Here is a 72,089-nt window from a genome sequence, read left to right as displayed (position 1 = left end):
AAATCTTTCAAACCTGATGTCTCAATGCAGTATTTCTTTTCTAAGCATTGAATCATAAATCTTGCCTTAAAATATTCAGTACTTACTATCTCAAACATTTTTCTGTCTCATTCTCTTAATACATCACACAAAAAGAAATGTACCCAATATCAGGGTATGTCTACACTACAGTGTTTTTCTGGAAAAAACAGCATGGCTGTATGGGGGCCATTGCATGCCCAGGGGCAGCTCTGGCTCCTTGGCAAGAAGAATGCTGTGGTGTCCAAAAGCTGGGCAACCAGAGCGCGCACCGCTAAAGCTTTGCTGTCCCTAGAAGAGATAGGCAAGCATGCAGTAGAAGCAAAGAAACAGCTGTCCAGGGAGATGCCTTTAAGTACGTCTCTCAGTTAGGGTTAGGCAACAGCACTCGGAAGCAACTGCTGACCTAGTGCCCTTCCTGAAGTGGTTCTGCGCGGCCTAATATATGAGATAGCATCCAATCAATGTGGACGCTATCTTTCAAAAAAGCAGATCACTTTTTCAATGTGCTTTTGCTGTGTAGACACTCTCTTTTGAAAAAAGTTTTTCTGGAAGATCTCTTCTGGAAAAGTTTCTTTCGAAAGAAGCCTGCAGTCTAAGAGAGGCTCTCCCCTTTCTCCCAATATAGTTCATTTTGGTAAAAAGGAAATGAATAAGAAGAGAATCCAGAAAAGCACAGACAAAAGGAAATGCTGAGGATAAATTAAATTAGAATGGTCAACACACTAGAAAACATTGTATTGATGTATCCTGCTCTAGGAAGAGAATAGGATAGACAATCCAACAGGACTTTTTCTTTTTTAATATCCTTGGCCAAGATTTTTAAAAAATGTTTGTCTAAAATTGGGTTCTCAGGTCTGTATTTAAGCATCAAAAAGTAAGTACTGTAGTGTGATTTTTAGGAGCTATTTCAATTGCAGCTGTTTGGTGCTCAGAACTTTTGAAAATCAGGCCACTTATTTAGGAGCCTAAATAGTGGTCTTAGGCTCCTATTTTTAGATATGTGTTTTTGAAACTCTTGACCTTTGACGTAAAAACCCTACAAATTTGCTGAAGATTTTTACATGGCCAGAAAATTAGAGTTGGAACAAAATGATTTCTTGAAAACATTGTGAGATATGGGGGTTTTCTTTTTGTTTTGTGGGTGGAGGGAGGGCATATGCAAAACAACTGGTTTAAAAAAAACCCAGAACTTTCTAAGACCTAAATTATGAACTGGAAAAAAATCATCTCGCTTATGTAAGACTGGCCAAATAGCCACATGTGGCTAGTGTGTTTGTTGGACACTGTGATTCTAAATGCTTTTACTTATCTCTAAAGGAATGTAAGACTTGAGGAAGAATACTCACAGAAAGAGTTACAGAGAATTAAAATACCTTCAAAGCAATTGAAACAACTATCCTAAAACATCTATTTTAAGTTGTGGTGAGTGTGTTTGTCTGTAAGATTTATTACTGGGGAGGAGTAGGAGAGGGATTCCAATTCTAGTTTTAGTCAATAACACTTTTGACTGAGCAGAGTTAAAACTCTGGAACTGAGCCTCTATTATTTATGGGCCTCTGTCTGAGGAAGATCCAGTACATTTGGCATTTGCCAAAGAGAGGGATTCAAAATGTTTTAGGTGTTTAACCCAATGACCATTTGTCATTTTTATTTATTTGTGTTCTGATGGCAGGTCTCTACATAGAGTGTTGCTATTCACAATCCACATTACTCTTTTTAATGCACTAATGAAAATTTTTTTTAGCATCACTATCTAAGAAACAGAAATGATGATAAAATGTTATTTAAAAGTACCTTGTAACAGGCGAATCTGAAATAGAAGTGGTAGTTGGGATGAGACTAGTCTTGTTACATTCAAATGGAAAACAATCTGAGCACAGAACTTGAAAGAACCATAGGATTAAAAGGGACCACAAGGGTTATGTCATGTAACCCCTGTGTTCATGCTGAATGACTTTAGAAAGGTTATCCCTCCTCTTTCCTTTGCCCTCATAGGCCCAATTGAGAGAGAGAGAGAGAGAGAGAGAGAGACAGCACTTTCTTCCCAACCCATCACAACTTGCTTCAACATCAAAAAAAAATATTGTGTGACTGAAACCCAGCTACATTAAAGGCTCAAGCAAACAGTATGATATTTGAGTGCCAATCTGTTTTCTTAGGCTAGACAGATGTGTCTCATTACACAGAGCTTCTTTCATCCGAAGTATTTGTGTCCAAATGCTCCATTAGTCAAATTAGAAAAACAAAGAATGCAGTTCTGAAAGCATTCATTATAGTCTCCTTTATTTTCCATTCTGCAAAATCTTTCTGTTTCTATGGGCTGTTTTTTGGGACAGACAGAAACCATGTTTTATTATGCTTACTGCTAGCTGCATGTTACCAAAAAAGTAAGATGCATTGAGCATGTAATTTGAGTGAAAACTTCATGGTCAGTTAATTAGCAGCTGATGAGGGAAGAACTTTTCATTTTAAGGCAGTGCCATATATTGCTAGACAGAGTTGGTACGTACTGAGGTATGGCATTCTGAAATCAGTTCTGATCATTATTTTGTACATGATTGACCTACAGAATGAATCCAGATCCAGAGCCCACTAAAATTAGTGGATGCCTTTGCATTGACTGTACTCGGTATCTTAGCAGTCTTCTAGTTCTCTGGTGACACTGGTTCAGAACGAAACCCCAGAAAACAGGAACTGAATCCCTGAGTACCTACTACTGAGTGATTAACTGGTAGGATTCCACATCAGAGAATTAATAGAAGACCCTCTCAACTCCGTGGGCCAGGGTTAGGGTTGCCAAGTGTCCTGTTTTTGACTGGAACATGTGGTTGAAAAGAGAGCTTGGTGGCTCCCATGGGCACTGCTGACTGGGCTGTTAAAAGTCCAGTTGGTGGCTCAGCAGGTGGGTGGAACTAAGACAGACTCCCTACTGCCATAGTTGCCCAGCCCCTAGGCCCAGGGAGGATCCGTGAGCTGCCTCTGCCCTGAGTGCTAGTTCTGCAGCTCCCATTAGCAGGAAATCATGACCAACAGGAACTGTGAGGGCAGCACCTGCAGACACAAGGACAGCACATGGAGCCTTCCTGCACCTAGAGGGCATAGGGGCCTGGAGGCTTCTTCCTGGGAGCTGCTGGGACCCTACACTCTGGACCCTCTCCCAAACTCCCTCCTTTACCCCAAATCCCTCATCCCTAGCTCCAACCCAGAGCCAATACTTCCAGCTAGAGCCCTCATGCTCCCTATACTCCTACTCCCCACCCCATGCCCATTTTGCACCCTTAGCCTTTCAGCCTCATTCCAGAGCCTGCACTCCCCTCCTCCACACTCGATCCCTCCTCCAGCCCACTGCCCATGCCCACACCTTCACTCTGAATCCCTCATTTCTTGCCCCAGTCAAAGCCCGCACTCCAGCCAGAGCCATCACCCCCCACATACCTCAACCACCTGCCCCAGCCCAGAGCCTGCTCCTGCCCTCCAAATCCCTTATCCCCAGCTCTATCCGAGAGTCTGCATCCCGAGCTGGAGCCTTCACCCCCCCAACCCTGCCTCAGCTTGTTGAAAGTGTAGTTGGGGGAGAACAAACAATGGAAGGAGAAGGGATGGAGTGAGTGGGAGTCTCAGGGTATGTCTAGACTGCAGAGTTTTTCTGGGATACCAGGGAATGCATCCGCTTTTTGGAACAGTTTCTGAAAAAGAGGGCGCTTTCTTTCGGAAGCCCTGTATTCCTCATATGAGGAATAAGGGATCTTCTGAAAGAGGAAGTATTTCCCACATTTGGCCCCGTGTAGATAGGCCAAATGTCAGAAAAACCTCTTCTGAAAAAAAGGGGAAAAAGGTACACAAATTGTGGTTTGCAATTTGAGTATCTTTTTCTGGAAAAAGAATGCAGTGTAGACATAGCTTCAGAGAAGGGGCAGGAGTGTTTGAATTTGTGCATTTGTGTGTTTGAATTTTGAAAGTTGAGAACCTTAGGCAGGATCAGTCCATACAAGCAAAACTTTGCCCTACTGCTTTTGGTCTTTCTTTACAATATTCTTCATTTTTACTTTTGGAGCCCTCCTCAAAAATTAAATAAGTATAACGGCGAGGAATATACCTAAACATTTTAAACATTTTTTTAAAAAAGCTCAGTTAATTTGGTTCAACTTTCAAATTAAGATTTGGATAAAATTAATCTTTTCTAAAATGGTTTTCTCATCCATAGGATTTTCAAAAGTGCTTCCTTTTGGCTTAACTCTGCTGACTCACTGAGGGTATGTCTACACTACAAAGTTAATTCGAACTAACGGATGTTAGTTCGAATTAACTTTGATAAGCGCTACACTAGTGCTCCGCTAGTTCGAACTTAATTTGAACTAGCGGAGCGCTTAGTTCGAACTAGGTAAACCTCATTGTACGAGGACTAAGCCTAAGCCTAAGCCTAAGCCTAAGCCACTCTGGCCAACACCAGGGAAACTCTATTGCCCTCCTCCCGGCCCCGGACTCCTTAAAGGGGCACAGGCTGGCTATGGTGCCCGTGCCAGGTGCAAGCCTGCCAGCACCCAGCCAGCAGACCCTGCACCTGGCACAGCTCGAGCCACCCACCCGATGCCCCCCAGCCTTTCCCCTCTTCCCAGGACCAGGCTGGCAGCTCCCAGGAGCTTGCCCAGGACCGCAAGAGGTGGGCACCCGCCTGGTCCAGTGCAGACATCGTGGACCTCGTCCACGACCTCCGCACTAGGCACAGGAAAGCGGCCGTCTAGGGCAGGAGAGCTGCCAGCCTGGCCACCCAGGAGCAGGTTTGCATGAAAATCAAGGTGGTCCACTGAGACCCCCGACCCTGAGCCCTGAGCTTACAATGGCCGTACTGGGTCAGACCAAAGGTCCATCTAGCCCAGTAGCCTGTCTGCCGACAGCGGCCAACCCTAGGGACCCTGGAGGGGATGGACCGAAGACAGTGACCAAGCCATTTGTCTCGTGCCATCCCTCTCCAGCCTTCCACAAACTTCGGGCAGGGACACCACTCCTACCCCCTGGCTAATACCACTCCATGGACCCAACCTCCATGAATTGATCTCACTTCTCTTTAAATCTGTTCTAGTTCTAGCCTTCACAGCCTCCTGCAGCAAGGAGTGTCACAGGTTGACTCTTTGCTTTGTGAAGAAGAACTTTCTGTTATTAGTTTGAAGCCTGCTACCCATTCCTTTCCTTTGGTGTCCTTTAGTCCTTCTATTATGGGAACTAATGAAGAACTTTTCTGTATGCACCCTCTCCACCCTACTCGTGTTTTTATAGACCTCTATCATATCCTCCCTCCATCTCCTCTTTTCTAAGCTGAAAAGTCCCAGTCTCTTTAGCCTCTCTTCATATGGGACCTGTTCCAAACCCCTCATCATTGTAGTTGCCCTCCCCTCTCCCACCCTCTCTCTTCCCCTCTCCCACCTCCTTTTCTCAGACTCCCCCAGTTTTGTTCAATAAAGAGAGATTCTATTTTTGAACACAATTGTCCTTTATTTTGTACATCAGGAAGGGGGGCTAGGGAGGGGTAAGTGGAAGGAGGTGAGGGAGGAATGGGGTACGAGCCCCCGATGGGGAGGACTGGGCTGGCTCTGCGGGCTTCTCGGGGTGGAACCTCTCCTGCAGCCCCCCAATTGCCCCCTCTTCCCAGATGGCAGCCTGCGGCAAGTGCAGCCGGTCTGATGGCCGAGTGGTGTGATGTGCCCAGTGTGGGTACTCCGAGCAATCCAAGCCAGGACTGCTTTGCAAGCGGGGCACCCCTGAGAACTGTCTGTCCGGGGTGGGGGTCGGGTCCCTTTAAGCACAGCCCTCGGCTAGCCTGAGACAGCAGCTCCACGCTCTAAGTCCTCATCTGATGCCCTGCCAGCACTGCTTCTGGCCATCCTTAACCCTGGTTCAGGGTCCTCTCAGTGTGGACATGCTGGTTTGAATTAGCAAAACGCTAATTCGAACTAGTTTTTTAGTCTGGATGTGTTAGTTCGAATTAGCTTAGTTCGAATTAACTAATTCGAACTAAGTTAGTTCGAATTAGCGCTGTAGTGTAGACATACCCTGAGATACTTTAGTGGGAGCATTGTTAGATCAACACCAAAAGCTCTAAAAAAATCCCACTCTCACAGTGTTTGTTAAAGGAATGATCCAGCATCAACCTTTCACCTCTGGAGATGAGTGAGTTTGAATGTGACTTTCTGGCAGGTTACATGTAAATTAAGGAAGGGCCTGATTTCTGCTATTCTCATGCATGGTGAATGGGACTTTATTTTGATTAATCCCACCAATTTCAAAGGGAGTAAGGGGTCACAGATTTTACCCCTATAAATTAGCTAGGTTGCATCCTTCCCAGTCTTTAGTGGAGAATTCCCCATTCTTCTACATATGTAGAAATAATCCCTTCCACAACGGGATTGAAAATAAAATCCAAACAGAACTGCAGTTAAAATTGTAGCAAATAATGGCCAAATAGTGATACATATCTCATGGGATTTTGAAAGGCACTAAGCATATGCACACAAATTAAAAACATAATATATCTTTGGAAACAAACAATGCATGGTTATTAAGATTGCAAAATAGTTTAAAATTATAACCGCATGTTTCATTTCCTCAATGTTCAGCAAAAAAGTCTCAGATGAAAGATTTGAGAAAAGTTCAATAATTTAATATTTTAATATTTGTTATTTTAACATTATCTGAAGGTAAAAATATTCTATTTCCCTAGTCTCTCCTTCCTCCTTTCTAGTGGGAAAACGATTAGATAATACAAGGTCTGACTTTGTCCTCACCTACAGGAGGATGCTGTGGGTAAAGAATTCTATGTAAGTGTAGTGCCCCCTTTCCACCTGGTTACCTTCTTTAAAGCCAATCTGCTTACAGGTTTCGATGGATAGGTCTGGGTTCTTCTGGATCCCGCCACCTACTCAACTTTATTTTTTCCGATGGATTTATTTGGTGGTGCCTCCACCTCTCTCACTCCTTCCTGGCAGGGTCACCAGGGCAGCTTGGGAGGAAAATTCTAACCCAGGATAATCCCCACGTATTTGCCAGATAGTTGGAGACTCCCAGAAAATAGCACAAACACAAACACAAACACAAGTATATTAAACAGGAGACAAATATAACAGAACAGGGTAAAACACTATTTTTAGGTTCACCGGTGCCCAGCAACTGTAAGGTTAGTGTCCCGTACTTTGTTGGGGCCCTTGATGACTTTTGACCATAAAATTCTTCTCTGCAGTGGTTTAGCAGTGGGGCTGACTAGGTCCAGTACAGCCCAAAGGACTCACATGGGAGAAGGCAGTAAATCCCTCTACAGGTTTAATATACAGCAGGTAATAAAATCCCCAAACAAATTCCCTGACTTACTAACTAAAAAATGGTGCACTCACACACTCCATGAATGAGCCTCAGGTTCAGAGATGACTCAGTCACTGCAGAGGGGCTGCTCTCTTCTGGCAGAGATCCTCTTCAGGCAGGAATCAGGCTGCTTTGGTCCCAGAATTTCCCTTCACCACAAAGGGGTGCAAGACTCAAGGTGCAGGCCACACAGCTACACCAAAATTCAAACTATAATCTCCTACCCCAGCATTCAGACACACACAGCAGGCAGCAGCCCCAAACCAGCAGACAGAGCAGAGCTGACCATGGCGTGACTGGTCTCACCCAGGGAGCTGGACAGCCAACTCAGCCTGGCTGGGGATGCCTCCCAGCAAACTCCACAAACTGGGAAGCAGCAGTGGAGAGAGAAAACCCAGCTAAGGGATCCTGCCTTCAGGTCCCTAGAGGCTAGTTCTCAGGGGGAACCCTGCATGCAGGCCTGGGGCTTACTAGCTCCCACACAGGCAGCCTCCCCCTTGCCCTGGCTGGCTCCAGACTCCCCTCAACAATGGCCTCTCCTTCCCCCTCCTGAACTCCCTGGGAGGGGCATCTCACTTCCTATGGGTTGCGGGGCAGACTGGTAGGGACGGGGAGCCAAGGCAAACTCAGAGTACCTCTCCCTGAGCTGCCAGCAGACAAAGCCCTGGGAATCTAAGTAATCTCCTTGGGGGTTACATAAGCTTTTCCTCCAAGGGAATGTTTAAATGGGAGCTAGGGGTATGTCTAGACTATATCCCTCTGTCGCCAGAGGCATGTAAATTAGACATACTGAAATTGCTAATGAAGCGGGGATTTAAATATCTTGCGCTTCATTAGAATAAAAATGGCCGACACTTTTTGCTGACGCAGCAGTTTGCCGGCAAAAAGCGGCAGTCTAGATGGGGATCGGTCGGCAAGGAAAGCCTTTTCCGACCGATCCTGTAAAGCTCGTTGCATGAGGCATAAGGGATCGGTCGGAAAAGGCTTTCCTTGCTGATCAATCCCAGTCTAGATTGCCACTTTTTGCTGGCAAACTGCCACGTCGGCAAAAAGCGGCGGCCATTTTGACTTTAATGAAGCACGGGATATTCAAATCCCTGCTTCATTAGCAATTTTAGTATGTCTAATTTACATCCCTCTGGTGACAGAGGGATATAGTCTAGACATACCCTTGAAGTATAATTTCAAGCTCCAGTAGGCAAACCTGTGCTAGCCCTGATTATGATAGTGTGCTAAAAATAGAGGTGTAGCCTTGGCAGTGTAAGTGGTAGAATAGGGTAAGCTATCCTAACTGCAATCAAATCTGAGACCCTAGACACACACTCAGATGGTTAGCCAATCCTGATGTTCATGCTGTCACTGCTAAACCTCTATCTTAACACGCTAAGGCAAGGTCTACACTAGGATGCAATGTTAAACTAAGATATGCAACTCAAGCTGTGTCAGTAGTGTAGATGGAGTCAAAGTACCTTAGTTTAAGTTACCGTGGTGTCCGCACTAAACTCTCCCATCGACTCCCTTTATTCTTCTCCCTCTGGTGAAGTTCCAGAATCAACGGGAGTGTGACCAGTGGTTGATTTAGCACTGCTAAATCAACCCAGCTGGAGATTGAGCCCCTCAGTCCAATCTCCCAGTAAGTGTAGACAAAGCCTCACTCATTCAGAGCTGGCATAGATATGTCTATCCAGGCTAGAAAACCTACCTTCCAGCTCTGGGGCAGACAACCCTTAGTAGTCACACAAACTAAACTTGCTGTGTATTCAGTCATGTGCATGGCACTGAGGAACACATAATTAGCCTCAGCTTGCATGTACAACTGCCTATCAACAGGTACATTATAGTTTGACAATATGATTATGCATAGAGGAATTTCTAGGGATTTAAAAAACTCTGCTTTCAGGAAGTGTGATGAGAAAGAAACCTGTGGAGGAAGGAATAAAGTCTTGGTCCTCTTTTTATGACTTGAATGGTATTAGAAGTGAGTAAGTTCCTACAGTTACATGGAGTCAGCATCTAAGTTTGCAAATCCAGCATCAAATCCCCTTCATAAAAATGCAAGAAACCCACCAAGAACTCATGGCACCATACCTAATTTCTGTCCCCATTTAGGTGGGCATGAAGGGTGATGTGTTCAGCAACTTGATGTTCTTTAGATCACAGTGGGAAAAGTGTGAAATCCAATGGGATGGGATAAAAACAAAATATTAGCTGCAAAGGCTGGCACGTTTCAGCATCATCTAATTATGTCAGCAGCAGATTGGGAAGACACATGTAAAATTCTAGAACGATTTAAAAGGCATTTTCAATCCACAAAAATATGGAAATGTGTAATGAAGAATCTGGAGAAACAAGATATTGCATTACTGCACAAAATGTCTAACTCCTGATTTGATCTTAAATGATGAACTTATTTGAAATAGATCAATAATAGGGATGAAAAACAAAGGAGCTCAAATCAGCTTGCCTACTAAGGATTATAGACATATACAAAACTATTGAACAAGCTCACTGAGTATCAGTGGAACAGACTCAGGGTGCATCTATACAGCAGTGCTATTTTGGAGTAACTGCTGTTATTCTGAAATAAGAATGCGAGCGTCTACACAGCAATTCCGTTACTTCAAAATAAATTCAAAATAATGGATGGCTTATTCCAACTTCTGTAAACCTCATTCCACGAGGAATAACATCTATTCCAAAATAGCTATTTCGGACTAGCAGTAGTGTGGATGCTCCACTGCTGCTATTTAGAAATAGCTCCTCCCCAGGGCCATTCAAAGTAATTACTCCCTGGTGCCTCCTGGGGCTCTAAATCAAGGTAGCACGTCCACATTAGGGAAGTCTGCCTCTGACTAATTTTGAGGCTTCCCTGTAGGGTAGACGTGCTATTTCGAAATAAGCTATTTTTGAGTATTTCTTCCAGAATAGCTTATTTTGAAATAAGCGTGTACAGGCAGTCCCCGGGTTACGTACAAGATAGGGACTGTAGGTTTGTTCTTAAGTTGAATTTGTATGTAAGTCGGAACTGGTACATATTGTAGGGGAAACTCTAGCCAAACATTTCTCCAGAGCTCAGTTTTATTCTCCCACACCTCACTTCCCTCAGTCCTTTATTCTCAAGCTGAGGTGTCTGCTGAGAAAAGCCGCTCCGTGTCTCCCTGGTCTGCTGGGGTGGGGGGGCGCTAGCTTCACGTCTCCCTAGTCTGCTGGGGGGGGGGGGGGAGGCGCTAGGTTCGTGTCTCCCTGGTCTGCTGGGGGGAAGCAGCTAGTGCGGGGTTGCCTCACCCCGTTTGTAAGTAGGGATCCGATGTAAGTCGGATCCATGTAACCCGGGGACTGCCTGTAGTGTAGATGTACCCTCAGAGACTATTCACTAATTAACACAAGAAAACCATGAAATTCTAAGGAAAAATATGCAAAATTTGTGCAAAAGCAAATGTAGAAACACAAAGCATAGGAACTAAAAAAAATGCAAAGACGACTTGTTGGTGCTATGGAGAAGAACATAGTGGAAAAGGCCCTGGAAAAAGATAGTCTGCAATATCTGTGACAAGAGAAATTCTTAGGCTAAAATGTGCAGATAACAAAAGCTAAAACAAAAAAATGCATTATGCTGAGGGAGTGAACAGTGACTGACAGTATGAGATTTTGCACTTACATAACATTAATGAAGTGAAAATAACAAAAATAAATCATTTGTAAATTTCAGACTATCACTGGCTGCAAAAACAAGACAGCAGCACATAAAGCAACATGACGTTGTCAAATGGACAGAGGGGCTTCACAGAATATGCTAGGCTACAAAGAATTCACTGGCATTATGCAAGAAAGGAAAATGAAATTGCAATCAAGCAAAGACAACTTAAAATTATATAACAGCATGATCAGAATACCACTAGAACAATGTAAATTACAACCATTACACACAGCAATGAGCGGGTGACCAATTAAGCCATCTTGAAATACAGTATGTGGTAATGATGTATTTTTGAAAGGAGCTCTTATGAAAATAACCTTAAAAGTCAACACTGCACCAGATAGTATACATACACCTCCTAGGACTTCTATCCCCTTGCTTCATAAAGTGGAAACTGAGATAAAGAAAATGGAATGAATTGGCAAACTCTGAGCCAACAGCATGGTGTACCCCAGTGGTATCTGCTATAAAGAAAAATGGTAAAATATGAATCTGTTTGGATCTTAATAGATTTAGTGAAACAGATGGGATTATATATTTTATTTCCTAACAATGAATGACAGCCTCTTTGAAGGCATTATTCTCCACACTGGATGCCTCAAGCAGATTCCGGTAATTTCCTTTAGCCAAAGAAATTGCTAAAATGACTGTATTTAACACCCTTCAGGAGATTTTGCTTTTGAAGATTACCTTTTGGGATTAGCAGTGAGTTTGAAATTTTCTAAAGAAAGATGGAAGAATTGGTAACAATCACAAATGGAGTTGTAATTTTCATGAGAAATATTCTGATACAGAATATGGATCTTCAGTGGAGGAAAATAACAAAACTTCATTGAACTTGATAGCCTAATCAGTCAGTCTGGATTGAAGCTAAACAAGGAAAAATGTGTTTTCTGCCTACTCCAAACTGAGTTTTTGGAGCAGACAATAGACAAAGATGCAATCATTACTAGCCTGGAGAAAACTAAAAGCATTTAGAACCGTGGTCACCAACCAGTAGATCGCGATCTACCAGTAGATCTCGGAGGCTCTAAGAGTAGCTCTTGTGCCCCCTTTGAACTGTGCGCCTGCGCAGTACATTTACATTAGATTTCCTCATTTGAGGAGCAGCTACTCACCGAGCAACAGCACAGGTGAGTAGCTGCGAGAAATGGTGGGAATTTATTTTTAAAGTAGCAGTATAAGGCTAGGGGATAGCAAGTGATGGAGAGGAGGAGAATAGAGGGCGGGGCTTCAAGGAAGGGGCGGGGCGGTAGATCTTGGCTTGGTCTGTCATTTAAAAAGTGATCTTGGGTGTAAAAAGGTTGGAGACCACTGATTTAGAACCATGGTGTCCAACACACTAGCCACATGTGGCTATTTGGCCAGTTGGCTCACAAAATGATTTACATTTTCAGAATAATGTGGCTAGTTTGCTATAGCAATAGCCACTATAGTGCTTCAGAGCTGGTTGGACACTATGGATTTAGAGGACTGTATGCAGAAACATATGTATCAGAGTTGAGACACGTACTGGGGATGGTAACTTAATTTGGTCAATACCTACAAGACTTCTACACTGCCACAATCATTGAATGAATATTTAAGGTTCTATACATCTTGGCTATGAGGGGGTCAGGTTGCATTGTTAAAACTGATTTTGGTGACCAGAAAGTTGATTATGGATGAGTGTTCCAGAGAGAGTTCAATGGATGGATGGTGGTGGCTGAAGTTATGATAGAAATCTATGAGGAAGTTTAAGCCATCTGTCCAGAGTATAAAAATACTATTGATGTATCTTATTGGTTTCATGGTGCATTTGTTCAGAAATTCTTTTCCTAAGGTGGCCCATGAAGAGGTTAACATTAGGGTGTCACTCTACTACCCATGGCTGTTACTATGATTTGGACTATGTGTATTAAATTGAATGAACAATTGTGTGACAGGTGAGGATGTAATGAATGAATTAGGTAATGTGTTTGGAGTGAATATCTGAGCCTTTAAGAAAAGAATTTTGGAAGTAAATCTGAGATTTGTGATAGGTCTACACTATGGCTGTGTCTACACTGGGCCACTTATTCCGGAAAAGCAGCCGCTTTTCCGGAATAACTTGCCAGCTGTCTACACTGGCCGCTTGCTTTTCCAGAAAAGCAATGACGATCTACTGTAAAATTGTCAGTGTTTTTCCAGAAAACCTGTGCTGCTCCCATTCGGGCAAAAGTCCTTTTCCAGAAAAACTGTTCCGGAAAAGGGCCAGTGTAGACAGCACAGTAGTCTTTTCCGCAAAAAAGCCCCGATCGCGAAAATGACGATAGGGGCTTTTTTCCGGAAAAGCGCATCTACATTGGCCACAGACGCTTTTCCGGAAAAAGAAAAGCATCCTGCCAATGTAGACGCGCTTTTTCCAGAAATACTTATAATGGAAAACTGTTCCGTTTTAAGCATTTCCGGAAAAGGGTGCCAGTGTAGACATAGCCTATAGGTTTTTTTTGGAAAAAGCTATGCAAATTGCACTCCACAAGTTGCATAGATTTTTCTGATCTCTTTTCCAGAAGAGGCAGAAAATTCTCCTCTTTCGGTAGAGCCCTTATCCCTCATAGAACGAGGAATACAGGGCTCCCCGAAAGAGCACATTTTGCTCTTCCACAATAAAAAGCAGTATAGACATACTCTTGGGCTACGTCTACACTGGCCCCATAAGACGGAAGAGGCATGCAAAGCAGGCAAGTCAGAATAGGGAAATCCGCGGGGGATTTAAATATCCCCCACAGGATTTAAATAAACATGTCCGCCGCTTTTTTTCCGGCTTGGAGAATAAGAGATCCTCCGGAAAAGGGCTTTATTCCGGAGGATCGCGCCAGTCTAGACGCTTTTTTCCGGCTTTTCCCCAAGCCGGAAAAAAAGCGGCGGACATGTTTATTTAAATCCCGCGGGGGATATTTAAATCCCCCGCGGATTTCCCTATTCTGACTTGCCTGCTTTGCATGCCTCTTCCGTCTTATGGGGCCAGTGTAGACATAGCCTCTAAGTGTTAGAAGATGTCATAAATAGATCAATGAATAGAAAACAGGTGAGATATTTAAGGCTGCAGAAATGCACATGTTTACCACATATATTACAAGTATCAATCATTACATATCTACCATTTATATGTAGAAATCTAATGGGATCTAACTTTTCTAATAAATCAGAATCTCAGCTAGTGTAAGGGCTTGTTTACCCTTAGTAGAGGATTGGTGCTGCAGTGACAGATTCCCCAAAGAACGATTTAGCAGGTCTAGTGAAGATGTTAAGTATAATGGAAGCTGATGTGAGAATTTCTTCCACTGACTTTCCCCAGTGGAGATCCAGCAGCAATGTGATCTAAGATAATCAACTCCAACTATGGACTTCAATAGCTGGAGTTAAGTAAATTAGGTCAACTTTGTTTCATAGTGTAGACCTGCCCTAAGTGGTCTGTTCTCAATTTAATTCAGCTGAATTGCCACAATCTTAATTGGAGCAGTGCTATTGTGTCCAGCTATCAACCAGTTCTGTTAAATACTTAGGGCCTCTTTTTAAAATAGTCTCCATAATTGTGACTGAATTTCCATGTGTCCAGCTAGCCCAGTCTCCGGTCTTCCTAAAGTGGCCAGATGCTTCAGAATAGGCAATTACTGACTGTTCCATCCTTTGTTGTTCACTCCCATCTTCTGGTAGTTAGAAGTCTAATTGAAAAATCTGCATGTATAAAATGGCACATAATGTTTAGAAACTGTTGTGCTCGCTTTGAAAATTAGATCCCAAGACTCAGTCATCTGTTATTTCAGGCAGAGGTCAACACTGATTTATGATAGACATGAACAATTTATAACAAAGGAGTCCTGTGGCACCTTAAACACTAAGGCTGTGTCTACACTGAGCCACTTATTCCGGAAAATCAGCCACTTTTCCGGAATAAGCTGTGAGCTGTCTACACTGGCCCTTGAATTTCCGGAAAAGCAACGATGCTCTACTGTACAAAATCAGCCGCTATTCCAGAAAAACTATTCTGCTCCCGCTCGGGCATAAGTCCTTATTCCGGAACACTATTCCGGAAAAGGGCCAGTGTAGACAGCCCAGTAGTCTTTTCCGGAAAAAAGCCCAGATCGTGAAAATGGTGATTGGGGCTCTTTTCTGGAAAAGCACGTCTACATTGGCCACAGACGCTTTTCCGGAAAAAGGGCTTTTCCGGAAAAGCAGCCTGCTAATGTAGATGCTCCTTTTCCGGAAAAACTGAAAACGGAATAGTATTCCGTTTTAAGCATTTCAGGAAATTCATGCCAGTGTAGACACAGCCTATGGGGCTGTGTCTACACTGGGCCACTTATTCCGGAAAATCAGCCGCTTTTCCGGAAGAAGCTGCGAGCTGTCTACACTGGCCCCTTGAATTTCCGGAAAAGCAGTGACAATTTACTGTACAAAATCAGCCGCTTTTCCGGAAAAGCTATGCTGCTCCCGCTCGGGCAAAAGTCCTTTTTCCGGAAAAGCTTTTCCGGAAAAGGGCCAGTGTAGACAGCTTTTCCAGAAAAGCAGAAGAAACGGAAAAAAGCGCTTGGACGCCACGAGACCCCGTAGGAGCCCTGGACTTCCAGGTAACCCGAGCTCTTAAAGAGCTCGGAGGCAGCTGGGTGCACGTGGCAGGAGCGTGCCTCAGACCTGCGGCCTGAGCTCTGCCACGTGCCTCTGTGCTGCCCAGCAGCCACCTTGTAGCCCAGCATGGCATCTCCGGGTGGTGAGCCACCTGCATCCCCAGCTCAGGAGGCCCCCAGGGGCCGCAAATAGCGGGCCCCATCCTGGACCCCCAGGGAGCTGGAGTCCCTCCTGGACCTCTGGGAGGAGGAGGAGGGTCTCCATGACCTGCATTCCAGGCGCCGGAATGTTGACATTTACACCCGGATGGCCAACAACCTGGCGCAGCAGGGACACCCCAGCCGCAATTGTGAGCAGGTCCGCTCCAAGGTGAAGGAGCTGCGGCTGGGGTATGTCCGGGCCAGCGAGGGCAGGGGGGCAGGACCAGACGCCTGCCCATACTTCGAGCGCATGAACGCTTTTCTGGGCCAGCCAGCCCCGCAAGGCCCGGATGTGCCGGTGGACACGTGCCAGCGCCCCCCCATCATCCGGCCCACCGAGGCGGGGGAGGGAGAGGACAGCGGCAGCGCGTCCAGGGGAGAGGAGGCCAGCGTTGACACCACCCAGCAGGCCCCCTCCAGCAGCTCCTCTGAGGCCGAGGCCAGGGAGGAACCCACTGGTGAGTCTTTGCAGCCCAGAGCCCGCACCTCCGCTAAGGGTGCAGCACAGAGAACGGCACACTGTCCTGGGCTGCGAGGCACAGCCAGCTGCTGTTGGGTACGCCGCAGCGTCACGGTCCTGTGACCATGGACCCCACCAAGCCCCTCACCTGCTCCCGGAGCTTTGGCTGGCTCCCCGAGGGGAGTCCCCACTGTGGCCACACATGTCCCTGGACTACCGGCCTTGTGGGAGGGATAGTGGGAGGGACAAGGGCCCCTAAGTTTTGCTGCAGGGATGGGACACCCCCCCCCCCACCCAGTCACTCTTCTGGTTCCGTCCAGGAGATATCCCACGCGAGGGGATCTGAGAGCCCAGATGTGCTCCCGGCACTGTGTGGGGATGCATCTCGCTCCCTGTCAAACACCAGTGATTAGCCCAAAGTTTTCACAGTCTCCACAGACAGGGAGTTCCACAGGTGAACGCAGCACAAGCACCCTCCCGCCCTCCATGGGGCCAGGATACAGACCGGTGCTTACAATACTGGAGGGAGGACCCTACTCCAGGGGCGGTCCTCCTTGCCAACATACAACACGGGGGCAGGAGGGGAAGAGAGTGGGCCCAAGCTACACAACTGTGGGGTCACCTGGGCTCAGGGGTAGAGGGCATGAGGTGTGGGAACAGTGGACGGCCTGCCTGCCTGACCCGTCCTTTCTTCTCTTCCCTGCAGCGGGACCCAGCACCAGACCCTCCACTGCAGCAGCAGTGGCACCCCCAGCTGGCCAACCCCGGAGGCGCAGGCTGCGTCAGAGGGACCAGCTTCTGCGCTGCCACGTGACCGCCGTGGAAGGAATCCAAGGCTCCATTGAAGAGCGGGTGCAGGGGAACCTGCAGTGGCGGCAGGAGGGCTGGGTTGCCTTCCTCACTGAGTGCAGAAGGATGCGCAGCTCGATGGACATGCTCACAGCACATATAGTGCACGCCATCCACTATGGCATGGCCGGACCCCATGCCCCCTCCATCCCTCCCGGAACACAGCCCATGCCCCCTCCTATCCCTGCTCCTATCCCAGCTCCTGCTCCTGCCCCTGCCCCTGCCCCTGCTCCTGCCCCTGCTCCTGCCCACCTCCCCATGCAGGCTGCCCCGATGCGGTCTGCCCAGCGTGTGCAGGTCCCCCCCTGGAGGAGCGCTCGCAGGGGCCGCCCGTCGCAGTAACTGCCTCCCTCCCTGTCCTGGTTGAAGGCCTCCCCCCCCTTGTAAATAAAAAGTTGTCTAATTTTCAGTTCATTCTTGTGTTGGTTATTGTGTTACTCTAGTAACTGTCAGAAATGATTTGAGATGCCAATTAGCCACTTAAATTTAACAGGGTTACAAACTGTGGACAACAAATTATTTACTCTATCACCGGGGGAGCGGGGGGGGGGGAGGGGCCTTTGTAAGTGGTCATTGGTTTGTGGCACAAAGAAATACTGACACTTTTCAGTAAAATGTAAACCACCAACTATATTTACATAGCTAACAAACAAGCAAGAACGGTTAAAAGATGCACACTACAGAGTATTAAACATAGTCTAGGCGCAGGGAGGACAATTGGGTAGTGTTGCTGGCCACCTCAAACCTTTGGTCCTTCTGGGCTTCAGGAGAGGAACAGCAAGTAGATCCCTCGACGGAAGATGACAGCGAAGCTGGCCACCTCAATCCTTTGGTCCTTCCGGGCCTCAGGAGAGGAACAGCCAGGAGATCCCTCGACGGAAGACGACTGGAATCAGGTACGCCGACTTGAGCCTTCCGCACGAACCCCGAATCCTCTTGGCTGTTTTTCAGGACAGGCAATGGTGGCCTAAACCCTAGCCTAAACTAAAAAGAAAAACCCTACCTAAGCCCAACGCACCCGACGAACAGTCACGATGACGGCCGATGTGCTTTGACCCGACGCTCTACAATTGGGGGGAGAGGTAAGGGGAGGGGGTGGGGAAGGAGAGGGGATGGGAGGGAGTAGTCTGGGGAGACCCAGGCGACCCTACTACAGGGCTTGGGCAAACATGTCCACCAGGGCCTCTCTGATGCGCACCGCATCCTGGTGCGCCTGGCGGATGGCAGCTGTGTGGGGCTGTTCCAACATCTGTGCCTCGGCTGCCATCCATGCAGGGAGGAAGGCCTCTCCACTGCGCTCCATAATGTTGTGGAGCACGCAGCACGCGGCCAGTACCTCCGTTGCATTCTGCTCACCCATCTCGAGATGGGTGAGCAGACAACGGAAGCAGGCTTTTAAACGTCCAAAGGCGAGCTCCACTGGGTTTCGGGCCCGGTTGAGGCGGTCATTGAACCGGGCCCGGTTCTGGTCCGGCTGCCCCGTGTACGGCTGCGTTAGCCAGGGCATCAGGGGGTAGGCCGCATCCCCGACGACGCAGATGGACATAGGCACATCCCCGACAGTCAAGTCCCGCTGGGGAAAGTAGGTCCCTGCCTCCAACCTGCGAAAGAGTCCAGAGTTCCGGAGGATGCGGGCGTCGTGTGCCCGGCCGGACCAGCCCCCGTAAATGTCCACGAAGCGGCCCCAGTGGTCCACGAGGGCCTGCAGAACAATGGAGCAGTACCCCTTGCGGTTCATGAAATGGCCCGCTCAATGCTCCGGGACCCGGATGGGGATGTGTGTGGCGTCCAGGGCTCCCCCGCAGTTGGGGAACCCGAGGGCAGCAAAGCCGGCCATGGTATCATCCACGTCGCGCAGGCGGATGATTCACGGGAGCAGAACATCGTTGATGGCATGGACGACCTGCAGAAGGGTGCAGAGAAACACAAGGGAACACATCACATACGGCAGGGGTGAGTGTGTGTTCCCTTGGGCCCCCCCTTGATTCCCTCTGTCCACACAAACACACACACACACACACACACACACACACACACACACACACATACACACACCCACACCCAGGGCCCCCCTCGCCCCACGGCCCCGCCCCCCACCACCGGGCCTGTGCAAGGGAGGGACGGCCCAAACCCTTTGGCCACCCAGCCTGGAGTCTTGGCTGTCCCTGGGCCTGGAGTGCAGCAACCTCCCCCCACCCCACTCCCCCTGGGACTTACCTCCACGACGATCACTCCGACGGTTGATCTTCCCACCCCGAACTGCTGTGCCACCGAGCGGTAGCTGTCCGGTGTGGCCAGCTTCCAGAGTGCGATGGCGACCCTCTTGTTCACGGGGATGGGTGCCCGCAGCCAGGTGGCGGCTCTCTGCAGCGCAGGGGTGAGCCAGGTGCACAGCTGCAGGAAGGTCCTCTTTCTCATCCGGAAATTCCTGATCCATTGCTGGTCGTCCCATAGTCCGAGGACCACCTGGTCCCACCAGTCGGTGCTGCTCTCCAAACTCCAGACGGGCCTCTCTACGGTGGGGTGCTGATGTGACATGGTTGCCAGGGCCTCCCTGGTGAGGGAGTCCAAAGCGATCTCTGCCTCCTGGTACATGTACACCATGGCACCGGCCTCCAGCACGAGCAGCAGGCACTTGTACAGCTGAAACAGGGGCCCGAGCAGGTACGTGGCCACCCACGGCTCCATGGCAGACAGAGCAGGGCAGAAAAAACAAAACTCAGGGAAAAGCAGTTGGGGGCCAAAGGGTGGTGTCCCCAAAACTCAGAGGGCAACCACCGACCCTGCGAAGGGTGTCAGTCCCTGGCAGAGGCCCCAAGGCACGGGAGCAGGAGACCAACGGCTGTCCGGCGAGACCCCTTTAAGCACGTGTCTGAACGGCGCTCTGGCCCCGCTCCCGGAAAGGTCTGGTGGCCTTTGCCCTCTTCAAAATGGCTCCGGGCTTCTGCTTTTCCGGAAAAGTGCGCCGCCAATGTAGACGCGCTTTTCCGGAAAAGTGCATCGTTATAACGGTAACCCCGGGGCCAATGTAGACGCTCCTTTTCCGGAAAAACTTAAAACGGAAAACTGTTCTGTTTTAAGCATTTCCGGAAAAAGGTGCCAGTGTAGACACAGCCAGGCTTTTGCTGAAAAACTTGCCAGCTGTCTACACTTGCCACTTGAATTTCCACAAGAACATTGACGATCTCATGTAAGAAATCAGTGCTTCTTGCGGAAATACTATGCTGCTCCCGTTCGGGCAAAAGTCCTTTTGCACAAAAGCTTTTGTGCAAGAGGGCCAGTGTAGACAGCTCAGATTTGTTTTGCGCAAAAAAGCCCCGATCGTGAAAATGGCGATCGGGGCTTTTTTGCGGAAAAGCGCATCTAGATTGGCCACGGATGCTTTTGCGGAAAAGCGTCCGTGCCAATCTAGACGCTCTTTTCCACAAATGCTTTTAATGGAAAACTTTTCCGTTAAAAGCATTTGCGGAAAATCATGCCAGTCTAGACGTAGCCTAACAGATTTATTTTGGCATAAGCTTTTATGTGTAAAAACTACTTTATCTGCTGCATCAAACTAACATGGCTGCCCTCTGAGAATTAACAAGTTATGATATAAGTTAGCCCAATCATTTTTATGAACAAACTGTTTTGATCAATCATTTTGTGGTTAATTTTTCCACCCACAGAAGGGCATTGGAATGAACATGCGGGACTTAGAACCTTCGCTGTAAACAAAACAATACACAAAGCATTTTGTATGGCATTTCTAAAGAAGCTGCATGCACTAATGTGGCTGAAATACTGCAACCACTATTTACTGCAAAACATTACATATTCATAATTCATATTTCATGAGATTCTTCCCAGAGGAGGAATAGTTAAAGAGGAGAGTGAATTCTATTAAAAATTTAAAAATCTGTAACATTTTATAAAATAATTAGGGATGCAGCAATAGTAACTGGATGGTTATTATTGTTAAGTTACTCTCTAGCTATTTAGATTTAGGTCAACAGAATTTAGAAGATAGTTGGTAAGCAAGTGGTGAATCTTGGATGAGTGAGTGATGTGCAACTGTGGCAGCATATGACCACCCCATCACAGGAATGAGGTTATTCCAGGGGAGATCGCTGTCTGATTGATCACTGGACTGGCGGCCGTCTCACTCGTCCATAAGTTTCTTGATCCCTACACAACTCTAAGTCCATGAATAGTCTTACTCACCGGGCAAAATGGCCTATTGGCCGAAGTCAATAAGCCTTCCTTGCTCCTGGGCAGTATGGCCTAATAACCCGAGTCAGTGAACGCTGCTGCGTCAGGGAAGTAGCAAGAGTAAATAAGCCCTCCTGGCTTCAGGGCAGTGTGGCCTAATAGCGAGCGTCAATAAGCCCTGCTGACTTTAGGGCAGTTTGGCCTTATAGCCAGAGTCAGTATGCTTGTAGGGGGGAACCGAGCCCACCCTGTTCCTCCGGGTCCTGACCCAGGGCCCTGTGAGCGGTGGTACTGCCTATTGCTCCCTCTCAGCAGGGAATCCAGCTGAAACATGCTGAGAATACCTGAGTGGGAGAGGCAGCTCCTGCACCCACCTTAGGTCACTTCCTACTGGCTTTGCGGGGGTATCACCCCACGTAGCAGTTGGGTCTCTCAGCTCCCTTGATGTGGTTTCTCCCTGGGTCGCCATAGGGGCTGAGTAGTGGCTGCCTCCCGATACTTCAGCTCCCTCTGTCCGGGACATGGGCTGTAGCAACACTGGCGCTCTGTCTAGAGAACTTCCCCTTCACTGGCCAGCCTAGACTGAACTGCTCTCTGGCCTTTTATACTGCCCCAGCACTTGGAGCATGCCCAGTCTGGTTGAAGGGGTGGGACTTCCTCTGACCACAGGGTTTTCATCCCTCCCATTCTAGTGCGGGTATGCCCACCCTATCACAGCAATTCTTTTTCCAATTAAATGAAATCTTGTACACTCACTGTCTACCACCTAGGATTTAGGTGCTTAGTTCCTATTAAATTTCAATGAGATTTGAAATCCTGATTCCCTTAGGCTTCTTGGAAAATCCCATCCCACCTGTAGTATACAGCTCCTTCAGAGTGAGTCCCATTGAAGTCAATAGAACTGATCACAGTGAATGAAATTAAACATTGTGTATCTATTTTCAGATGGAGGCCTAAATTTATTCATTTACATTTTGTAAATGCCTTTATCTAAACAGGGATCACATTAGAATCAAGGACCAAAATGGAAAGTTCAATTTGGATCTTTCCATCATAAGATTTTACTTTTTATTACACCAATTTAAAAAAAATTAAATGAGTTTGCAAGAGCAATTATAGTCCTTAACAAATTTAGAGAAACAGAATTAAGTGCACTTGCTGAATCATACATTCAGGATCCTGTATTTAATTCCTATATGAAATATTTTATATTACAATGGCAACACTCCTCCCATAATAATTTGCTGTGCCAGATATGTGTGAAATATTTATGAGTCTGCTAAACAACTTGAAAGTCAGCTTTTTTTGTGTTTTATAGTAAACTCAAAAACAAACCTGCGACTATAGAAAATTTGGCCAAATAACACAATGTTTTTTGTCTGTTTTCACTGAACATTAGTCAATTGTTTGGGAGATAGGCAATTTTTTTCACTGAAAATGGCTTACACATCAAAAGCATGAGAAACCTCACGCTGTTAAGTTTTCTGACGTGCCCAAAGAACTTATGGGAAAATTGCAACAGAACTGACACGAAATAGCTAAAATGTTTACATGAGACCTATGAAACAAACGTTGAGAATTTTGTTTGCTCAGATACTAGCCTGTGGGTTAAATAACCCTGTAGCTTTTATTCAGTGATTAATTGACAGGTAGAGCTGCATCAGACAGTATTTTTCTCAGAGGGCACTTCATATTGATTTTAGTACGAGAATACAATGATTTCTAAAATACTAACTCCCTCCAGAGGCTGAGGAACCTTTTCCATTTTTGCTGAGATGCTATTCTATACAAGTCTCCACGGAAATAGAAACTAAACTACCGTATTTAGGATTAACCGAGCAGGCAAATAAAATAGCTTTTTTTTTTTCTATTCAAAGGCAGAAGAACAGCATTCTAGGAAATCTGTCTTGAGAGAAGTGATCTTACAGTTAGTCATCAGCCTTATTTTTACTTCTTTTTTGGGATGGCCCTAGATTTAATGCCTGCAAATTCATTGTAGTGATTTATGCAATTTTACGATATAGTATAAGGTACTGTAGCAAAGTGCTGATGCCCAGTTAAATGTCAATGCACATGTCACAAGCCGAGCTTGAGATGCCAGGAACTGAATTTATCTTCCATGATGTGCTGACACAGTTGTCACAAGGGCCTCTTTCATCTCCCCGTCCCCCAAATCTCTGATGCTATTAGCTCTTAATTATTTATATTTTTATAGCACCCAAGGGCCATAGGCATCTGGTTAGACAGTTGCTATGTAGAGACAACTGCTTATCATAAAGACTAATATTGTCTTATTGTCTCCTTATGCTTCCAACTCTGTCTCTCGTTATCCAGTTGTTAACTCTTGTCCTGCACTTAGATCGTAAATTCCTAGGGGGTAGGGACTGTTTTTTGTATTTGCACAGCACAAGGCGGTGCTGGTGCACGATGGGTCCTTGTAGGCACTAACACAATCAATCAATCAATCAATCAATCAATCGGATTTGGGTCCTCATTGTGCTAGATGATATGCAAGCACACAAGACACTGGGTGAAATCCAACCCCCATTGAAATAGTGAAAAAACTCCCATTGACTTCAGTGCGGACAGGATTTCATTTATGGTTCTTGACCTAAAGAGTTGAAAATATAATTAAGACGGGAAGCAACATGTGCGGTGTTATATTGTGGGGAGTTTTACAGTATAGGAAGAAATCAGTGGAAATGCAGAGAGCTTGAGTAGTTGCAAGTGTCCATTTTATTGCATAGCACAGAACTAACTAGAACAAGCCCAAACTAGCTGGGCTGACCCCAGTGACCTAACTCAGTTATTATAACAACAAGATCTACCGTATATTCCGGCGTACAAGACGACCTCTGATGTTAAAAAACATCCCCCAAAAATCAGGGGTCGTCTTGTACGCCGGATGCCCCGCCGCCGGAGCCCCTCCGCGGCTTTGAAAGCCTCGGGGGAAGCCGGCGGCGGGGCATCCCAGGCGCGCATGGGCTGCCCCCCCGCCGGAGCCCCTCCGTGGCTTTCAAAGCCTCGGGGGAAGCCGGCGGCGGGGCATCCCAGGCGCGCATGGGCTGCCCCCCCGCCGGAGCCCGTCCGCGGCTTTGAAAGCCTCGGGGGAAGCCGGCGGGGGGGCATCCCAGGCGCGCATGGGCTGCCCCCCCGCCGGAGCCCCTCCGCGGCTTTGAAAGCCTCGGGGGAAGCCGGCGGCGGGGCATCCCAGGCGCGCATGGGCTGCCCCCCCGCCGGAGCCCCTCCGCGGCTTTGAAAACCTCGGGGGAAGCCGGCGGGGGGGCAGCCCATGCGCGCCTGGGATGCCTCGCCGCCGGCTTCCCCCGAGGCTTTGAAAGCCGCGGAGGGGCTCCGGCGGGGGGGCAGCCCATGCGCGCCTGGGATGCCCCCCCGCCGGCTTCCCCCGAGGCTTTCAAAGCCGCGTAGGGGCTCCGGCGGGGGGGGGGGGGGGCAGCCCAGGCGCTCCTGGCGGCTTTGCTCCCGGTGCCTCTGGTCTGCTGGGGACCATCTCCAGCAGACCAGGGACACCGGGAGCAAAGGAGGCAGAGGGGCGCTGGGGTATAAGATGAAACCCTATCTTTTAATTAAAAAGATAGGGGGTCGTCTTATACACCCAGTCGCCCTATACGCCGGAAAATACGGTATATCTACAACCCAATACACAACATGCGGGTATCTGTGATGGGGTCTGAATACACCACAGTTAATCCCACACCACGGGCAGCGGAAGTTCCATCGCTTAGACCAAACTAAGCATGCTCCAAATCAGTGGTGGGCAACCCATGTGTCATGGATGCAGACTATGAAGGTAATCTGATTGTGGGCTGTTAATCATTTTACTGATGTTGACCATTCTCAGGCACTATCTCCAGCAGCTACCAGTGGCTGCAGTTATCAGTTCCTGGCCATTTGGGAGCTATGCGGCATAGTGCCTGCAGGTGAAGCAGGTGCAGGGATGTTCTGGCCACTGCTCTGACTGCTGCACTAGTATAAAGAAAAGAAGCCCTGCTCATTCTGGGCTGACTGCTTGGGAGGAAGGATGCATGGTGGAGGCTCCAGTCCGGAAGCCACTTCTGCCCCAGCTTGTAGGAACCAGAGAGTCTGAGGCCGAGACCAGAGACCAGTTGCTCCCACCCAGTTAACAGGAGTCCCACCCAGCTACCCTTACTAAGGAGCCTGGAGACCCAGTGACAGACAGACTCCAGCTACTCATGGTAGAAAGTGGTGCAGAGGGATGTAGTGAAAGGTGCCTTGCAACCAAAGATAGTCAGTGTGTTGTGCTTGCATCCCTGCTGACTGGGTGATGATACATGCACTGCTGACAGGACCCTGGGCTGGGAACCAGTGGGGAGGGAGAGGTGTGTTCCCTTGCAATACCTGCTGCCACCCACCCCTGGGTGGTGGTCCACTTTATTAACTTGGACTATTAGGCCAGCCAAACCTGACCCCAAGGGCAGTGATATGGTTTCTGGCTAGTAGGCCACCCAGACCTGACCCCAAAAGTAGGGCTAGGAACTCTGGCCACTAGACCACACAGCCCTAACTCCAGAGGTCGCTATTTTGAATCTGACCACTGTACCTTATCACCTTATCGTGGTGAGGTCTGAAACAGTCGGGTGACTACTATGTCAGCACCCCCTTGTCTGCTGGAACAGGGCGTCCATACACTGCCACAATATTGAACAATAGGAAGTGGGGTGTGCAAGGAGAATGAGGATACATCACTGGATAAAATCAAGATTCTAATCCTCCCCCATACATTAATCTTCTCCACCTCACATCCATCAATCCTTTCCCTTTTCCCTCCCAGGCCTACATTTCTCAGTCCATCATGCTTCCTCCTTCCCAGTACTTAACAGAGACTAAATAATGTGTCTACTAATATACATGACAACTATGTATTAGTTTTGTTTTGATTGGCGAGGAGCCTTTACCAGGGCCTTGGATCCAAAGCGAGTCAGATTTTGGAAAAATTTAGATCCAGACTTTCTGTCTCATCACTAATTTTCTACATTCTCACAAATATTCACAAGGACTTTAATTGGCTTGTCATAAAAACCACAAACAGCACAATATTCTATCAAGCAATAGCTCATCTGGAACACTATGGAGCCATCAATTACAGTATGTGGTTTAGGAAAAACTGTACATGTTTTTGTGTAGAAAGGGTGCCACAGCTCTGAAAGGTGTCAATTATTGTAATGGGAAGGTGTATTACAAACCTTTTGTGTCCCGAGGGAAATAACTGATTTAAAAAAATGAAACACAACATTATGAAACACTTCTATGAAGAACTGAAGAAGAAAAAATATTAAAAAGGAATGTATTCTTGGGCATTAATTACAAATTATTAATTATTATTTAGTAGTAGTAGTAGTAGTACCATGCCCAAGGATGTAGTGGACACTCTACAATACAAAGACGAGACCAAATTTTCAAAAGTATTTAGATGCCTGAAGATGCAGATAGGACTGGAAACAAAACTAGGCAGTACATGGGAATATAATTTTCTACTCTAGTTAGGCCTCAGTCCTGCAAAAAATATGCACATTTTTAATTTGGAATATTCTGATTGATCTCAAAGGAACAATAGTGTGAAAAGTCAAGTACACACATAAGTCTTTTGCAGATTCAGGTCCTTATCTGAGCATGGCTGGCAACTGTATTCAAAAGCTAAGCTTAGAGCTGTTCCTGCCTGGACTCAGTTGTATGATGACGTAAATAATGGGAGTTGAACTCTCCTTGTTGTGTTAGCTTCTACCCCCCTATCCCCAGCAAAAAGCCAATGGATACTTCTGGAAGACAATCATCAAATAGCCACACGAAGGACAGTAGCTAAAATAGGGGCAAGATGGTGAGTTCTTTTTGGAAAGAATACAACTCTTTCTTATGCATATGGACTGTATTAAAGTGACAGGAGTGATATCAATAGATAAAGTGAAAATCCATCCAGGACTTATTTCACCAAACAGTATGACATGAGGATGAAAATAGGAGTTCTTAAAGATTTACACACGTGAATGCATGCCCCTTTTTGAGTGGTATAGCTCCTTTAAGAGGGAAGAAAAATCCTCAGGAAAAAACAAAATGTGTTCATTCTGGCCAACTATTGATAGGGAAGAGAAGTTTGTTTGCAGTGTCAGCTAGTGGCCATGAGAGAAATACAGTACAACAAAGGAGTGCAATGAAGCATTGAATTGCAGGTGCAAATACTTGAAAGCTAATCTATGAACTTGCACAGATGAGCTGTTTGCAAAGTATTCAATAATATTCTTATTTGCTGTTTGTCAGCCCCCCCCTTCTCTTGCCTATCCGCTAGGTCCGGATAAGGACCTTTTTTTGGGTCATGGACCACTGAACTACAGAAAGTCAGTTGGGGACAACGCAACTGAGAAGCAAATAAAAAATGAAAGCCTCACAGATGTAGCCCCCAAATGATAAGCAGAAAAGAAACAGAGATACCCATCTCACTCATGCAACTCAGGGCACCAGAGTTCCCCCCGAACTCCAGCCCATGGAGCAAGGGGGCTCCAAGGTTCAGGGCTTCCCCCAACCGGGGACAGATTAACTCTTTTGGGGGCTTGGGGCTAGTAGATTTTGTGGAGCCACCTGAGACTCTGGAGTGGGGCCAAAAATGAGGGTTTCAGTGTGTGGAAGGGGGCTGTCAGGAGCGGACTGGGGGTGGGGCTGTAGGCTCTGGGAGGATGGTAGGATTCAGGAGCAGGGTGTAAGTGCAGGAGGTATGGTACAGGTGACAGCTGGGGGTGCACCATCTGAGTGGGAGGGGTGTGCAGGAGTGGGGTAGCAGTGTGGGTCTGGGCAGGAGGAGACAGGGAATCGGGGCGCCTACTTGGCTCAGCTCCTGGGGGGGATAGGTGGCTCCATGCCACCCTATTCTGGCAGGCATCACCCCCATTGCTCCCAGTGGCCAGGATTCCTGACTAACTGGAGTGAAGCCTGCAAGCCAGCACAGGGGTCAGAGCTTCACTGCCATTCTCAGCACAGAGCTACTTCCTCCCCCTACCAGGCAGATGCTGCTGACAGCTTGTCTTGATCCAGCCCCTAAGGCTTCCTCCCACCCCCACTAGTGGGGAGCCAGCAGATTAGATCAAGGCCATAGGCTCCTCATTCCTACCCTAGATCTTTTGTATAGTACACATTCCTTCCTAACAATCTAACACTGACATCCTGGGTGAACTTGAGCAGGTCATTTAATTTCATTGTAGCTCAGGTTCCCAACGGAAAATGGAAACAATACTACTTTCTACCCATTCTATATAGTCACTAAATTCCTCTGTGCATTATTATGTGCATTATCACTTGTGTTCTGGAAACAACTAGCGATCCTCATGATGGATCAGAGCCCCATTATACTAGGCACAGTAAAGTTTAACATAAAAGATGTTTTCTTGCCCTGAAGAATCTGGAGATTTTGCAGGCGTGTGCGTGCGCATGCATGTTTTGCTATCTGGCCCTGCTCTAGATTGTATTGCAATTCCAAACAACTAGAGCCAATTAGAACAAGTGAAAATATTAATAAAATTCCTCCTCTCCATTAAATTCAAAATCTTGAAATTTTTTGACAAATTCCATCTGTCTAAGAAATGGGATGACGTTTCTGTGATAATTTCAGAAAACGTATTGTACATTTATGGTCAAAATTGCAATTATATATAAATAAATATGTACAAATAAATAGTATCAATGTATTCTGGTATTTGCCTCCTAATAATCCTATTTTCCAACATTCCTTGATTCTATGGGCAGGTCAATCTGTCCCTGTAGTGTAAATCTAAGCTATGCAATTTGAGTTGTGTTAGTAGTATAACTCAAATCGACATCACTTAGATCTACTTACCATAGGGTCCAAATTACCCTGGGTTGTCAGAAAAAAAGCTCCTTTCAAATCCCCTTACTCTTCTCATTCTGTGGAATAACGGAGTCGACGGGCAATAAATCAACTCCCACTAGATAGATCACTGCCCCATTGATCCAGCCTATAGTGAAGAAATGCCCTGCATCTCCTGTTTCTTTGGCCCTTAAAGTTGAGCAGTTAGCCTTCTGCATACCTTTTGTTACATGAATAATTCCCTTCCCTTTGATAGCCTAGCATTCCTCTTGCTGCTACCATGTTTATAAACTTGTTTTTATCCTTTTTTAGTCCTCTAGTTTGTATCTATTTTTCCTTTTTGCTTCTGAGTTTACTTTTACTTAAACACCTTGGCTGTGTCTAGATTGGCAAGTTTTTCCGCAAAATCAGCTGCGTTTGCGGAAAAACTTGCCAGCTGTCTACACTGGCCGCTTGAATTTCCGCAAGAACACTGACGATCTCATGTAAGAAATCAGTGCTTCTTGTGGAAATACTATGTAGCTCCCGTTTGGGCAAAAGTACTTTTGTGCAAAAGCTTTTGCACAAAAGGGCCAGTGTAGACAGCTCAGATTTGTTTTGCGCAAAAAAGCCCCGATCGCGAAAATGGCGATCGGGGCTTTTTTGCGCAAAAGCACGTCTAGATTGGCATGGGCGCTTTTCTGCAAAAAGTGCTTTTGCGGAAAAACATCCGTGCCAATCTAGACGCTCTTTTCCGCAAATACTTTTAACAGAAAACTTTTCCGTTAAAAGCATTTGCGGAAAATCATGCCAGTCTAGACGTAGCCCTTGTTTCTTCTCTGTATTTCTTTTTTTTATGTATGCTTTCCTATTTAGCCCTACACCGTATATCCATCTTGAAGTGGCCCCAAATGAAGCAACAGCTATTTCTTTAATATTATCCCATTGTCTTTTATAGAGGAATTCCTTTTTGCTGGGACTCTCTCAGCAGTATTTTATATACTCTTAATCTGCAAGGTTGCTACTCATGAGACTTTGTCCACTAACTTCCTTTTTCCCCCTGACAGAATGTGCTTTCAAATGATCCACTGGTCTTGTCAGGTGCATGGGATGAAATTAAGAAAATTGTTCTCCTTTCTCTGCTGAAGAGAGAAACTCTGTTCATCACTGTTGGCACACCAAGAAGGTGCAGAAGAGCACTGTCATGCACCAAGGGAACAGGAGAATATTAAATCCATGCTAGCCTAATATTTACTGATGGGCAGCTAGTCTCAGCACCCCATTTCCACTAGATGGCAGTCTTAGACTTATAGATGTCCTTAGTGCTGAAATTAACAGTATAATGAGGGGGGATCATCATTATTATTATTTTGACACTGCTGAACCAAGGAAAGACTCTGATTATCGAGAAGGGGGGATGGTCTAGGCCAGGACTTGGGAAATATAAAAGTCTTCATTTTGCACATTGCAAAAGAGACCTTTTTTTCTCGTAGAAGAATTAGAAACTATAGTGATGAGTGCTACAGGAAATGTTAAGATTGATGGAGATATAAAACACTGAATTCAATATATAATACTGAATTTGTCACTGTCCTTTTACCTCCAAACATCTATTTCTATAGACATTTGCATTGCTTGTTCAAAAAACCAAGGTGAACAACATGTGAACCATTAAACCACTCATACACTTTTAACCATTTTTCTCTCTTCATGAAGCAAGAATGAAAGTTTTAGGTAGCAGGACATGGTCACTAAAATTGTAACTTTGCATTAAAAACCTGGATCATGCTCCTAAACATGTACATGATGAGTTTCAGGGCTCACCCCCAAGAGAATCAGGATTCCCTGCTCTGCCATCCACTTCCTGGGGTACCTTCAGCAAGTCACTTAGGCCTGTTCTACACTACGTAGGAAGGTCAAAGTAAGATACACGACTTCAGCTATATAAAGTATGTAGCTGGAGTCAACATATCTTAAATCCCTGTTCATGCAAACACTCCCGTCAACTTCCTTTACTCTTTGATGAGGAGTATTGGTGCTGACGGTGATCTAATGAGTCTATACTACATCCACTAAAACGAACCCCAGAAGATTGGTCTTCTATGTAGTGTAGATGTGCCCTTAGTTTCTCTCTGCTTTAGTTCCTTATCTGTAAAATAGGGATAATAGCATTTTCCAGCCTCACCAGGGAATGGTGAATCTAAATTAGAGATTGTGACATGCTGGGATAACGAGGGTGATCATAAAAATAAATTCCAGCTGCAAAATTTGGATTCACAATAAAATCCTACCCCATGGTAAGGATCATTTGGATCATGGTAAATCACATTTAGGCTGATTTAAAGCAAACTAATGAACTACTTTGTCTTGATCCAAAGCTCATTGAAAATTTTGGGAGTCTCTGAAGTGTCTTGAATTATTTTTATATGACTTGGAGGATGGTAAAACTCTTTAATTATTATTGTAGTTGTATATGCTACGTATATGTAATAGCCATGTGTTAAATTACAGCGCGATGGGATAACTAGCACTTATGAGCTTTTAACCATCTTACCTACTGTGACGGGGCAGGCGGTTCATCCACTCTACCCCGCACTGGGACGGACGCTGGGGCGGGGGCCGAGCGCCTGGAGGGAGGATCAGGCGGCCAGCCGCCGAAACCCCAGAAGCGGCGCTGAGTGCCGGCGCGGCCAGCGACTCGGTCCGACGCCGCCACGTGACGTCAGCAGGGACGCCAAGGAGGGCGGAGCCGCGGACACGGGATCGGCGTCGGTCCGAGATGCCGGCCCGCGGGATATTCAAAAGGGCCGCGGCCAGAAGGGGGAGAGCACCTGGACCTGGGAGGAACCCCACACCCTGACGGAGAGGCCAGACGCTGAGGGACCCCCGCCACTCTACAACCCCCGGAAGGGAAGACCCCGGGTGAGTTTATTCCCACGCTGGGGAGCCGATTGAGAACTGGACGGGAAGAAGGGACCCAGGGCGGGACTGTGAACCCCGCGAGTGGAGGGTTTGGGGATCTTAACCCCCTCCACTGACAAGGGACCAAACATCCCCGTCTCAGGGCCCAGGGTCAGGGCTCAGAGAGAGGGAGGGCCCGAGCCCCCTTCCCGGCCCCTCGGGTCCAAGTGAGCCCAAAGCACGCCGAAATCGCGAGCAGCCCACTGTGGATAAATGGTTGGCTGTAGAAAAGGCCTCTAGCTTGGGACGTCTGTCCACCCAGACTCGGGGTGGCCTTTAGGGTGACGGTTACACCTACCAACAATTCATCTGTCCTCTGAACATATTCTAACATTTTAACCTCTTGAGCAGTTTATAACAGCTGCTATTTAAAACACACGCTCACACACATTTCCTTTTGTTTCCAAAATGTGTGGAATTGCCATCCTAATTTACATGTTCCAGAAATACAGAATGGGCTATATTTAGTACTGCACTTCTGAGTTTAGTGTCTGCTATTCTGCAACTAGGGCTAGCTGAAAATTTTCCATCTGAACTGAATTTTTTTTTTGACAGAAAATTGATTTGACTGACGTAATTTTGTGAAAAATTCCACTTTCTGTGGAATAAATGTCTATTTTTATTGAAAAATATTGAATGTCTAAACCCTAAAATATTTTGATTCTGACATGCTGCTAAAGCATCTCATGTGATCTGTCGTTTCATTACCTCATGGCGTTTATGGGTTGCACTTCCTAGCCAGATGGTATCTTCTTACTATATATTTTAGAAATGTGTGTCTATCTGTCTGAGTCCATCTGTTCAAGAACTCCTCCTAAATGGTAAGAGTTAGGAACACCAAATTTGGAATGTAGCTTCTTCTATCTTAAAGCAAGGTAAGGGCTTGGCTGTGCCAGGACAATGGGGTGTGCTTGGAATTCGATTGTTTCTCATGAAATGGAAAGGGAGGGTCTGGTAGAAGGTACAGTTTTATAATGTAGAATGACCACATGGGGGCAGTAAGGGAACAGAGTTGGGGACCAGGGCAGCTATAGCCCCATTGGGGTAGCATAGGACAGGAGTGGAGAAAGGGACAGCTATCTACTACATATTTCAGAGAGCTACGGACAGGAGTTTTTCACCTAGCCCCAAGCTACTGCGGTGATAGACGGCTGGGAGCGTCCCTTTCTCTGGGGTAGTCTGCATACTGAACTCCTCATCTCCACTCCCACCCCAGAGGAGAGATTTAAATGAAGAAATATAAAACTTGTTTGAGTTAAAGACCAGAGTAATGCCGAGGTAATATCACTTCAGCCACAAGATGCCCAGCATGTGCTGCTTCTATTCACCTAAAGAGTCATGGGAAGTGCATCATTTAAGATGTAATATGATCTTGTAGTGAGACTTACAGAGGAAGGTGTGAGTATGAGGGAATACAGTGGCATTTCTGAATTGACATATTTCATTTTAGGGGTGAAATAGTTTGGTTCCAAAGTTTTCACTGAAATGTGGAACTTATGGAGTAAAAAAAAATTTATATATATATGACAAGCTTTATTTGTGACACATCAGGGCTAGGAAAACTTATTTGATAGCATTCAAATGGGGATACTCCCAGCTTTCCAGTAACATACACAACACTGTTTTGCCTTGGAAGTTGCTGATATCGTCTACTCATGACGTCACCTTAACCGGCTTTCTTTACATGATCAATTTCAGAGATTTAAAAAAAATGCATTTTATTTCCCTCCCTTGAACATTATGTTTACAATAAATTAATGATATTAATGCAAGTTGACTTTTCATGCAAGTCTGTACTTTTTCTGCTGGCTTAAACACTTTGTCTTCTTCTTTTAAGAAGTCAATATAAGAACCTTTATTAGTCCACTTGTGGACTGAAGTCTTTGCTTCTTCCAGTATATTTTCAATAGATCTCTCTGATTGATCCAAGGGTATTTTCTATTGTTGGACTAGATCTATTACTGGTGTAGCAAATGCCTGGCTGACATTGTTTTAATGACACAAGTGGTTTCAGTAAAAGACTTACAAGAGAGAGAATAGCATTATTCTTCTCTGAACTTAGTTATAAGACTAGTCTACCAACCTGACTACTTAGATCTATCTTGGTACATACTTTCTAAAAACCAGTAATAACAGTAGTAGATTTACCAGCCAAGAATTGCTCATGAGAAAACCAGGTTCTCTCCGGTTGGACTATTGTACATTTCACTTCCAGTATATCTTCTATTTGTTTTCAAGATGTTCAGTCCTTTTGGATGCTTGCTGAAAAAGAGTAAAAACAAAGCCATTCAATGTATGGCTTTTAATGTGTTTTAAAGATTCTTCAGCACATGCTAGTACTAGCTGGAACAGATGGCCTCCATAGTGTGTATGGGAGAGATTAGAGTCACACTTTTCTCTGAGCAAGGCTTGTACTCCACTGCATCTTCCAGAGAAGATTGTAGCTCTGTCAAATGCACAAGCAGCCATCTGTTTGAGGTTCCATTTAGAAGCATTTTACTCTCCTAAGATGTCACATATACAACTAATATGTTTTCTATAACCTGAACAAATAGAATGCATCTACTGGCCTACCACAGAGATCAGGATAACAGGCACTGAATTAATACTTGAATACACAAATGAAAATAGTCGTCATCAGCCATGTATGCACATTTTTTTTGAATATGGTGAGAGAGTTCTTCACTTTTTCAACTTAATTCACAATGAAAGAGGTGCCAGGGCTCAAGCAAGTTTGTTACTTTCCCAACTGATGCAGTAAGTCCAGAGGACCCAGGGCTATAAACTACCAACCCTAGAGGTGGTAGGCTCAGCACTGGAAAGCCCTACCACAGACTAGGCACTGAGGGAGAGTCCTTCATTCAGATAGGCTAAGTACATTCTGCTGCCTTTACTCATACAATAAGGATAACATGACCCTCACATTTAACACTAATGTGATTTGTAACCCAACATCAGCCTAAACTGATTACTTGGGCAGCACAGCTTTGGCTGCAGTATCTAGGTAGAGTAAATGTGTTGAAGTAAATAGTCTGCTCCTGAAGCTTTTCCACCCATCATTGGCTTATCAGTGGCTGTCTGGGGAGGGCTCATTCAGAACTTGTTTACAAATAATATTTTGAAATTATTAGGTAGCTCAATAAAGCCAAAAAAAATATGTCGACATGGTCATAAATAATAGCACTATGGGGATGAGGAAGCTAGTCTTTGTTCATATTTGTCAATATGTTTTCTGAGGTACAGAAAGTTTCTCATATACTGTATATGCATTTAAAATACATATTAATGCTTCATTTTCAAGTCGAATTTCCAGCCAAAGGCTAAATTCTGAACACTGCATGTTACTGGGAGAGGGGAGGTGTTGGGGACATCCCTGGGGGAAGCAGGGAGAACTGAGTTCTTGCTGAACTACTGTATGCAGTACCACCAGCAGTGAGTAAAACCACTGGAATGAAATTTGTTTTGCCCCTTCACCAGAGAATATCGTGGCTAAATGAGGTTTTTAGAATTTAGCAAAACAGTTAATTACTTACTAACTATCAGAAAATGATCCCTGTGGTCGGTGTCTCAGGCTTACTCAGCAAGAGCAGAAATAAACGAAGTCCTACTGTGCTTGTAAATGGAACAGATATATTATCAGTTTTTATACTTCAAGAACAAGGGCACAGTATCCATTGCCATGCTTTTCTCATGTTGATCACCACACACACACTTGGAATATCATTAGGAGGAATATTGCAATTACCTACATGCACACAAAGTGACCTGCTGTGGGAACTGTGCACATGTATGGCTAAACATACATCTCCCTCCCCAATAACCTAACATGGTCTTCTAAAGACTGAGGTTATTAGCAAACTGATTTAGCTAACTAGTTTACAGCCTAGTACTATATGAAGATTTAAAAGACAGCAAGACAAGTCGGTGTAAACAGATGTCACTTCTATTCTCCACTAGCTAAATAAACATGTCTGTTATTACTAACAATATACTATTCAACAGAACCTAGGTTACTCCAAAACAAACAAAAAATACTTCATTTGAAAGACCAGTTATGGTTGCTAAGAGACAGCAATGGCATTATTATTACACAAAAATCCCCACTTTAACAGAACATTAAGGTTGCAAAGTCAAGCATTCAAGAGCTAGGAAAGGCCAAAAAGCAGCTTTCCTGTGCAACCCTGATGCATTATGATATAGTCTTTAATTATATGAATACCTCCTGTTCTTTCCCTGCCTGTTGAAATCCTATTTCTTTAATGGTTCATATCTGCCTTGCAGGTTCTCATATCCCTGAATAAAGGAGACAGAAAGGTCAGCTTTTCCCAGTTTTCTAGAAATTAGTAAAATCATATTCACTTTTCTTAGTGCCCAGAATCTCTTGCAAGTCTGACTGGCCTTAACTCACCAGAATTCTGCATGGCTTTGTAGAACAGGAAGTCAGTTAGGTTCTTTTCTTTTTTATCATCCTGAGTAACATTTTGAGAAATGCAAGTTTTATGTTTGAGATGTGTTGTTAAAACCAACTAAGTGTATCTTTTATATAACTGTGCAAAAGTGTGATCCATTACATTTAACCAGAGCCACCAGAGATTTGGGACTCTAAAGCAACTGAAGGTTATTTTCTTACTCTGAAAAATATCTCTTGCCCTTAGTGAATGGATTAAGTTTAATGGACAAAGACCAGCCACATCAAAGCATTCTGGATAACAAGCATCTAACTTTTAATTGATCCTGGAGCAATAGAGTCCTTTCAAATGCAAACTGCAAAAAAGTTGGTCATAGCACATTGGAACTGATAGTTCCATGCCAATGAAAATGTCTGTAGAGAAAAAAGTTATAATAAGGTGCTTAGCTTTGAGTGCAATATTATTTAGAGAATCCTGGTCAAGGGGATTTCAGAAAAGAAAAGAAAAGAAAAGAAAAGAAAAGAAAAGAAAAGAAAAGAAAAGAAAAGAAAAGAAAAGAAAAGAAAAGAAAAGAAAAGAAAAGAAAAGAAAAGAAAAGAAAAGAAAAGAAAAGAAAAGAAAAGAAAAGAAAAGAAAAGAAAAGAAAAGAGAAAAGAAAAGAAAAGAAAAGAAAAGAAAAGAAAAAAGAAAAAAGGTTAAACTATAGTGACTTTCCATCAGATCACACATATCCATTGACAAAGTAAGATTAATCTCTTAACACCAGTATCAAACTCGCTCAGTTCAGGTCATGTTCGCAACGAGTCACACAATAGTCACTGCCAAGAAAGTAAAGTAGACATTTCTCTATCTAATCAACTAATGTAGCTACGTAAGAATGACCATGGTGGGTCAGACCAATGGCCTATCAAGCCCAGTATCCTGTCTTACAACAATGGCAAGTGCCAGATGCTGTAGAGGTAATGATCAGAACAGAGTAATCAAGTGTTTTATTCCCTGTTGTACAGTACCAGCTTCTGGCAGTCAGAGGTTTAGTTAGAGCATGGAGTTGCATCCCCGAGGGATGGATTTAGGGGCAGGAGACAGGTGCTAAGCTTTGGGAATTCACAACATAGCTACTTGATCTGGTTAAGGCAGAAAAATTAAAGCGAACCTCAGTTACATAGTCTAGTGCTAAATAATGCAATCTAATTGAGAAGCAACAGAGAGCTCAGAAATCCAAGAGGTTTAATACAAGTTGACTAAAATGAGTTAAAATCAATTAACTCCAAAATAGAGAACACATGTATTTGTTCCTTGGTCCTGTTGGGAAAAGACTTTTCATGTCCAAATGACTGGTACATTTTCCTAAGGTGACCTAATGTACCATCAGAGGTACTTAGCACAATAAGAATGGCTAGCCTGGGTTGGACAAAAGGTCCATCTAGCTCAGTACCCTGTTTTCTGACAGTGGCCAGTGCCAGCTGCCTTGGAGGGAATGAACAGAACAGGTGATGTTCAAGTCATCTATTCCATCACTTATTCCCAGCTTCTGACAAACAGGTTAGGGACGCCATCCCTACCCATCCTGGCCAATAGGCACTGATGGATCTATTCTGTATGAATTTATCCAGTTCTTATTGAACCCTGTTATTGTCTTGGCCTTCACGACGTTCTGTCAGAGTTGCACAGTTTGACTGAGTAGAAATACTTCCTTTTATTTGTTTTAAACCTGCTGCCTATTAATTTCATTTGATGACCCCTGGTTCTTGTGTTATGAGGAGTAAAATAGCATTTCCTTATCTACTTTCTCTACACCAGTCATGATTTTATAGACCTTAATCATATTCCCCCCGTTAGTTATCTCTTTTCAAAGCTGAAAAGTCCTAGTCTTATTAGTTTCTCTTCATATGGAAGACATTCCATGCCCCTAATCATTTTTGTTGACCTTTTCTGAAACTTTTTCATTTCCATTATATTTTCTTTGAGACGAAGCAACCACTGTATTCTAGATGAGAGTGTAACATTGATTTATATAGATACTTTCTGTCTTGTTCTCTGTCCCTTTCTTAATGATCCCCAACATTCTGTTCATTGTTTGACTGCACCTTGAGTGGATGTTTATATCCCATCTATTTAAAAAGAAATGCCTATTGTAACATAAAAAAGTGGCCATAAAGTCTGAGGTCAAGCACTGGGAGGACTTTATGTTCTATGATGTCACAATGATAATTTCATAACAATCTGATCCTATAAATAGTTTGGCTTCAAGTTTGCTCATATTCATTGTGTTGTTTGTTTTGTTCACTTCTAATCTTCCTTTGGTCACACTAGAAGCAGAGGAAATACGAGGCAGAGGTACAGTTTTCAACATTCTTATTACACTGGGATGGACTATTTGTAGAAAAAATCTTTTAAATATCAGCCTGTAGTTGATATACACAAAGTAGCGTTAAGTGGTAAGCTGGAAGGCATTTGCTTGCTATCATAGCCTTAAAACAGATTGCAAGCCAGCTGGTTTAGGCCTGGGCCCTAGACCTGTGCTCTGGCCTGTAAACAAATGCCCAGGGGTCCCCTTTAAACGCCTGGCCCAGAGTACAGTATGGGCCTGGCAAACAAAGACAAATAGTAGTTCAGCAGCTGGTAAGCCCAGGCTCTGGTTCAGGGTAGGGCAGGTAAACAGACAGATCCATAGTTAATAAGGCTAAGGTCTGGTTCAGGGTGGGACAGCAACACAAATGCAGTGCCCCAGGCAAAAGAGGAGAGGGATAGACAGCCACCTGGTATGTGGAATAGCAGTGGAGATGTGGGCCCTCCCTACTCCACCATATCCTGGCCCAGGGCCCTAACAGTGGCAGCCTTGGCTCCCACTGGAGTCAGCAGGGATCCGGCCCGCAACACGCTGACACACTCTAAAATTCTGTAAGATCAGTCTGACAGTAGTCGTCTTCCCCAGGCCATTTCCTAATTCCCCTTTGGCATTTACCTGTTTGTCTGCCAGCTCTTGGGATCATCACAGTCTGCACCCTTTGGCAGGGTAAAGAAGGTCTCCTCTTCAGAGCAGGGGCCTGGTAATCTGGGTGTTGCCAGCAAGAGTAAGTCTCAGGTCCAACACTGGATTCTCTGGCTGTGTCTAGACTACATGCCTCTGTTGGCAAAGGCATGTAGATTAGACAGATCAGCAAAGGCAAATGAAGCCGCGATTTAAATGATCGCAGCTTCATTTACATGGCTGCCGCACTGAGGCGACAAACAGCTGATCAGCTGTTTGTTGGCTTGCCGCTAGTCTGGACATTCCCCCTGTCGACATCAAAGCCCTTTGTCGGCAGCCCCGTTATTCCTCGTGGAATGAGGTTTACCGGGGCTGCCGACAAAGGACTTTGATGTCGACAGGGGGAACGTCCAGACTAGCGGCGAGCCGACACACAGCTGATCAGCTGTTTGTCGGCTCAGCGCGGCAGCCATGTAAATGTAAATGAAGCCGCGATCATTTAAATCGCGGCTTCATTTACCTTTGCTGAACAAACAAATCTACATGCCTCTGCCGACAGAGGCATGTAGTTTAGACGTACCCTCTAAGTACAAAACACATTTCACCAGTATTTGTCAAACACAAGCAGTTTATTTCCTGACAGTTTTCAGCTGTACCCCTTAACTAAAAGAACAACATGATAGGAAAAGTAGCGTCTGATGTCCCTTCTGCAAGCTGGGAACCCCATTTCAGCTGCGGACGAGTGGGAGGTCATCTAGGCTTCCGAGGCACCGCTACCAGAGTCCATCAGTGAGGTCCAAAGTGCATAACTGTTGTGCAGCTTATATACCATGATTTCACCTTGTTTTGCAGTTTGGAAATTTCTGGGGGTTACTTAATGTTTGCTAATGTATGGTTTAGCTGTTAACTATCGATCAGGTACTACTTGTCCTTTACCCAAATGTACTGATCATGTAAACAAGGTCAAACAAGATTGATATGCATTCCGGCCCTTATCTCTAAGGGTATGTCTACACTACCCCGCTAGTTCGAACTAGCGGGGTAATGTATGCATACCGCACTTGCTAATGAAGCCCGGGATTTGAATTTCCCGGGCTTCATTAGCATAAGCGGGGAGCCGCCATTTTTAAATCCCCGCTGCTTCGAACCCCGTGTAGCGCGGCTACACGGGGCTCGAACTAGGTAGTTCGGACTAGGGTACCTATTCCGAACTACCGGTACTCCTCGTTTCACGAGGAGTACCGGTAGTTCGGAATAGGGACCCTAGTCCGAACTACCTAGTTCGAGCCCCGTGTAGCCGCGCTACACGGGGTTCGAAGCAGCGGGGATTTAAAAATGGCGGCTCCCCGCTTATGCTAATGAAGCCCGGGAAATTCAAATCCCGGGCTTCATTAGCAAGTGCGGTATGCATACATTACCCCGCTAGTTCGAACTAGCGGGGTAGTGTAGACATACCCTAACTTGTTTTGGCTACACTGGCACCATTGCTTATCTTAAATGGAGTATGTTCCTAGAGGCTTGCTTCTGGCTCATCAGACATAGGGGAAAGGGGGGGGGGGAAGAGAATGTATGCCTTACCACCCCTATACTTGGCACGTACACAATTCTTCTACAATTAACCCCTACACTGGGCCAGCCCTCAGCCTCTGCAAGGTCCTCAGGACCCTCCTGGCTTGGGAGCTTAGGGCAGGCCTCTGCTTCATCCGGCAGCTGGGGCCTTACTGAGCTTCTGAGCTGTGCTTTTATACCCCATCCCTTGGCTTCTGGGGAGTTAAAGGGGCAGGACTGGACTGGGACCATCTAGGCTTAGAGAAGGGTTCTTCCCCCCTCAGGGTCAGTGAGCGTCCTCCCCCCCGTTCACTACACAGACATTAGAGAAATTCCCACACAATCTATTAATTTTAATAGTGGGGTAACTATATGGTATAGGATATTCATGCTGATAAATTATATAGCATATTTAGAGTAGAAAAGAAAGACTATTGTCATATTAATAGGAGAGTTTGGCCGAGGACTGCGGGTGGCTCTTTGGGGATACAAGTCAGCTGCTGGCTGCAAGCCTCTATAGATGTCGAGTCCTCCTCTTGTTCTGGGCCCTCTCTGCCTCAGCACACTCGGCCACAACTTCCTCCTCCTGCCTTGGTCCATTGCTGGATGTCCCCCGAGCCCTAAAGTTTCAAAAAGACGACAGGAGTGGGTCTTGGTCACTTCGTTGGTCACCCGAGCAGGGCAGTGGAAATCAAACACTGACCAGAGAGGCCAGAACAGGCATTGTGAGTAGGGTTCCAGAGGCCACTCAGGATGCAGTTCTGATACCCCAGCGCACCAGTACTGGATGTTCACACTGGTACCCCGGCGCTCTATCCAGAATGCAGCATGCTTTACGCTTCTCACGGAGGTGGTTTTCCTAGAGGTCGCTAACTGCAGAGTTCGTGCGCGCTCAATGCCTTGCCCGTGTGGACACAGTGTAAGTGACAGCACTGGGGGCTGATTTACTGCGCAGTAACTTGCCAGTATAGACTTGGCCCTAAAAAGACCAGCTGTATAACACATAACCAGACACTATTTTAAATAAAGGCCATCTTTAGCTGTGAATAGCCATGCCAAGATCTTTGCATCATGATTTTTCCATATCTATATTATGGGAAACTGCTTCATGCGACATCATCTTATAATAGCTAATCCAGATGGCAAAATGTTTGAGGCAGAAGGTTTAAACAACACATATGTAGCAGATCACACATGTTCCAAGGCAAAAGGATCAGCAGGTAAATGAATGACAGGGAGTCTACAGGTGCAATCCAGTTTAATCTTAGAACAGAAGATACAAAAGGATTCCCAATGTTCATGAAACAGTAGACTGCAAAAATTCTCCTCACTGATTGAAATTATCTGAATAATTTGACACATCTATGTCAAATATACCGCATGTTTCATTCCATCATCCTCAAATTGGTGTACTACTATAATTCTCTATTAAATCAAAATGAAATTTATGTACATCTGATTAAAGTCTGTCTACTCATCATCTGAATAATTGAAGGGTTCATGTCTGCACTCTGCAATTTTTTCACAGTCATAAGTAAAGGGTGTTTGTTTAAAAAAAAGGAATTGAGGGAAATTTTGAAATAAAGAAATAAACTAGAAGGATTTAAAGTGCTGGTTTCAGAACAGAGGTTTGATCAGAGTAATTTTATTATCTTTTCCTCCCTGATTATCCCTGCGACTTAATACTGCCTGACAATTTGAACAGAGGTTGAGCCAGTTGATTTCAATCAGAGCTGGCTCATGGCAAACATTGACTTGCTTACATTTAACCTGAATTAGAATGAAAATTTGCTACATATTGGAAATCATGCAAGTCTGACACCAATATTTTGCTTTCAGTGAGGAAGTAAACATACTGTGGAAGGGTATCTTTGACCTTGCCTAACAAATATACACCTAACAGGCATATGTTAAAAAAAGGAGACAGTATTGCACATACTTCTTTTGGGGAGAGGATGAGAAAACATACCCCATGTAATGAATGCTAGTCACATTCTTCAATGCACTACTGGATGGTACTCAGGTACTATGGAGATGAGCATGGTACTATTTATATATAACAGAACATTGTCTTGGGTTGAGGAGGGAAGACATTGAAATGTGTCCACCATGCAAAAACCAGTTCTCCTTGAGAAGTTTTTAGGATGGAGGGAATTTAGGATAATAAAAGAGTGATACAAAGGGTTTGTAATGAGACCGAAGCAAAAAGTTATCACCCAAATTTCTGTCTAAGTTTACTAAAATAGTTTCTAAAGTTTGTTAAACTTTGAAAGAGCCCAGGTCAACTTTTGAGCCTTCATAAGTCAATTTCTTACTTTCAGTGGAAACGACGAGAAATTACTTGGAATGATCCCAAACTAATCAAAATATGGCAGTTCTAGCTGAGGCTAAAAGTTTGGGCAGTTGATTGAGCTCATCATTTGGATTCTAATGCAAAAGTATATTTGTGTTGAGGTTGTTTATTGGTGCTGTTTTTGGCACACAACCTTTGCTTTACTAAAACACCTGTTGTGTGATACTGACTGACTAGATCATGCTAGAGTGTGTTCAGGTCAATTCACTTATGTAGATCAATGTAATTGTTATATGTATGTAACCCTTCTGCCGGGTAGGCCTGGCAGTAACCAGGGCTGGGTTCAATATCTTGGGGTCCATCTCACACAGAACCGGCTCAAGCCCTCACCCAGTAATCTGGGAAATTCACGCACCCTTGGGCGCCTCTGAGAGGCAATGCTTCCCCACTCGCAAGCACTGAGTCTGAGTGTAGGAAAGAAACATTTAATGAAACAGAGAGAGAAGTCATACGGCATTAACTTGGGGAAATCATCACAAACAGAGTTCATAACCCAAACATGAGCTAAGCCCTCCCCCCCAGTCAAGTATCACCTGAAGTCCAAAGAGTCCGACATCCCAAAAGTCTCTGTCCCTGGTCCATGCCACCCAGAGTCTCAAAGTTCACCCACAGGGTTTCACCTCCCAACCTGGGTAGAAATGGGGGTGGAGGGGAATAGATAGAGGGCACCTTACGACACTCCGCCATGCTCCACCAACTGTCTTGTCCCATGCCACTGGACACTCCGCTGGTCGCCTGCCTCCACTCCATGCCACGCCGCTGGTTGCTGCTCCTCACCTGCTACCGCTCCATGCCACACCGCTGGTCGCCACGCCACACTTGCTGCCACTCCTCGCCTGCTGCCGCTGGTCACCGCTCCTCGCCTGCCACCACTCCTACCAGCCACATTACACCACCAGCCAGCGATTCCCACCAGCCACTCTGCTGGCTGCCACCACTTCACTGGCTGCAATGGGTCTGCTTCTCAGCCAAACCAGTCATTTCAGCTCTCAGTGATTTCAACTCTTTAGCCACCAGCTGGACTGGCAAAGGAATCCAGCTTCCACTAGACTAGCAAAGGAAAAGACTCCTCAGGGAGTCTGCTTTAGGTCTGTCCTTAAAACGAAGGGGGAAAAAGGGCAGGTTGGGTCAGTCTTACAGCTCACACCTAGCAGGTGTGAAGCAGACTGACTCAAGCCCTTTACTTCTTCCCCCCCAGCTTAGTTCACTCAACTCTGGAAGGGGGGAGGCTTGTTCCTCGGAGATCTCTTACCATGATGGTGGTGTCTCTCCTGCAAGCACTGGTGGCATGTTTTACAGTTTCCACATTTAGGGGTAACATGATTAGTGACCCCCCACAACAGTCCCAAATTATTTACAATTCTCCACATTCCATTCCAACACTGACCCTCCATCAGCCCTGGCTGAATGGGATTTACAGAGCCACACCTCATATTTTCTCCTGAGCTGTATTTACATATCAACAGTTAATTACTTTGCAGAGCTAAACAATTGTAGGGGGCACACCCACCCCTCCTTTTAGCTGGCTGATAGCAAGCAGCAGTTCAGCCCCTGCTTACATGTATAAGGAGTGTATGGTGTGTTTAAGCAGCCTAAAACCAATGAGATGTTACATGCATTGTTTTTTCTTACCTGTTCCTATCAGAATGAAATAGCAAAAGTTTTACATGGTAAATGCCACTGTAACTAAATAACTCAGATGCCAAAGAATCTTTGGGGAATGCTAATGAAAATTTTAAGGACTTTAACAGAGAATGCTAATTTCAAAGCAAGTGGCTATTATGTATATGATCAGAGGTCAAAAGTTTTAGTGCGTGCTTTACTCACACCATCTAAGGAAAAAAACCACTTGGATAGAGATACTGCCAGCTTGCTTTGTCTATGAGAAGTCTCAGAGGGGTAGCTGTGTTAATCTGTATCTGTAAAAACAATGAGGAGTCCTGTGGCACTTAAGAGACTAATAGATTTATTAGGGCATAAGCTTTTGTGGGTAAAACCCACTTCATCAGATGAATTGGAGTGGAAGTTACAGAAGCAGGTGTATATATATGTGTGTGTGTGTATATATATATATATATATATATATATATATGCCCTAATAAATCTATTAGTTTCTTAAATGCCACAGGCCTGACTTGATTAGTTTCATTAGCACAAGTAACTTCTATATTTATATATAAATTTAGATAGATTAGATAGATGGAAGTTACTTATGTTAATTAAACTAATCAAGTCAGGGTGGAAGTGGATCATTCCAAGCATTTTGTTTGGAGAGGTGAATATCCCAGAGAGGGGAAATTGCCTGGAGATAACCAGTTGAGATTGAATAAGGGAGCACTGCTGCAGGTCCAACAGGACTCCCAACTCTGGCAGGGCTCCCAGTCATTGGCACTCTGCTGCTGGACTCCAGTCTGCTGGGGCTCTCTGGTCCGGAAACATCAGTGCTCCTGACAGACCACAGATGTTGCCAGATAAGAGTCTCACACTTTGGAGAGGTTCAATGTGTATTTAAATCCAATTTTGAATAGCTATTCAGTTGAATTCAGCCAAATTTCAGATAACTAACTCTGGCCAAACAATTTTCTGTTAAAGGCCCAATAATTAGGAGAAGGTACCAGCCATTTCCCTGTGTGGAATTGTTCTGTAGTCATGCAATATAATTTAAAAATAAACTATCCTAAATTACAATCTCCATGCTTTATTTGAAGAATATTTTATAGCCTAATATTAGGAATTCTCTGATGTGCAGCCTAGATTTTAATTTTAGGTTTTGTTCTTAGTTACATAGTACCCCTGACTACTACCCTAAATTTCATTCCCCATTTAGTCTTCAGATATGTAGTTGGTGTTTAGTGATGCTGTAAATAGATATTTCTTTTAATCTGAAATCAGTCCCTCTAGAGCCCTAAACATTCTGTTGCTTTTCTCAGACCTTCAAATTTGTCTCAGATCATCCATTAGATCTTCTACTAGGGTGTATACATAAACACCAGAATAAGCATTTTAGGATGTTATAAATTGAACATTTAGCTTAGTATATTTCAGCAGTAATTCAGGACATTTAGTGAGAGTAATGAGTGGAAGACAAGATCTCAAAACAGCCTGAATCCCCACAGATGTCAGGGATATGATAATCAGTTGCAATCACCTTCCCTGAGAGGTATAGTATCTTGCTGGTAAACATACCAGTGTCAAGAAACTGTTTATTATTAATAGAACAAAGTATAGAAATGAGGTAGCAAATGTTCTGCTGTTCCATGTAACTGCTGCCTACAATTGCCCAACCCTGTGGTTCTTTGTTTCTGCCCCAGTAAGAAGTATTTATGCAGGCTTTGGTTTCCTGTGACAAAGTATATAGGGAGTGTGGTATCTCTACAAAGTTTGCCAGATCATAGAACCATAGGACTGGAAGGGACCTCGAGAGGTCATCAAGTCCAGCCCCCGGCCCTCAAGGCAGGACCAAGCTCCGTCTACACCATCCCTGACAGATGTCTATCTAACCTGTTCTTAAATATCTCCAGAGAGGGAGATTCCACCACCTCCCTTGGCAATTTATTCCAATATTTGACCAGCCTGACAGTTAGGAATTTTTTCCTAATGTCCAATCTAAACCTCCCCTGCTGCACTTTAAGCCCATTACTCCTTGTCCTGTCCTCAGTAACCAAGAGGAACAAATTTTCTTTTTCCAAACTAAACAAGCCCAGTTCATGAAGCCTGGCTTCATAGGTCATGTTCTCTAAACCTTTAATCATTCTTGTCGCTCTTCTCTGTACCCTTTCCAATTTCTCCACATCTTTCTTGAAATGTAGCGCCCAGAACTGGACACAGTACTCCAGCTGAGGCCTAACTAGTGCAAAGTAGAGCGGCAGAATGACTTCACGAGTTTTGCTTACAACACACCTGTTGATACAACCTAGAATCATATTTGCTTTTTTTGCAACAGCATCACACTGTTGACTCATATTCAACTTGTGGTCCACTATGACCCCTAGATCCCTTTCCGCCATGCTCCTTCCTAGACAGTCGCTTCCCATCTTGTATGTATGGAACTGATTGTTCCTTCCTAAGTGGAGCACTTTGCATTTCTCTTTATTAAACCCCATCCTGTTTACCTCTGACCATTTCTCTAACTTGCTAAGGTCATTTTGAATTATGTCCCTATCCTCCAAAGAAGTTGCAACCCCACCCAGTTTGGTATCATCTGCAAACTTAATAAGCATATTTTTTATCCCAATATCTACCTCATTGATGAAGATATTGAACAGTACGGGTCCCAAAACAGACCTTTGCGGAACTCCACTTGTTATCCCTTTCCAGCAGGATTTAGCACCGTTAACAACTCTCTGACTACGGTTATCCAGCCAATTATGCACCCACCTTATCGTGGCCCTATCTAAGTTATATTTGCCTAGTTTATCAATAAGAATATCATGCGAGACCGTATCAGATGATTTACTTTATAGCACATCTGCTCTTTTTAGTTCCCTTTCTAAAATTCTTGAAGTAAAATGCTGTTAAACTCAGCTAATGATAAATACAGCAACTGGCTGAAGAACACTTCAGGTTATAACGCAACAGCATGTCTCAATCAATCTCTTAGGATGCTTCTGCAATCTTCCCAATCTGAAAACCCTCCTTGGGCCCATCCTTGTCTGTAACAGACTGTTCAGTCTTATTCAACAACTGGTCGGTTATGACTTGTTTTCTCCTGGTATGTCTGCTGTCACTTAGCTCAGCTATTAGGTATCTTAAGCCGGTGGGTCCCAACCTTTTCAAGGATATGAACACCTTTTCAATACGTTAAAATTTTATGGACCCCCCACAAGGGGAGTGGTGGGAAGTGGCAGCCAGCATGACCCTTGGCCAGCGCTGCTTCCTCAGCTCCTACCACCTCCATTCCCTGCTCATCCATGGAGCATACAACGGGGGGGGGGGGGGGGGGGGTGTCTTATGGCCAAAGGCAGCACCTTTCCTGGCACGGAGCTATGGGGAAGAAAATAAAAAAGTAAGGATTGGATCCACCGCAGGACTGGGAGGGGAAGACGGCTGGAACATAAACAGCAGCACTGCTGGCAGTGGGAGGAGGCATGGTGCCTCCTGAGGTATCCAGATCCCCTCCCACGAGTGGGAGACAGTGTGCATGTAGCTGGTTGTGAACAGTGAGCCCTGGGCAAGAATCATCTAGCGGAAAGTCCCAGTCCTGCTGTGGGCCCTATCCTTACTTTTCTTTTCCTTTCCTAAACTTTCCACAGACCCCCTACAGTACCTCCAGAGAACTACTGTCTTAAGCTATGCATTCACCTTCTTTTTCTAAGATTTTGCCTTTGTCTTCTATCAGTAAAAGCAAGATGATTTTTCTTTGATTATTGTCACCTTGACTGACTGGCGCACATCTTGCCAAATTCTCCTTGAGTCTGTTTTTTAGCTGTGGAGAAGATTTCTCCTTTATTGTAATATTTCACTTGATTCTACTTGCCCAGTATTTTCCTCACCATCGCAGACTTCTTAGCAATCCTTTGGTTTTGTCCCATATTTCATAATCCAATTATTTGTATGTCTTTTTTAGAGGAGTTCATCAGATGACTTTCCACACTGAGTACTGCTAAATATGGATTGTCTCTTGCATTCATTGCTTTTTCTGACCAAGTTCTTCATTATACACACTCCCCACTCAGCTAATCCATGGGTTTAAGAATATCTGGGATGTCTCATGATGAAAGTCATACATTTTAGCAAAGTCAAGGAACCCCTTATTTAAATTAAATTTTTAAATAAAAAAAATTAAATTAAATTTAATGGAGATTGCCTATCTCCTAGAACTGGAAGGGACCTTGAAGGTCATTGAGTCTAGTCCACTGCCTTCACAGCAGGACCAAGTACCATCCCTGACACACTTTTGCCCCAAATCCCTAAATGGCCTCTACAAGGATTGAACTCACAACCATGGGTTTAGCAGGCCAATGCTCAAACCACTGAGCTATCCCTCCCCCCTCATATTCTTGAGCTATGGCCCACTCTTTGGGTATGCCTACACTTTGGGAATAGGTAGAATTAAGAAATGCAACTTCAGCTACATTAATTGTGTAGCTCAAGTTGAAGTACCTTAACTCAGCTTTTGGCGCTGCCCACACCACAGGAAGTTGAAGGGAGACCACTCTCCCTTTAATTTCCCTTACTCCTCATGGAAGCAGGACTATCGGCATTGATCAGAGCACCCCTCTCAGTTCAAATTAGTGTGTCTTCACTAGACCCATTAATTTGAACCCTGAAAGAGCGACAGCAGCAGCTTCGATCTTCTCTGTAGTGTAGACATACCCAATGTTATTACAGGTTAACCCTTTCTGGTCCCACAACATCTGTGGTCTGGCATCATCAGGGACCCAATGAATACTCCTGGGTTGGAACACAACCAGGGAAAAACCAGTACAGCAGGATCATAGGTGTTGCCAGTCCAGAGAGCTGGGCCAGCGGCTGAAGTTATAGCTTAGCATCTGGGGCTAGAGCCAGGGCCAGAGCCCAGTGCCCAAGAGCGGAGCCTGGTTCCAGGGGCCCATCAGCATCTGGGGTCCATGAGCCAGGGGACCGAGCAGGGCAACTAGGGGGCCAGAGCTAGAAGCTTGGACCCTAGAAATATGTTTAGCAGCCTTTGAATCCCCTTTTTATCTTTGGGTCTTGGCAAGTTCAGCGTCACTTGAATATTTTATTCTTTGGGCCAGACTCCCTTGAAGGTCAATTTCTCTCCCCAAAAATGTTATTTCCATCATTTGAAATTACTATTTAACCTTAATCTAGTTGGTGATGAGACTCACGTGTGCATAGTTTGCCCACCTCAAGTTGGCTCATGTGATTGAGAGATCCTTTTTATGGAATCCCAGGACTTGAGTCAGGGCTGCATCTACACTGAAAAGCTCAGACCCACTGTCCCAATTTCACTCTGGCTTGGACCTAAATTTCCTTTAAGGTACGTGGCCGTGCAGCTGCCTATTAAAATCCTGCACAGGCAGTCAGGGGAGGGGGAGGCACCTCTGCCTGCATGACACCCATTTAGAGAAGGAGCAGTTGCAGATGTGACAATGCAGGTGCTTCCTTCAGCTCAGACTGGTGTTCTGTCTAGAAGCTGCAGCAGGCCTATGCCAGTTGTCTTGCTTTTTGTCTTACCATTGAAGTTCTACAGTCCTTGTTGAAGGAGTATGTAGAGGACCATTGGCCTTCCTTGTTTTGTATAAGTGTACACATCAAAGGACTATGCTTTCCAGTCCTTCGTCCTGGTGGGGAAAGACCCAGGTGTCTGGCAGCAGCTCAGATAAGCAAGCAGCCCTAATGGGGGATGGCCTGCTGGCCCTGATTTGGGGAAAGTTCTAGAAAAGAAGGGCTAAAAACTTCAATTTCTTTCTTGGCTGTAATCATTGCTTATTGGAATGCTCACACTATGGGTATGTCTAGACTACATGGCTCCATCAACAGAGCCATGTAAATGAGTTTACTAGACATAATTTAAATTGCCTCGTCATTTTCCTATGTCTAGTAAACTCATTTACATGGCTCTGTCGATGGAGCCATGTAGTCTAGACAGACCCTATGTGAGCGGGGCATGAACTGAAAGACTGAACTTAGGAAAAAAGCCATAATCAACAGAGAGCCACTTCAACTGGGTGTGAATATATTGATGTTGTGAAGACCATGATTTTAACAGGGTTCAAAAAACAAAACAAAAAAAGAACTAGATAAATTCATGGAGACATGGGTCCATCAATGGTTATTAGCCAGGATGGGGAGCAGCCATGTCCCTAGCCTCTGTTTGTCAGAGGCTGGGAATGGATAACAGGAGAGGGATCAGTTGAGGATTCCCTGTTGTGTTCACTCCCTCTGGGACATCTGGCATTGGCCATTGACAGAAGACAGGATATTGGGCTAGATGGACCTTTGGTCTGACCCAGTATGTAATATTGCAGCCCTCAGTGAGATGAGACTTTCTGAAATTGGATCACTAGATGAAATAAATTATCACTTTTACTGGTCTGTCAAACCTGAAAATGATCTAAGGTTACTTAGCAGGGATGGTCTATAATTTTTTCACTCCACAAATTTTGCTAAATCATCATGGGACACACACGTATTACTATATTAATGGAGGGGGTCAGGATCTGGAAGGGAGTTGGGTACAGGAAGGAGCTTCAGGCTAGTGCAGGGTGTTGAAATGCAGGAAAGGGTGAGGGGTGTTGGGGGTGTGAGGTGCAGAATCTTGCTGGGAGAGGCTTACCATAGGTGTCTCACAGCCCATGGCACAGCAGGGTGCTCAGGCAAGCTGCCTGCCTGCCCCAGAGCCACACAATATGGCTTTACACCACTCCCAGAAGTACTATGGAGCTGTGGCAGGCAGGTAGCCTGCCTGAATGCTGTGTTGCCCCCGGGCTGGACAGAAACGTTAGATAGGCTGGATCCAGCCTGCAGCCCATACTTTGCCCATCCCTGTGATACAGTATTTGCTATCAAGAAGTCTTTTGTCAGTGCTTGTACCCCTCTAGTATTTATCAATGTTTCCCCTGACTCTGACACCTTGTGGGGAAAATTTCAAGAATAAGACACTGGTGAGTGCCAAAGATGTCTTTGTTTTTCCTTTATTATTCCAGTCTGACTGGTTTGCAACCTCTGAACATCTGTTGCTCCCTCTCACAGAGCAGAACCCTCCCCCCTCTCCACAAGCTCACCTAACTTTACTTCAACAGCCAACTAAGCCAACTTTTCTAAGAGGCTAAGGCTGCAGTCCAGAAAACAACCAGAATGCGTGTCCAGAAGTACCAGCAAGACCTGTGCAAAAAGATTCAGACCTGCTTTCAAGGAGGAGATATTTGTGGCACCTCTGATAGAGTAAACAGGCACTTGATCCAATTTGTGAAATGACAGCAAACCTTAAAGCAAAAGATGGCGCCATCCTTATTGGCAGGCAACAATAGCTTGACCAATGGATTGAGCATTATAAAGATCCCTAGTGAACCTATGCAGCTTTTGAGTACTTATGACTTACTTCCCACTGAAGTCAGTGGGAGCAGAGAGACCCTTCCAGAAATGAACCTGCAAAAGCATATTTTGGGATTGACTTACATACTCATAAAGAGAAATATAGAGTCCCAGCTTACCTTTTGTGTAGACATTTACACAATTGCAAAATGCCACCAAAACAGAACCCTCCACTCTCTAAATCAGGTTACATTTTTATACTTGCTTTGACCTGACTTGTATATCTTTTCAAGACACTGGACAATTAGTCCCCTCAGCCTTCACTGGTTCAGATTTAGCCAGTGTCCACACTGTGGCTCATGCAGCCCTTAAAATAAGCCTGACATGAAAAGGCGCAGACATTAATGCATTTGCTCTGTTAATTGACAACATCTGCAGCTTCTTTACTGATAACAGTAGGGGTTAAATAGATCATATTGAATGAGCAACAAACAGAGGAAAAAAATCTATCAGATGTGAGGAAATAATTTTGTAGTATTGGAGAATATTGCCACTTCAAAGCTTTAATAATGCTTGCCAGCTCCTCAGACCTGTCTCTATACATAAGCCAGACAAAAGGTAAAACCCTCCCTTCTGTTCAATTATACTTCCAAGACTCTGACAGTGTGAAACCCCTACCACGCAAACATTTACAAGAAAAGTCATTAGATCTGATTCTTTGTAACAAGCTGCCTAATTATATTGGAACACTGCTCACAATGAGAGGAGTTAGTGACACTGTCAAAACTTCTCATCTGAACAAATGTTCCAATTTTATATTTTCCCTTTTTGCCTTCTGCTTTATTTCCTTGATTCTCCACTTATATGAAGATTATGTAGCATCTTTCAGTGGATTTTATTTCACTGATGCTGCTAATCTGTTAATTTGGGATCTGTGAAGTTAGGTAAATAATGAAGCAATGAATCATAATTTATTTATGAGGACAATCTATTATCAGTCCCTACTGATTGCTTCTCTCATTATCTTTTAACTTATTTAACTTTGTAGAAGGTGCCTTTTTATCTAATATTTGTGCAACATTTTGAAAACAGAAAAGACCATACAAATGCTGTAATCTATCACATCTATGTGACTACTTAGTATTGTATTGTCATTATGCTGTCCTCAGAACTGTGATAGGAAGAATAGAAATCATATTATCCTATTCTAAAGGAAGAGGCCACCACCTCAGCTAAAGGATAATGACTATTACAAGGGATACATTACAAAATCTGACACACAAGTAACCACTCATAATTTCCTTCAGTAGAGGGCAGTGGTACAGAGCACACTAGCCCCCTCAATACATTTGTTTAAACTTTTTCTGGGAGAGAAGCATAGAACTAGCTAGATTAAAGCTCCCAGTGTCATGCCTGAGCTAGCTAGATTAAAATTAGCTTGGAATATGTCTACACATACTGCAATCACACACCCTGATTGCAGTGCACACACAAGATAAACCTAAGGTATTTTTTTCTTAATCATAAGAAAATCAGCAGGAATATACTAAAGATAAGGTGTTTCCTTTAGAGTGTGGTATTCAGGGAATCTCCTGTGGTACTCTGGTTACTGTCTGCACAGATTATGGGTCTTCACTGTTCCTATGTCATTTACAGAGGAACATGTTTTCCTTGCTCCAGTTGTCCTAGAGATAGGGCACAGTGGCCTCCTTCCTCTGCTTCCCTTAAAGACCCTTCAAAGTTTATTTTATTCTAATCAGCCAGTATCTACAAAGAACTTGGGGGTCACCTGATCTGAAGATGGAGAGCAGAATGTATCTCCAACATATATGGAGAATAAGATGAGCAGACGTAGGGGGTGTGTGGAAATCAATTTAGTAGCTCTGTCAACTGCAGCTCATGCTTACAGGTTGGAGCATGGGCTGCTGTTTGCAAATTCACTGAACTTCAAGTTAAGGCTCAGCTCAAGCAGATCTGACTGAGATTCAATGTCTAAATGTTCATGAATTATTCAGTGTATATCAGCAACAGCTGTTTTATTTGAGTAAGACGAACAACATACCGATCCTTATTGCTTGACAAATATCCCAGCAGAAGGCTAGCCCTAAAGAAGGAAATGACACTGATGGAAAATAATAGGCGATTGTCCTCAGCAGAACTTCAGGATCGTAATATTGTTCCCTGAAGAGTCTGAGAGACATCCCTAAACTTCCAAATTCTTGTCTTGTTTAGAAAACTAGGGCACCTACATTATCAGATCTCTTTGAAAGAGACTAGTTGTCTGTACAGTGCCTTTCATAATGGGGCTCTGACACTTTCTTGAAATTTCTAGATGTTACTGTAATGCAAATAAAGAGGCAACTGGAAATACATCTTTGCCATAGATACAAATGCAAAGTACTCCACTTAGGAAGGAACAATTGATTGCACACATACAACATAAGAAACGATTGCATAGAAAAGAGTACTGTGGAAAGGGATCAGTGGATCCTAGTGGACCACACGTTGAATATGAATGAACAGTGTGACGTTTGCAAAAAACCAAAAACCCCAACATTATTTGGGATGCATTAATAGGAGTGTTGTAAGTAGGACACGAGAAGTAATTCTTCTACTTTAATCCACATGATCTCCGCTGGAGTACTGTGTCCAGTTCTGGGCATCATATTTCAGAAAAGATGAGGACAATTTGGAGAAAGCCCAGAGAAGAGCAAATGATTAGAGGTAAAAAAACATGACTTATGAGGGAAGACTGAAAGAACTGGTTTTGTTTAGTCTGGAAAAGAGAAGACTGGGAAGGGACATGATAATAGGTTTTAGTACCTTAAAGGGTGTTACAAGGAGAAGGGAAAATTATTTTCCATAACTCCTGATGATAGTTTAAGAAGCAATGGCCCAAAATTGCAACAAGGGAGGATTAGGTTGGGCATTAAGAAAAACTTCCTGTCAGGGTGGTTAAGCACTGGAATAAATTGCCTAAGGATGTTGTGGAACCTCCATCATTGGAGATTTTTAAGATCAGGTTAGATAAATACCTGTCATAGACTGTCTATGGTGCTTGATAAACCATCTTGTTAGTCTTTAAAGTGCAACATAGTCCTGTATTTTGTTTCAGCAACACCAGACTAACACGGCTACATTTCTATCACTGTTCCTGCCATGAGTGCAGAGGACTGGACTGGACCTCTTGAAGTTCCTTCCTGTTCTGATTCCTACTCTTTGTAACAGGTGAAGAAACCCCCCCCCCCCATTATTTTTGGGTTTCAAGGTTGTAAAATACCCTTTTCCCTATCTCACACATTCTTCTCACTCCTCAATGCCGTTTCACTGTTTTATCTATTGAAAACAGCAGGTAGCTAAGGTTTAAATTCAAAGCCTGGTATTGTGTGGAGTGAATTGGTTAACAAATAATACAAGCTAGCTTCTAGTACCTGCACTTTGGAGTGTGCTAACTCCAAGGGATCTGAAAAATGTCAGTAATGATATGTGTTTGTACACCTTCATGAAGCCTGACAGTATGCTATGAAAACACTGTAATTGGAGAATTACTTATTGAATGCTAACAGCGATATATGGCTTTTGTACAAATTGACAAGGTTCTCTAGGTTACTTATTTTTCTGAGAAATTAGGTTTTTCCTGTCAATTTGCCTAATTGAAAATCAAAATCCTGTCTATGACTCAACAGTGGATTGAATGAATTAAAAATAAATAGCATGCTTATCGCTAAATTGCAGTGACTGAAAAACTGCAGAATTAATACCAACAGCAGTAAATGCTTCTTGAATTCTGATTAAAAGTTATCTTCTATGGTAAGTTTGGAAGCACGGGATATAAAGAAAATACAGGTATTTATTTATAGTGATGTTAGGCTAACAAAGCTTAAAATTATATGGATGCACTACAGAAATAATTTAATGTAGTGATTTCTTATTAAAATAGGTCTCAAATGCATATTAGGTATTAAACTACTAAAAAGGTATCAGTGATCTTTATCAATGAAAACAGAACTGGCCAAAAAAAAAAAAAAAAAAAGGAGTACTTTGAGGAACAGTCATTTTTACAGACCCAAGTTTTTTTTTATACACAGCATAGAATTGTCCTGAGAAAGTATTTGCTACCAAGAGTCCATTGAAAGACAGACCACATTAACAGGATAATTTTAAGAAAAATTAATAGTTGCAAAACTACAAAAAAGCCAGAGTTTGATAATTAAATAGTGCATCAGAAATCAATCTGATTGCCTTATGAAGAATGAATTTCCCTCATCCTTGCACAATGAGCTAAAATCAGCAGTTCTCAAACTGTGGGTTGGGACCTCAGAATGATTTAAATGGGGTCACCAGAGCTGGTGTTAGACTGGGCTCAGGCTTTGGCTTCAGTCCTGGGTGATGGAGCTCAGGTTATAGGCCACCATCCCAGGCATGAAGATCTTGGGCTTTGGCCCCAACGCCCAGAGCAGTTGAAATACTAGGTGAATGCTGTGCAAGTCCTTCTAAGACCTCAAGAAAGGTTTCAGCAAAGACCAAATATACAACTTGATATTATACAAACACAGAAACCACAACATATAAAAAAGTGCCAACTTTGCACAACACCAAACACCCTTGCCTTGTACCTCCAAGTCCCTGCCTACCCCCATCCCTTCTCTGAGCCCCCCCAACTTCCTCAATTCCCCATCCCACTTTTGCTCTCTCTCCTCACACTCATTCATTTTCACTGGGTTGGCTCAAGGGGTGAGGGCTCTGTATGGGGTTTTGTCTTTGGTTGTGGGGCTGGAGATGAGGGGTTTGTGGTGCAGGAGAGTACTCAAGGCTGGGACCGAGGGGTTCAGAGGGCAGGAGGGCTCAGAGTTTGGGGCTATGCCGCAGGAGGAGTTAGGGGTGCAGGCTGTGGGAGGTGCTTACCTCAAGCAGCTCCCAGAAGTATGACTCTCTCCTCCCCCCAGCTCTGATGCAGAATTGCAGGCAGGCAGGTGGCTCTGCGCAGTGCCTCATCCACAGGCCCTGCCTCTGAAGCTTCCATTGGCTGGGACCCATGACCAATGGGAGCTGCAGGGGCAATGCTTGAGGTGTAAGAAGCATGCTGAGCCCTCTGGCTGATCCTCCACATAGGAGCTGGAGGGACAGTACATGTTGGCTGCTTCCTGGAAGCTGTATGGTGTAGAAGCTAGTAGGAAGCCTATCAGCCCCATGGCATGCCACCACAAACTGGACACTGTTACCCACCAGCTCTGTGATTATTGGGGAACCAGAACATGGTCACCTGTCAGCCTTGTGCTCTTGGGGAGTCAGGGAGTGACACTCATGGAAAACCATTCCCCTCCCTCAGGCCTCTGCTAGAATCAAAGACAAAGCAATGAAAAGGCCGGGGGAAGACGCACCTAAACTGCTTCAGACAAGGGTGATACAATTAAGGAAACACCCCAGCCTCATTTACATTAAGGATGGAACAGAGGGACATCTCATTAGCATACAGAATGGAGAGCAGCTCTTCCAAGGCAGGAACCGCACTGAACTATGGGACACCGAAAGCAGAGAAGCACTGCCTGATGGGAAATCCCTGCTCCAGATGCTAATGAACCTAGGCCTGCTCACACCCAAATTAGTCACTATCAGACCAATTCTAGTAACGATCCTATTGACATCTAAAATACTGAAACTGCCTAGTTGCATTGTGAGCTCGTTCAAGGAACATCACCCATAACCAGGGGTGATCAGTCTCTATTGTCTCTCCTCTTTCTCTTTGAACTATCCCTATAAAAACTCCTCTCCTTGCCCCAAGAAAACTGTTCTGATACCTGGACTTAAACTGCATCAGTTCCATTGAGACTTCTTCATCTCCTGTCTGATCGTGCTGGGGGCTCTGTCCTGCTTTTCTCCTGCCCTCTGGACCCCCGGCTACCATCATCATCTGGGAACCCCGATCAGTGCAAGCTCCGTGGAGTGGTGAGGTCTCTCTCTCTCTCTCTCTCTCTCTCTCTTTCTTTCTCTCTCTCAACTATCTCTCTAAGCATAGCCTCCTGACCCTGCCCTGTGTAAACTGTTATATGGTTACCTAACATGTGTAATCAGCTTCAATTTAGATTTAATATTGTAATTGTTAGATTTAATATTGTAACTGTTTGATATCTATTCACTACTCAGAAATAAATCACTTTCATTGTTAAACTGGTTGCTTCTCTCTCTTTCTTTCTCTTTTGCTCACTCTTCCTTAAGGGGTGTTGTTTTGGCTTCCCCATTCGCTCTGCAACAACGCTTCTTGTACCCAAGCAAAAGATCCCTGTAGTGCCCAAAATCCTGTGGGGTTTGCTCATCGTGTGGTTTACCTGTGAATGACTGTGGTGTGAAAGTGGGGATAAGGGGTGCTGAACCTGGGGGCTTATGAGGATGGCAGCTTAAAGTGCTGTTTAATCCAGCCCACGGAGTCCAAAGGCACATGAGGGTGCAGTGTGGCATTGCTGTGAAACCCAGCCAGCTGAGTCCAGGGACATATGAGGGGGTCAGCTTGTGAGTGCTGAGTACCCAGTCCTCTCAGACGTGCTCTGATTAGTGGGTGTGAGTGTCTGTGTGTGTTGCTAAGGTGGGAAGAACCCCATCCTGAGGAACCTAGTTCCTGCAGGAGAGCTCCAGTGGGAGGGGGAATTGGCAGCAGGGAGAATTCAGCTCCATATGAGAGCCCAAGTAAGCACCAACAGCACACTGATAGAACTGTTAACCTTCCCCCAGTCCCATAAGGGTAACCCTGATAAATGAGCATACCCCAGGGTATTGGGCAAATCTGGTAACAAATTGGTGGAGGAACGTGGGCAGCACGTGATCCTGATCACGGGGTACTTGTTGAGTAGTTGCTGCAGAGTGGGGAAACTGAGGCACAGGTTTTTTTTTGTTTGTTTGTTTCCTCTTTTCTCTTTGCTTTTTGTTGTTGTCTTTTATTGAGCTGCTTCTATCATTTCTATAGACTACTTGGTAAAGTTCTGAGTAGTTGCTCCAGAGTGGGGAAACTGAAGCAGCGGCCTGAGTCAGTTTTTTTTTCTATTTTTTTTTTTAATTCTTTTATTGAGCTGCTTGTATTATTCACATAGAATACTTGAAAAAGTTCTGAACTATGCTTGGAATTATTGTAGCTGAACTGTGCTTGGAATTAATGTGGTAACTGGTCAGAATTGTGCTTGGAATTATTGTAGAATTATTGCAGAGTTGTGCAACTAGGAATTAATGTGGTAACAGTTCTGAATTGTGCTTGGAATTTTTGTAGCTGAACTATGCTTGGAATTATTGTAGAACTGTGCATTTAGGAATTTTTGTAGAACTGGAACTAGGAATTAATGTTGTAACAGTTCTGAATTGTGCTTGGAATTTTTGTAGAACTGCGAATAGGAATTAATGTGGTAAAGTTCTGAATTGTTCTTGGAATTATTGTGGGGCTGTGCAATTGAAAGTTAAATATTGGGCTTGAAAGTAAATGTTTTAGAGTTATAACTAGTGAAATAAGGAAAGTAGAGATGTCTGAGAGAACCCCTTTGGCTGCTCGCTTGAGACAGGAGAAAAGCAATAGGTTAGAGAGATGGGTAATGAAGAAGGGGAAATGTCCCTGGGAAAGAGGGTGCTTTAAGGGTGAGGATCCCCTGCTTGAAGCAAGTTTGAGCTTTGAACAATACTGCACAACCATTAAACCACGAGGTAGTGCAAAAGATGCAGCTGCTGCATGGGCATTGTTTTATGCATGTCTGGACATGGCCGAAATGGTAAAGGGAAGGCAGGAATTGGAGCTGGAGAAAAAGCAGTTACAACAGTGTTTGGATAAAAGTGAGATGGATGGATGTGAATTTATAGCAGAAAAGCTTAAAATGGTGACTTTACTTAGAAATATGCAAGAGGAAAGGGACAAGGCTAATATGGCTGCAGAACAGTACAGAAAAGAGTTGTCTCACACTAAAATGTTGTTAGAGGAAGCACGAGCAGCAACTCGCTTTCTAGCAGATGAGAACAAGGCAGCTAAGGCAGCAGCCAGCCATCAGAAGTGTGAGGCAGAGATCAGTAAACTGCATGCCCAACTTAGTGCCCATAAGGGGGTGGTAGCAGCTGTAAGGTTAAGAGAGGACTGTGATTGGGAACCTCCTACAAAAATAGAAATACTCCCTGATACTGAACCCCAAGCCCCATTTAACCCTCAGTGGTCTCACAGGCACAATGTTGCCCCTGTTTCCACAAGGGAAGTTAAACACATAGTTGCAGGAGCTGACCTTCCCACAACAGAGCTGGTCACCGATGTAACAAGGTGGTCTCCTAGCCAGGCCAAGGCTATTGCTGAGAGGCTGGGACCACTGAACCGTGACACGGCTGTGGCATGGTTGGCTCGCATTTGGCAAATGTACCCCTCTGCTGATGGCATGGACCTTACCCAGTTGGCCCAGTTATGTGCTTCTCCTGGTGATGCAGATGCTCTGGACATAGGCATAGGTTCATGGGAGCGGACTGCCCCTGGGCCCCGGGAATGGATGATAAGTGCTCTCAAAATATTACTGCCTGCTTCTTCCCTTAAAAAACTCTATATTCTGGAAGAGCAGAAACCTGGAGAGGCCCCTGAAGCTTACCTAATTCGCAAAAAGATGCTGGCAGCTCTCTCTGATTCATTGCCCCAGACAGAAGAGAACGGAATTATCACTTACCAGTATCAAGGACATGAATTGGTACAGAGCACATATGCAGGTCTGAATTCCCAGACAAAAATGACCATGGGGGCTGTGGATTTGGAACACCTTACATGGAATGAGCTAGTGGCAAAAATTAAACAGGTGGGAGATTTGTTAAGAGAGACTGGTGTTTTAAAAAAACAGATCAGCAAAAAGACTAACTGTGAGCCTGTACAGGCTATTACTTTTGCAAATAATGGTCCCCATTCTGCCAGTCGCACTCCCAGTGGTAGTCCCCCTACTTCCCACCGTATTGGGCAGCGCCGACCCAAGGAAACCCTTAGGAATGTGATCTGGATGGAGCTAGTAAAGTTAGGGGAAGACATGAGGAAATATGATCGCCAGCCCCTCAGCACTCTAATTAATGCTTTGTCTCAGGTTACACGGAGAACAGAGTTGATGGAGGGAGCCCCACCCCGGCCCACTGCTCCAGTGAGGAGTGAGTCCCCAACACTCACTCCCTGTCAAAACCAGAATCCTGCCTCCTCTTCTGAGTGCAGGCTTTCAAGGGAGTCAGCTACTCAATAGGGGTGCCCTGTTCCCCGTGGGCCTCCCCAGCTGATTGCAAGACTTCATTGTGACAGGTGGGGGAGACCAACTGTAAGGGCTACAGTGGGGAATCCAGGGACTTTAGCCCAGCTGCTAGTGGACACAGGAGCCTCAGTAAACATTCTGAGCCCTCGGTGGATCTCGGGAGGGAGACCCACCACTAGACAGGTTCAGCTCAGTGGGTATGGGGGAGACATCCAGGAGGCTCCCATTTGGCAGGATGTTCCCTTGCTAGTAGACAGACTACAGGGGCAAATAGAATGCTGTGCTCATGAGGGAAACGAGAAGGGAATTTTAGGGGTACCTTTCCTCCGAACATTTCAGTTGACTGTGGATCTGGCTAATGGTGTGTTATGGAGGTTAGAAGAGGGGCCTGCAGAGATCTCAGCTGTGCACCGTTGTGCTGCTATAAAAGCACCCACATTAACTCTAGCCCCCATTAGGGATCCATGGGTACAAGAATTTCCCACTGTATGGACTAAAAATAAGGCAGAGTGTGGGAAAATTGATGCAGAAGTTTTAATCGAAGGAAAAGATCCTCCTCCCCAAAGGCAATACAAGTACCCAGTGGCAGCAGAGGAAGGCATTAAAAATACTATAGACTGTCTCTTGGAACAAGGGGTGCTGGTGCCTATGCAGAGTGTCTGCAATTCACCCGTGTGGCCTGTCCTTAAGGCAGACGGGGTCACTTACAGAATGACAATAGACTTCCGTGCCTTAAATGCGGTTACCCCTGCAACTGCCCCTGTGGTAGCTAAATACAATGAAATAGTAGCAGCAGTAGCAGCTGGCTCAAAATGGTTTTCCGTGATCGATTTGGCTAATGCTTTTATGGCTATACCCCTCCACCCTTCTTGTTGGTATAAATTTGCTTTTACATATAGGGGCCAACAGTATGCTTTCACCCGGGCCCCCCAAGGTTTCCATTCTTCCCCTAGTATTTGTCATGCCCATGTCACTAAAATGTGGGACCAGTTGCATCCTGGACACTTCTCATATGTAATTTCATATGTGGATGACATCCTAATACACACCCCCACTCCAGAACTGAACAGGGAAATCACTAGGGAGGTATTGAATATAGTGCAGGAAACTGGATTTAAGGTAAACAGAGAAAAGGCTCAGCTAATACAACAAAAGGTGAAATACCTGGGTGTGTGTCTTGGGGATGAAGGCCGGACACCTGATCAACAAAGGGTAGAAATGATAGGAAAGCTACCTGCCCCGACTGACACACACTCCCTGAGAGCCCTTGTGGGAACTTTTAATTTTTCCAGAGAGTTTATTGAAATGTTCTCTGACAAAGCTAAGCCTCTCTATCAATTATTGAAGAAAAACAGGATTTGGGAATGGGGACCAGACCAACAAACTGCCCTGGCCACCTTGAAACAAGATTTGGCTAAGGCTCCTGCCCTGGCTTACCCCGATCCTGCCCTGCCCTTTGTGATTCAACTAGCCTCCTCAGAAACAAGCATTGGAGCTACTCTCCACCAAAGGCAAGGTGACAAGCTCAGAGTTATTGCATATGCCTCCAGGCTCCTGGATCAAACAGAGCAAGGCTTTACCCCCTGTGAAAGAGAGTGTCTTGCCCTGGTCTGGAGTCTCTCACATTGGGAATTTATTATTGGGGGGTCCAAGGTCATTGTTCAGACCGTGCACTCCCCACTTAAGTACATCATATCAGGAAAAATACAGGATGGCCAGGTCTCTAACCCCCGTATTGCTCAGTGGACCCTCACCCTAGTAAACCGAGGAGTTGAGTTTAAAAAGGAGCAAGCTGTTTCGCCAGCCCCATATGGACTAATCATAGAAGGAGAAGAACATACCTGCCCTCTGCCCTTTCTAAAACACCTTGAGTGGCCAGTCAAGGGAGGCATGAATCTTGCAGATGCTAAACAAAAAGGATTTGCAATTTGGTTTACAGATGGCTCAAGTTTCTACCATCAGGGTCACCCCCGAACAGGGTATGGAGCCATCCGCATCAATGATGTGGAGATGCTACAAGGACCAGTTCGCCCCCATTCAGCCCAAGCAGCCGAAGTTGAGGCAGTTAGAGCTGTCCTAGCTTATGAATCCCGGGACACCTCTGTCACTATTTACACTGACTCGGACTGGACTGCCAGAGCAATCACTGTGTGGCTCCCCCTTTGGCTGGGCAGAGAAATGCTAGCTGCAGATGGGCGTGTCATTTCTCATGCAGACAAATGGAGACAGATAGCAAATCTAATTAAGGAAAGAACTGGAGACACTTGGGTGACTCACACAAAGGGACATCAGAAAAATCACTCAGAAGAAGCACATTGGAACAACAGAGCTGATGCCTTAGCCAAAGCTGCTGCTATCAGTGACCATAACAAAGACACAGACCAGGTGGAGCCAATAGAGGCAGTAACTACTCGGGGAAAACTTTTAGGTCAAGGAATAGATACCTTAGACTTGGGTACCCTTCAAGATGGGGATACAGAAATTCAGTCCCTAGCCAAGAAAGGGAAAGATCACACAGGAAAATACAGGATTGAGCAGGTAGAAGATGTCTGGTGGGCAGTGGATGCAGGTGGTGAAAGGCATTGGATAATCCCCAATCAGGTACGGGGAGACCTGATTCAATTTGTGCATGAGCAAGGACATAAAGGAAAACAAGATACCTTAAATAGAGTCAAGGATACAGGATGGTGGCCAGGCATGAAAACAGACATAGATCAGTGGTGTGATAATTGTCTGCAGTGTGCCATGGTTAATGCCGATCGCCAGGTTCAAAAAAATGCATTAGGACACCAAAGAATAGAAGGTCCCTGGTCTCGGATCCAGATAGATTACATAGGCCCTTTACCCACCACAAGTAGGGGGAATAAATACTGCCTAGTAATAGTAGATCCCTTCTCTAAATGGGTGGAAGCCATCCCCACTAAAACCAACACTGCCGCAGTCACTGCTAAGCAGCTCTTTAATATAGTTTTCTCCAGAATGGGTATTCCGAGAGAAATTGATTCAGATTTAGGATCCCATTTTGTGGGAGAGGTTATGCAAGAGCTATGTAGGGCTTTAGGCATTAAGCAACGTTTCCACATAGCAGGACACCCAGAGTCTTCTGGACAAGTTGAACGAACAAATCGTACATTAAAGGAAGCTCTAAAGAAACAAGTAAAGAGCTCAGGAAAGGATTGGGATGAAAAATTACCAATCATTTTGATGGCTCTAAGAGGCTCAAAAGCAATTCATGGGTACACTCCCTTCAGAGTTATGACTGGAAGGCGAATGCGCATGCCTGAAAGCTGGTGGTTGGGAGTAGAACTGCCTGGTGCCTGGGAAGGGAAAGTGGTAACAGATGAGTGGGTGCAAACCTTGGTAGAGACTCTAGCTGCATTGCACAAGCAAGTGGCCACCCAGTTAGGCATAGTGCAGCAAAACATGGACAAAAAACTAGGCTGGGGAAAATCTCCGGTATTATGGGAATTAGGCCAACCAGTAATGTACAGAAAGTTTTCAGCAAAACAGCATTCTCTGACACACACCTGGGATGGCCCCTGCTTCATTGTGAATCGGGCTAGCCCCAGTGTTTACCAGGTAGAAATCCTGAATGGGAAAAATGGGAAACCCTGGAGGAAATGGTTTCATTCTTCACAGCTTAAAGAGTGGAAGGGGAAACCACCTGACCTCCAAGAAATAGCATAACTGACTTCTCCATCCTGCCAGCCACCCTTCTTGATTAGCAAGAAGGAACAGCTTGGGGCTGTTAAAAAAAAAAAAAAAAAAAAAAAAAAATACATGTCAGCTAGGCTTGTCAGTGCCTACCCTGATGCTGAAGCAGGAACAGGCCAAAGAAGTACTGGACTTATTATGGCCATTCTTATATAGGCCACTATTTCATGTTCACTCTGTAATAATAATTCACGATTCTCCCCATATATATATATATATATGGCGGGGAGTGTGGAGTTTGTTCTCTCTTTTCTGCCCTTTTACAGATCCTGAACAAGAGTCATGACAGCTCACGGTTGCCCCAGCACTCTGCTGGCCCTAAGTATCTGGAGTCTGATGTTACCGAGGCTCTATGCTGGACCTGTGATCCCCCTGAACCTATGGAGGTGCTTGCCAGCTGAAGCTCAGGAAGTAAAATTATTGTGTCACATGCATGGATTTTACGGAAATGGGAGCAATCCCTGGGCCCTGCAGCGGCACTACCTATTCCATGCTATTGGCAACTCCTCTGGGTGCTCCTGGGAAAGTATGGCCAATTGCACACAGGTTGCCACCGGAGAGTCACTCAAGTTTTGCTATGAAACAAAGACCACACCAGACTCCATCCCCTTCTTGTGTAAGCCGTTGTGGTCTCGAAAGCACAGTCGGGTTGTGGCACCATCCACTGCCACTAACAACAGCCTTCCAGGTGGTGAAAGGTGCCGAATAGTCCTGGTTTCTTCAGCCGTTTGGGGACCAACCATGCCCTTGCATGTCGTCATTGTTGCTGGCATCCAGACACCTCCATTACCCGAAGAGGAGCTGCAGCTGTCTCTAATCACACCCAGCGGCAAGAATATCACACGGTCCCTTGTAAACTGGGAACCACTAAACTGGACTGTAGCAGGGCATGACATGATTCAGCAAGGTCCCCCAGACTGGGTAGTTCCATTACAGGGCACACGCTGTGACAAACTCACACCAACAATTCGGTTCAAATTCTATGGGCACCTTTCCATTTCAGAAGGACTTTATGAGTCTGGCTTGTACACATTAGAATTGGGTCCACAACCAAAAACGGTTTTAAAGTTTGACCCACTGATTATAAACCTTGCTCCCCTCCAACACTTAAAAGCCCCAATTTCTGGACCTCATGTGTTAAAATTGGATCAACAAGAACATTTGGTTGTTCAACCTCGGATTTCTCTGAAGGAACTCCAAATCCAATTGGAAGGCATGAATATCTCTCACATTGCACCTGTATGTGCCCCCTTGATTGGAGCTAGCCATAGGGGTTGGGGTGAATGGGTAAAAATGTGGCAAGGGATCAATCATGTAAATAGGGTAAAAAGAGAGTTAAAAGATTGGCTCGCACCTGTAGGAACCGGAATTTCTTTAGTTGATGCTGCAAACATAGAGGTTCTGGCTAATAAGTTATCATATGCCACCGAAAATATGGGGAACATGGGAATCCCCTTAACGTCCTCTTTGAAACAGTTAAGTGAGGAACAGCAGCTAATAAGTAAGGTATTTCCTGGGTGGGAAAAACTCATAGAAAAAGATGAAGAGTCAATCATATCTGGTGTGCAATCTCTCCAAAATAATATCTCATTGACTTTTGCATGTGAGCAAGCTCAGGCTCTCACCCAAAATGTAATCATGGGAATGATTCGGCAAGCCTTAGCAGGACAGATTCCCATGGAGGTAATCAACTTAATACGGCCCCATGTAACAGACGAAGAACTAGTCCTCCAGCCTTGGTGGAGATTAGTTAATGCTTCATATAATCATGACAAACAAAGCCTGCAGTTATTCCTCATAACCGTGGCAGGGAAAGAAATCAGAGTAATTCACCCTGTTGTCCCACTGGGATTACAAATTAATGATGATTCAGTAATGTACTCCAAGGATCCCAACACTTGGGCCTGGCAGAAGGATAATGTATGGAACACAGTAAATGTAAAAGGGTGTAGGAGGAGAGAAGGGTTGGGCTACATTTGTGAAGACCAAGCCTTAGAGGAACATGATGAGTGTTTCTTCCCACAACCGGGAAATGAATCTCACTGTTCCTTTGATGTTATCCAGGAAGAGGGGTCTGTTATTGTCTATATTGGTAAAGCATGTGTCTGTGTAAGAACAAGATGTAGCATTGTACTAATTAATGGATATTGGATTCAACCCATGGTGCCTTACATTAATCGCTGTTTCTGTAATGTAACCACAATTGTTACCTGTGATAGCAAGTTTACTGTGCCTATATGGACTGTACAACATCTCAAAGCCTACCCTGAGCTATACAAGGAGATTTCCCCCATTATACTGGGAATGGGTCTCAATGTTATTAAGGGACTATTAAATCATCCCTCCTTACAACTTGAGCTTCAGAAGCTCCAAACTCTGGGAGAAAAGGGTAAACTTGAGATTCGGCACTATAACCAAGAGATCTCTAGGCTAGCAGCTACAGTTGCAGACACAGGCCATCACTCCTGGTGGGAGACATTGCTTGGGTGGAGCCCCAGTGCAACTGGTCTTTTAAATATTATGCTTCACCCCATTGTGGTGATCATTGGTTTCCAAATTATACTAGTAATTGGTCTGATTCTACTGGTTTGCTGGATCCAACGACTGATGCGACGGCTACAATGGATTGAAGACCAAACTCACTATCATGGACTAAGGATGTGATGGGGATACTTGCTCAGCGCAAGCACCCCATCAACGGGGGGACTTGTTACCCACCAGCTCTGTGATTATTGGGGAACCAGAACATGGTCACCTGTCAGCCTTGTGCTCTTGGGGAGTCAGGGAGTGACACTCATGGAAAACCATTCCCCTCCCTCAGGCCTCTGCTAGAATCAAAGACAAAGCAATGAAAAGGCCGGGGGAAGACGCACCTAAACTGCTTCAGACAAGGGTGATACAATTAAGGAAACACCCCAGCCTCATTTACATTAAGGATGGAACAGAGGGACATCTCATTAGCATACAGAATGGAGAGCAGCTCTTCCAAGGCAGGAACCGCACTGAACTATGGGACACCGAAAGCAGAGAAGCACTGCCTGATGGGAAATCCCTGCTCCAGATGCTAATGAACCTAGGCCTGCTCACACCCAAATTAGTCACTATCAGACCAATTCTAGTAACGATCCTATTGACATCTAAAATACTGAAACTGCCTAGTTGCATTGTGAGCTCGTTCAAGGAACATCACCCATAACCAGGGGTGATCAGTCTCTATTGTCTCTCCTCTTTCTCTTTGAACTATCCCTATAAAAACTCCTCTCCTTGCCCCAAGAAAACTGTTCTGATACCTGGACTTAAACTGCATCAGTTCCATTGAGACTTCTTCATCTCCTGTCTGATCGTGCTGGGGGCTCTGTCCTGCTTTTCTCCTGCCCTCTGGACCCCCGGCTACCATCATCATCTGGGAACCCCGATCAGTGCAAGCTCCGTGGAGTGGTGAGGTCTCTCTCTCTCTCTCTCTCTCTCTTTCTTTCTCTCTCTCAACTATCTCTCTAAGCATAGCCTCCTGACCCTGCCCTGTGTAAACTGTTATATGGTTACCTAACATGTGTAATCAGCTTCAATTTAGATTTAATATTGTAATTGTTAGATTTAATATTGTAACTGTTTGATATCTATTCACTACTCAGAAATAAATCACTTTCATTGTTAAACTGGTTGCTTCTCTCTCTTTCTTTCTCTTTTGCTCACTCTTCCTTAAGGGGTGTTGTTTTGGCTTCCCCATTCGCTCTGCAACAACGCTTCTTGTACCCAAGCAAAAGATCCCTGTAGTGCCCAAAATCCTGTGGGGTTTGCTCATCGTGTGGTTTACCTGTGAATGACTGTGGTGTGAAAGTGGGGATAAGGGGTGCTGAACCTGGGGGCTTATGAGGATGGCAGCTTAAAGTGCTGTTTAATCCAGCCCACGGAGTCCAAAGGCACATGAGGGTGCAGTGTGGCATTGCTGTGAAACCCAGCCAGCTGAGTCCAGGGACATATGAGGGGGTCAGCTTGTGAGTGCTGAGTACCCAGTCCTCTCAGACGTGCTCTGATTAGTGGGTGTGAGTGTCTGTGTGTGTTGCTAAGGTGGGAAGAACCCCATCCTGAGGAACCTAGTTCCTGCAGGAGAGCTCCAGTGGGAGGGGGAATTGGCAGCAGGGAGAATTCAGCTCCATATGAGAGCCCAAGTAAGCACCAACAGCACACTGATAGAACTGTTAACCTTCCCCCAGTCCCATAAGGGTAACCCTGATAAATGAGCATACCCCAGGGTATTGGGCAAATCTGGTAACAACACTCAATGGTCTGGTCAGTGGGACTGACCAAAGCCATCAGGATTCCTTTTTGACAGGGTGGTCTGGTAAAAAAAACTGGACATCTGGCCACCCTATTAGAAATAGAATTTCCCAATTGTTTCTTGGGTCCAAGTTAGTTTTTTTGTGACATTATTTTCAGCTTCAATGGCTCCATTATTACAATACAGCCTCACCAGGTGTGTGTGGGATGGAGGGACATTTTGATCTTGAGTAGGGCTCTAATAAGGAGGAGCAGCTGGTAGTGTGGGCACTTTAAATATTGTCTGTAGAACACAATTATAGTTTGCGAGGAAAGGCTTGTCTCCACAAATGCAATGAAAGACTAAATGAGGCGTCCTTAATGGTCTGTTGAACATATACATACGCACGCGTGCGCGTGCATACACAGATACTTTTCAGATGGCAAAAGATGTGACAATTAATCCAATTTAGCTACCTGCTCTTTTTATGTTTTGACAATGATGAGAACTATTATTTTTCAGATAAGGAAAAAAAAGGCAGCTGACATCCTGCAGAAAGAAAGTTCTGGAAATCTCTGCTCTCCTGCACACAAATCTGAGGCAGAGCAGCTGTTCCAATCCTAACCTTTAGACTTTTCTGTGAGCGAAGAGCTTGCTTTGATCTCTCATCAATAAACAAATAAAAGAAAGGCTGTTTCACTGGATAGAAGCAATTCTGTATCCAGGTAACCATGTCCTTTCCTCATTGATCACTATGGTAACCTAACTCCTTCCTTCTGTTCCTTCTAAATGAGAAAGCATGTTTTCCTGATAACAGATATGGGAATTCTTTGATTTGCTATTTCATTCCTTGACTTCACAATAGTAAAAGGTCACTTTCAATTCTAATGTGAGGAATTTAATTTAAACAGTGCTGAAATATACATACATCCCTTACAGTCTCAGAGCTGTCTCAAAATATTCTGCTCAAAATTCACTGCAAGAAATGAAAAATGTGTAAGACACAGTTGGTTTCTGTGTGTCTTAATGACCCTTTGTGGTTGATCAGGGGTTTCTGACTCCGCAGCTTAATTAGATTTTCTGTTAGCCAGTGATTACAAAGGACTTCTAGAAAACTGAAGCAATGAACTTTAAATGAGTCAAGGTCAAGGTCATCAAAACTTTCCAAGAGCATGGATCACGTTGTAAAGAGCATCCCCTGAATCTTCCACCATCTGCAATTATATACACATAATGCCTTCTTCTGCCTCCTTCTTCATCTTCCCGTAATTTATTAGATTACATCCTTATGGTAACTAAAGCAATTGCTGATGGGAAAAGAAGTATAAGGAAAGTGTATAAGTATTTTACAGCTTTCTAGTGTGATCAGTTTTCTTTCTTCTTGATGCTTTTTTCTTAACTAACCATATGGTCTATGTTACTTTTCTATTAATCAAAAATGGGAGGGATAGCTCAGTGATTTGAGCATTGGCCTGCTCACCCCTGGGTTATGAGCTCAATCCCTCAGGGGGCCATTTAGAGATCTGGGGCAAATCTGTCAGGGATAGTACTGGGTCCTGCCATGAGGACAGGGGACTGGATTCAATGACTTCTCAAGATCCCTTCCAATTCTATAGATAGGTATATCTCCATGTATTCTATTATGATGCCTTGGAGCAAGAAGAAGAGTCATCACCATGTAACCTGTGCACTATCTTCAGACTTCTAAGCGCCTCATAAACAGCATGCTAACCTAATGTGAGCCTGTGCATCTCACGCTTGCAGCAGGGCAGGGAACAGTTTGCACAATTTATATTTTTTACTATGAAAGCTGAAACGTTTGACAAGTTTCAGTGTTTTTGCATGATTTTATTGGAAACCATTCAATATTTGGTGTTTTTTTAAAGTCATAGTTCCTGAAACTATCTTATTACATGACAATTTCATTTCATATCCAGATACCACCCATCCCTCATTCATTGTGATGCAGAAAACCTTGAAAGCATGAACTCTGAAGATTCAAAATCCAAAGACAAATTACCAGCACCCCATTTTTTTATATTTAGATCAGATGAATTGGAATCACTCATTTTTGGGCACCTGACTTGTATTTTTTGAGCCTTTAGGATTGGCGATTTTTGAATAAATTATGAAAATAGGATTGTTTGTTCCGTCTGAGTTTGCTTTAAATGTATTTTTAAATTAATATTTTATTTCCTAGCCATCTAATTTCAAGATCTATATTTATTTAATCTGCTCCAGTAAGTTTTGAGGACCACCTGTCACTTTCTTAAGGCACCATCTAAATTTAGAGAATTCAGTCTGTTGCCCCTCCCCCACCATACTTATGACTTTTTATCTCCTTCCCAACATGCTGCTGTTAAATTACCACATTTTTTTCCAGTATCAGTTTGATTCATTTTCTGGACACAGCTAAGGAGAAATAACTGTGCCACAAGCACAAATCCCAGAAGCAGATTTCTTTTGTGGAGTTTTCCAGAATGTTCTGTCAGAAAACTGGG

At 44.7% G+C, this 72,089-nt stretch overlaps 2 long non-coding RNA genes across 4 annotated transcripts; one reads left to right on the top strand and one right to left on the bottom strand.

Annotated features, from left to right (window-relative positions):
- Positions 1-33,726: 33,726 nt before the first annotated feature.
- On the bottom strand, positions 33,727-38,804 carry LOC112546531 (uncharacterized). 2 transcript variants are annotated; one of them, XR_012900871.1, is made up of 4 exons: positions 36,559-38,804; positions 36,370-36,443; positions 35,684-35,762; positions 33,727-34,412 (listed from the first exon to the last, which is right to left on the bottom strand). It is a non-coding gene; the product is annotated as an uncharacterized LOC112546531 (long non-coding RNA). The 2 variants fall into 2 exon arrangements; XR_012900870.1 differs by having other exon boundaries at positions 35,684-35,757.
- Positions 38,805-71,728, top strand: LOC112546530 (uncharacterized). Of its 2 annotated transcripts, XR_012900867.1 has the most exons (5): positions 38,805-38,896; positions 55,505-55,617; positions 70,111-70,313; positions 70,680-70,853; positions 71,526-71,728. It is a non-coding gene; the product is annotated as an uncharacterized LOC112546530 (long non-coding RNA). The 2 variants fall into 2 exon arrangements; XR_012900868.1 differs by lacking the exon at positions 70,680-70,853.
- Positions 71,729-72,089: the final 361 nt, after the last annotated feature.

This window comes from Pelodiscus sinensis, chromosome 1, assembly GCF_049634645.1.
Source record: "Pelodiscus sinensis isolate JC-2024 chromosome 1, ASM4963464v1, whole genome shotgun sequence".
Taxonomy (NCBI): domain Eukaryota; kingdom Metazoa; phylum Chordata; order Testudines; family Trionychidae; genus Pelodiscus; species Pelodiscus sinensis.
Note: the sequence above shows the minus strand (reverse complement) of the source record. Positions and strands in the feature narration are given on the sequence as shown.